The following is a 60,948-nucleotide window of genomic DNA, read 5'->3' on the forward strand; positions in this document are numbered from 1 at the left end:
ATTCTCGGGAATGCCGTGTATGATAGCGTTCTCCAGGGACACAGAACCAACAGGAGATATCTGTAAATATGAGATTTTATAAAAGTGTCTCATTCAATGGTGGGATGCACGAATCCAAATTTCTTAGGGCAGGCCACGGGCTGGCAACGACAACAGAGGTGTTTGATGCATTCTGCAAGAGAGGCTGGTTGGCTGAGGAGAGACGAAAGTTCTCTCTTCTGACTGCTGAACTCATCACCTCTCCCTTAAAACTCTTCTGATTGGATCAAATCCAACTGAATGGATTCTTTCATTGCAGAAGACACTCCCCTTAGTCGATCCTAAATGTGATCAGCCACAGATGCATCAACCAAGTGATGATTTTATAAACCAGCCTTCTGGTTTATTAAAACCAGCCATGAAATGTCCCTGCAGGAACGGTCAGGCCAGTGCTTCTTGACCAGACAACTGGGCATCACGTGGCCGAGTTGACACCACACTGAGCAATCCTAAATTTGACACAAAACGTGTGAACCCAGTGTCAGTCTCCCCAACCAGTATTGTGTCCCTTGGGTTATGGCATCTGTTGTTAAGGGGTTTTTGCCCATAAAAGGGCAAAAGAGACTTTGGGGGTATAATCCTTGGAGAAGGAGGAACAGGTACGGCATAACTAATGTCTTTGATGTTAATACTTTGGCTAATAAGCGTAGTGCTTTGGGACAGTTACAAAGAACACATCACACAATGGCAATGGAGATGGGGACATTTTGGAACTGGACTGTTGGGAATCATTTAATGCTGAAGCAAAAGATCGCATCAGATGTCTCAGAGGCACTCACTCCGTGATAGAACAGCTTAGCCGTTAGCTACAAAACAGCTGTGACATAGCATCACTGTCTCAGAATTACACAGGACCATTTTAATAATATAACCATTGATCTGGACCAGCATGAAAGACAGGCTATAGGTTGGGTTTGTCCTCAAGACAAACAATTAAGAGTCATGTATGTTACGCAAAGCTGCAGGATACAGGATTAACATACAGAAATCGGTAGTGTTTTTTTACAGCAGCAATGAGTAATCTGAAGAGGAAATCAAGAAAAAAATCCATTTACAATAGCAACTAAAAGAATAAAATATTTAGGAATAAATTTAACCAAGGACATAAAAGGTTTATATACAGAAAAACTATAAAACATTGCTTAAAAAAATCAAGGGAGACCTAAATAAATGGAAGGTCATACTGTGTTCATGAACTGGAAGACTAAATATAGTTATGATGTCAGTTTTACCCAAATTGATTTATAGATTCAATGCAATAGTTTTTTGTTTGTTTGTTTGTTTGTATCTTTTGTTTTTGTTTTTTTCTTTTTCCTTTATATATATATATATTTTTTATTATTATTATTATTTTAATTTTCTTCTCTATATTAACATTCTATATCTTTTTCTGCTGTTTTGCTAGTTCTTTTCCTAAATCGATGCAAATGTACTAAGAAATGACGATCATACACCTATGTGATGATACTAAGAATTACTGAGTGCATATGTAGAATGGAATGATTTCTAAATGTTGTGTTAATTTCTTTTCTTTTTTTAATTAATAAAAAAAGTTAGAGGGCGGGCCGCGGTGGCTCAGCGGGCAAGAGTGCTTGCCTGCCGTGCCGGAGGACCCCGGTTCGATTCCCGGCCCCAGCCCATGTAAAAAATAAACAAACAAACGAAATATAATAAAACAAGAAAATGTTTAAAAATGTTTCCCTTTCTTCCTCCCTTCCTTCCTTCTCTGTCTTTCCTTCCTTTAAAAAAAAAAAAAAAAAAAAAAAAAAAAAAAAGTTAGAAAAAAATAGGAAAAAAATAATCAAATTTATTTGGTAGGACATTTTCCCCAAATAGCCAACAATATCTTGAGTGAGAAAAATGAAGCTGTACATCTCACACTACCTGACTTTAAAGCATATTCCAAAGCTACAGTGGTCAAAATAGCATGGTATTCACATTGAATGTGAATTGAATTGAGTGTTTAGAGGTGGACCCTACATCTATGGCCAATTGGTCTTTGATAAGGCAGGCAAGTCACCTCAACTGGGACAGAGCAGCGTCTTCAATAAACGGTGCTTGGAAAACTGGATACTCATATCCAAAAGAATGAAAGAAGGCCTTATCTCATACCTTACACAAAAAATTAACTCAAAATGGATCAAAGACCTAAACATTAAAGCTGAGATCATAAAATGTTTAGAAGAAAATGTGGGGAAATATCTTAAGGATCTAGTGATAGGAGGTGGTTTCCTAGACCTTACACCCAAAGCACGAGCAACGAAAGAATAGATAAATGGGATCTCCTCAAAATTCAACACTTCTGCGCATCAAAGGACTTTGTCAGGAAAGTATAAAGGCAGCCTCTACAATGGGGGACAATATTTGGAAACCACATATCAGATAAGAGTTAAATATAGAGGATATATAAAGAGATTCTACAACTCAACAACAAAAATACAAATGACCCAATTAAAAAATGGGCAAAAGACATGAACAGACACTTTCTCAAAGAGGAAATACAAATGGCTCAAAAACATATGAAAAGATGCTCAATTTCACTAGTGATCAGGGAAATGCAAATCAAACCCAAATGAGGTATCATCTCAAATCTACTAGAATGGCCATTATAAAAAAAATAAACAAAACTGAGAACTACAAGTGCTGGAGAGGATATGGAGAAATAGGTATACTCATTCATTGTTGGTGGGAACATAGAATGGTTCTGGAAGGCAGTTTGGCATTTCCTCAGGAAGCTAAATATAGAATTGCCATATAACCCAGCAATGCCATTAGTAGTTTTATATTTGGAAGAACTGAAAGCTCCAACAAGAATGGACATTTAAACACCAATGTTTGTAGCGGCATTATTCATGACTGTCAAGAGATGGAAGAAGCCCAAATCTCCATCAGTGGACGAGTGAATAAACCAACTGTGGTATACACATACAATGGAATATTACACAGAGTAAGGTCATGAAGCATGCAACAACATGGATGGACCTTGAGGGCATTATGTTGAGTGAAATGAGCCAGAAAGAAAAGGACAAATACTGTACGGTCTCACTAATATGAACTAACTATAATGAGGAAACTCCAAGAGTTAAAGTTGAGAGTAAAGGTTATCAGGAGATAGAAAGAGGACACTTGATGCTGAAGGAATACAGAATGTTTAAGATTGATTGAAAAGATCCAGAAATGGGTAGCACAAAACCATGTGATGACTGTGAAATGCTGTAAATATACTGAACAGAGTTGACTGTGAGTATGGTTGAAAGAGTCAGGCTGGGACACAAATGACACCGGAAGGAACTACAGAGGATGAAAACTGGGACTTATAGAACAACCTAGAATGGACAAAGTGGTGATTAAATGTTCAAATATAAGAAAGTTTTTACTTCAGGGATAACAATTGAAGGTCACCATTGTAAGGTGTTAAAATGGGATGATAGATGGAAAAAATACAATTAACACAAACTAGGTTCTAACAGTAACATTGTAGCGTTCTTTCATTAATTGTAACAAAGGCAAAATGCAGAGCTAAACGTCAGTAGTGAAGGGGATGTAATGGAGAAGGATGGGATTCTTGTTGCTTCTCTTTTTCTTTTCTCTGCTTCTCTCTTTGTGGAAGAAGTGGAAATGATCTCGTACAGATTGTGGTGGGGGGTGCAGAACAGTGGTTTTACCCCGGGAGAGCTATGTGATCAGACTGCAAGGAGGTGGAGAGGCGCAGCCCTCTGGACAGAAGTGTGGTGGTGGCCAAGCACGGGGTTGCCACATGACCCTGCAAGCTGGTTAGAAGACACGAACTTGGAAGGACTGAAAGCAAGGACATGGATGGGCATTTGCACGCTGGCATTTATGGTGGCATTGGTCGCGATTTGCAATGCCGGAAGTGGACTGAGGGTACAGCGGCTGATGGCAGAAGGGTGAGACGCGGTGTGTGCATATGACGGAATGCGCGGCTGCAAGAAGGAATGAAGTCGTGAGGTGTGCAACCAGGATAACGAGCCTGGAGGACATCATGTGGAGTGAAATGAGCCAGAAAAAAAAAGATGGACAGATAATGTATGGTCTCGCTAATACAAACTAACTGTAATGAACAAACTCAGAGGACTGAGTTTGAGAGCATAGGTTGACAGGGGATAAAAAATGGGCAGAGATTGGGCAATTGATGATTAAAGAGTACAGAATGTGCAAACAACGCTCATTGTAAAAGTTTCTCAGCTGTTAGCTCTTACAGCAGTCACATCTATTCCTGAGTTTTAGCTGTTATTTCTCAATTCTGAGATGCTTTGCTCTTTGTGCATAGCCTGGTAGTTCCCTGGAACTCTGAGTCTCTGTGGGACAGCTGAGACTCAGAATTAGAGTCCCACAGCTCTGAAAGTCTGCGTTACTCCCATACCAGCTGTTGAAGAAGCTGAGAAAGGGCTCAGACTCCAATTGGAGAAAAGAATGAAGCTGATCTGGTTGGAACTAAAGTAATTCAGAATACTGGGGAAAAGATGATACTGTCTGTATTTTAAAACTTCAACTTCTGTGTGAGACTAAAGGAAGAGATGGTTATTTTGTCCAAAATTGAAATTTCTTGTCTAATTTAATCTGTCTGGTCATTTTATTTAAACAACCTAATTACATGGAACCTAGAATAGGGAATGAGATCCTATTCTGTACAGGTTATACTCAGATACATTCCAGAGTATTTTGGACAGAAAATAAAAATGTGTTTACAAAGTCACCTTGAGGAACTGGGGAAATATGTGGAACTATTAAACTTCCCCACCTGGGGAATTTCTGATATTCTCTCAGGCATTCGGGACTCTCAATTTAGTAAGACAAGCTCTCGATCTTGAGGCTTATGAAACTTATTTCAGCAATGGCGAAGCTAGGCCTGCATGTAATTAGGCCTAAATGTCATCCGCAGAGAGCCTCTTTTGTTGCTCAGATGTGGCCCGTCTCTCGAAGCCAACTCTGCAAATAAGCTCACTGCCCTCCCCCACCACGTGGGACCATGACTCCCGGAGATGAGCACAGCCAGGACATCATGGGATTTGAGAATGACCCAAAGGAGGAAAGAAATGGAACAAAGTAAAGTTTCAGTAGTTAAGAGTTTTCAAATAGAGTTGAGAGGTGATCCTGGAGGTTACTCTTATGCAAGCTTTAGCCAAATATTGCAAATTGCCACGTATGCCAAACCTCACCAACAGTGCTCCAAAAAACTCCAGGGAGTGTCCTAGGCTCTATTTAAGTCTCTATAAACGTTTTCCTTACTGTGTCTGTTTTTACTGAAACTTAAGACCTCCATACTGATCTTAGGCCAGATAAGCCCTGAACCAAGAGGCACCTGTCTTGCCAAGAACATCAGCCACATTCACCCCTCTACCCACAAGGCCGACACCCCTTTCCAGCAGAAAGAAGTTAAAATGGTCATTGCCCAGAAATCGCTGAAGATTGAGAAAAAGATCAAATGAGAGGGAACAGGTGTAATGGAGAAATTCAGATTTAACAAATGACTGTGACCACCAACTCATCATATAGATATTTCTTTTTGGTATCTAGTGTCTTAGAATGGCTGGAAGGAAATATCTAGAGTTGTTGAATTATGATCCAGTAGCCCTAATCTTTGATAATGATTATATAACTATATTGCAAAAAAAAAAAAGTCAGTTGCCCGTGTTTATATGGATCTACTTCCAGATGTTTTGTTTTGTCCCACTGATATTCAGCACTGATATTTTGTTCCTCTGATTATGTATAGAAATATATTATAATATATATTATTACTGATATATACGTCAATACTACACTGTCTCAGTTAACCTATCTCTATTGTAGGTTAAAATTGGGTAGACTGCAAGGCTAATGGTCAGAAAGGGGGGCGAGGTAAGGGGTATGGGATGTATGGAATTTTTCTTTTATTTCTTTTTCTGAAGTAGTGCAAAAATGTTGTAGAAATGATCGTGGTGGAGAATACACTCCTATGTGATTTTATTGTGAACCACTGATTGTATACTTTGAATGGATTGTGTGGTGTGTAGAGATTGCTGAATAAAATCACTTTAAAAAATTTATTGAACTGCACACCTGGATAGTAAATTTTACTGTATCTTAAATTAAGAGTAAAATTTAAAAATAAAAAGGCAAAAAAAAAAAGAGCGCTATACGTTAAATATCGGGAGTTCAACCTGCATCCTTTGATCATCCCTCGTAAGTGTGAATACCAGAGAATGGCCACGGTGTCTTTGCATCTCACGTCTGAGCTATATTATTTAGAAGATGGAACAATTACCGAATACCTAAATTACGATGTCAATGTGATGTTATTTACGTGAATGAGCAGACTCTGGCTTTAGAGAAGAACTCTTAACTAAAAGTGCAGATGCCCGGGTTCTGTAGGTGAGCTTCTCCGAGGCTTAGGTTAGCTACGACTTTGTAAGGAATGACAAATTAATACTCGAATAATTAATCACATCAAAGTGCAAGCAATGAAGACAATGCTACAATGTATAAAATTAATATATGCTGAAGGAGAAGTTTTGCAAACTGCTAATTAAGAATTTACTTTAAACAGTCACCATTGGTATGGCCTCTGTAGAAGTTTCTTCCCCAAGGTGCCATAGTGTACTGAATTCTTAAAAACTTCATCCTGTCATATTTGTATTTGTAAAATACATTGCTTTGTATTTTACAGGACTTGTTGAATGTATGGGTGGTTGCAAACTGCCCAAAGAAAGGTAGAAATGGCAATTGGGGAGATAATTAGAAAACTGCATTGTTATTGCAAAATAGTAACAAAAGTGGGGGATTGCAAGGGTAAATAAAAATGAGATTGAATTTGCCTTGTTGCCAAGAGGGAAAGAGACCTTTTTTTGCTCCCATTTTTGTAAAGCCATCCTCTGTGCCGTTGACAGGTTGCCAATCTTTTTAAAGGCTAAGTAAGCCTCTTGCCCACGTTACCACCCGAGGATATTTTTCTCAGCACCTGGAGGCCAGCTCTTAAAATTCAACATCAAGGAAAATGGGGCCTAGGAGTTTAGCCAGCTCCTCCTGGCCAGTAGAGATACAAGATGTATTTTTCCCTTTAGGAAAAGGGAATTAACTAGCACTATTGGCCAACCAGATCACCAGGTGAATTTGGGGTGAACTATGAAAGCAAATGGTGGGGTTGCATCCTCTTAGATGAAGACGTGAATGTAACAGGTTCTACCTTCTCGTCTATATAAATAAGAGGGGATTTCCTTCTATCACTGTAATCTATTTGGCAACGACTCGAAGTCTGCTTTAATGCTTAATCAATAATAGAGCTGCTTTCTTTCTTTTCTGCATTTTGTGGGTTGGCAGGATATTTTCTTTTAAAATTTCCCCTTCCCAGCATGAAGTCTACCTTTCAAGATAAGGTTTGCAGTGAAATGTTTTGTTACTGCATAAAATGGGTCCAGCAAGTGTGTTTCCTTCCTGCCCAGCCCTCAGCTAGTGATAATAAATTTTAGATATTTGTTACAGCATTATCACATTTTAAGGAACAAGTTTCTGTGTTAGTTAGGGTGGGTTAGGCTGTGGTGCTGTAACAAGTAAGCATAGATATCTTGCTCACTTAATGCAATGAAAAGCTCATTTCTCACTCATGCCATAGTTTAATGTAACTGGGGTGAAAGTTCAGACTCCTTGTTTCTGGCGACCTTGCCCCTTCCACAAGAGGCCTCGGGAGGGAGAACTGCATGTGAGTTCCCACCAAACCCCTAACCCAAAAACTTGTCATATGAGACTCTTGGCATTCACGACTTCCCACATATCCTATGAGGGAAACCAGCCAGGCCTCAGGGCTCTGCTAAGATGTCGGGCGTGGGGTTGCCCACGTAATCCTCTCGTGGGTCCAGAGCCTGTGTCGGAAGCCCAGGAGACATCAAGTTGGCCTTTGGGATACAGATGCCCAGCCTTGGAGTCTGCAGAGACCTTGGGGTGCAGACTCACCTGAGCAAGGTGTTCGGCCTCAGAAAACTTGGGTTCAAGTCCTGGCTTTATCTCCAACTTCTCGTTTCAACTGAGAAGCATCCTCAATAGAGCTTTGGTTTCTCGCTCTGTAGAAACGGGTGTTTCACATACTGTGTGAGATGGTGTGGAGGCTAAAGGGACAGGATGTTTGGGAAGTCGGTTTGTAAACTATAAAGCCCAAGACGAAATATCACTGCAGTTACACGTTTTTTAATGCTGAGGGCTTGCTCTGCTGCGCCTCCGTCTCCCCATCTGTCCAAGCAGCAGAGAGAACCGATTCCCAGCGTCCCTTCCAGTTTTGTTGGGTGGCACCGTAACTGGACAAAACCTCCCTCTCTGGGCCCTCCAAGTCCTGGGCCTGCCAGCCCCCAAATCTGGGAGGTTCCATTTGGAGGCTTCATGGCTCATGTGTCCAGCAGATGATGCTGGAAGGCCGGAGATGGGTCCACAGCGCCTCTCTCGACAGCCACCACACAAAGTCTGGACGCACCCATACCCGGCCCCTGGCTCCAAAATGTACAGAGTCCTCCTCGCCCTTTGACGTCACCTGCTAGCCCCCACCCAGCGCGGGGACTCATCTGCACCCTGTTTTCTGTCCCCAGCCTGTTCACTGCAGCCTCCATTGCTGAGCCATCTGTCCCCGGCCAGCTCCTTCGGCCCCTGCCCCCCGCACACTGTTTCCCAGAGCTGGGCCTGAGCTGTCAGAAGAAGGGGTCCAAAAGGCCCATCTCCAACAACCTGGGCTGCCTGGAGCGAAATCTCTTCCGCTGATGTCCCTGTGTGGGACACCTACATGGGAGCCAAGAGCTCAGGGCCCTCATGCTTCTGCCACCAGGAGTGGGACCTGAGACGCCCTTGTTGGTTTGCGCTCCGTGACACTCCCAATGCAATAAGTGTCATCCTAGACAGGAGCTGGGTTGGGAGGGCAGGTGGGTGAGCTCCGGGCTGGAGACCCCACCTGTGGGTTCTGTCCCTCTCCTCGGGACCGAAGCCATTGGACAAACCATTATCAGGGTCATCAGGGGCAGGTGCTGAGGGCGCGGGACCCCAAGCTCTGGTGGGCAAGCCAGCGAGGGTGGCCAGGAGCTTGGCCTTTGGGCCTGAGCCCTCCCCCAGCCCCTGAGAGGGGTGGGCCTCCGGCGCAGACCCCCAGATTTATTTGCACTTCAGAGTCCCCCTTTCCAGCCACAGTCCCCGTAACGGGCGCCTGGAGGCACCTTCTCCCGCTCCAGAGTCTCTGAAACCCTGTTCCAATGATTTACCGGGATGCGGACAGTCGGGTACACACGTTTTATTTCTCGTGTCATGTGTCCGGCCGTCCTCGTCTGAGCAACACGGGAGGCTTCCCTGCCAAGGGCCAGGCGCCCTGTCCCTCAAGCCCCCTAGGGAGACCTGAGGTCTGGGGGGACTGCTTCAAGGGGCCTCCCGTGAACACGGAGACAAGCGGTCTCCTCACGTCTCGGGGCAGGGGGGCATCAGGGGCAGAGCCCTTCACCCTGTCTTCCTCCACAGGGCCCTGGGGGTGGGGGCTGCCGGGCTTAGCTCAGAGCGTGAGGAAGGCCCCTTCCCCGGCATTTGGCCTGTCGTGGAGGGGGCATGTCACCGTTGCCGACACACGGCGCCGGCCCAAGGGCAGGGGTGGGGTGGGGAGAAGGGTGGGTGGAGATGCACCCTGCCTGGGGACCCTAAGATGGCTCGACCTGGAGTGTCCCCCAACTGCCAAGGGCAGACTTGGGGGTGGCGGGGCTGGGCAGGCAGGGCCTCCTTATGGGTGGGGGGCCTTGCTGTGGAAGGACAGCGGATTTGCAAATCTTCGCAGCCAGGAGCAGGCCCTGCGCCCCCCCCAGCTTCCGGGATCCCCCAGGCTGGCCTCGCCCACCTCCCGCCCCTGGCGCTGTTACTCGCCCCCGAGAAGGGGCTCCTCGTCCCCGCCCTGCAGCCGCTCGTCTCCCTCCTTCTCCATGCAGCCCACCGTGGCCGCCAGCCCCGCGCCCACGCCGCCCCCCACCACAGCGGCCCCCGTGGCGCCCACCGCGGCCCCCGCGGCCACCATGCCGGCCTCCGCGGCCAGCGCCGCCGCGGCCATGCCGGCGCCCACCACGCCCCCCGCCAGGCCCATGAGCCCCGCGCCCACCGCGCCCCCCACGGCCGCCAGGTGGCCGCAGAAGCGCAGCGTGTAGGCGTCCAGGAAGGCCTTGGACCGGGCCTGCAGCTCGGCCTCCAGGGCGTCCAGGGCCTGCGCCCTCCCGCCGCACAGCAGGGCCACCCCGTGCCGCGCCAGGACGGCCTCCTTCTGGGCGGACAGCAGATGGCGCATAGTGTCCGGCAGGATCCGGAGAGCCGAGAAGATGCGCTTGGTGGCCAGGTCCTGCGACGGGAGGGACGGCGGCGCCTAGCGAGGAGACCCCGCCCCCTCCTCCTGGGGGGAGGGGCGAGCCCCGGCAGGCCCCGCCCCCGCCCCGCCCCTGCCTACCTGCTGCCTCACGTACTCCTCAAACTCCCTCTTGGCCGCATCCACCTTGCGGAGGTCGTGCAGCTGGGCCGCCATCTGCCCCGGAAAAGCGCAGGCTGCCTCCCTCCTCCCCCCCGCCCCCCAGTCCGCCTGCCCGGCTCCCCTCCCCGCCCCCGGAGCCCCGAGCCCCCCACCCCACCGCAGGGAGCCCCCTACCTCCTCCGGGGAGGTGAATGCCGGCACCGTCCTCCCCATCCAGCCGGACAGGTTCTGCAGAGGGATTGCAGGGCGCGGGTGAGCCGGGGAGAGCGGGACCAGCGGGGCCCCCTGCGCCTGGGGAACGCCCCGGACCTTGATTTCCTGAGCCAGCTGCTGCCCGGTGAGCAGGCGCCTGTCCCCCCGGGCCGCGGCCCGCGCGTCTCCGCAGGGCCCCCCGCAGCGGCTCTTTGCGTGCTGGGGCGCCGCGCTCAGCACCTCCGCGGCGTAGGCGGCCAGGACGTCGCCCGCGTCTCTGCGCGGGTCTGGGGAAGAGAGAGGTTCCTGGCGCCGAGGGCGGGGACGCTGGGGCGGGCCCGGGCTTAGGGAGCAGGGTGTCGGGGGCTGGGGGGCTGGGTGCCCCGAGGGCAGAGTTGGGGGGGGGCGGCACCCAGGTGGAGGCTCTGCTCACCGCAGGGACGTTCTTGGCCTTTGCTGGCCCAGCGCCGCCCCGGACAGGGCAAGAGGTAGCAGCGGGCTCGCTTCCCTCGGAGCAGCTCCCGGACCCTGGGGAACCTGCCCGGCGGCTGCTGGGAGGTGCACGGGGAGCGCTCTGAGGGGGGAACCTGCCCCCGCCCCCCCCCACCTGGCTGCCAGAAGCCCACCCGACCGCCCCCCCCAGCCTCCTCCCGGCGCAGACACCTGCCATCGCCCCCACCCCCGCAGCGCCCCGCCTGCTCACCTGGATGACGTCACCCACGGGTCCCGGCCCTGCCTTTTTCAGGTGGGATGAGTCACGGACCAAGAGATCCAGATGCTGGGAGAGAAGCAAGAGGGGTCCCGGCACCAGCCAGCGCGGGGGTGTGCTCGGGCGGGGGTGGAGACGCGGGGGAGGGGCGTCTCACCTGGATCGGCACCATCCCATAATGCTTGCCCATCACCTCGGCCACGTGGACAAACACCTGGAGGAAGGGGGAGGGCTCAGAGCACCCCACACTACGGCGTCCTGAGCCTATCTCCCCAAACTGCCCCCCGCCCCGCACCCACTCTCGGACTCCAGCTCCCCTCTCCCCACATCAGCACCCCCGCCCCCCACCCGCCCCTGCGCTGCACACATGCCCTCCAGCCCACTGACGCAGTTTGAGAATGAAATAATCCTGGGCCAGAGCTGGAGGAGACCGAGTCCCATCGCATCCAGACCCCTGGCCTCACAGCAGGGTGGGGCTGGGGAGGCACCCCAAGACCCAAGCCCTCACCTCCAGGTATTCCAGGTCCATGTCCTTCCGCTCCTGGGAGGTGCTGAGGATCTAGGAAAAGGAGACACAGGACCCAGGGGGTCTGGAAAGGCAGCATGACCCTGGGGAGACCCAGGGAGGGGAAGGGGCCCCCAGGCCATGGGGCAGGCCCAGGATCAGGCCCCCGAGACCCCCGACCCTCTTCTGGGGGCATCTTGGGATCGATGGGGAGCCCATGCTGTGAGATCAGGGTGACCCTTTGCTGTGAGTTCAGGGGTGGTCCCGGGGTGAGAGAGCTGCTGGGGAGGGGGCCTGAGTCCCGGGCCTTACCTGGTAGGAACTCAACATGGAAGTAAAGGCGCACAGCTTGAGTCTCGTCTCTCTGCTCAGTTCCGGGCTCATGGCACCCCCCGTATCCACCAGAAAGACAGCCACCTGCAGCAGGGGCGGGGGACACGCAGGAGTCAGGGCTGCTGCCTGGGTGACCCCCCCCCCCCACCCACCCTCCCTCCTCCTTTGGCCCCTCTCCCCCTTCTCTCTCCCCCTCTGCCCTCACCCCAACCCAATCCCGTCCCCCTCCGGCCTTTCTCCCCTCACCTTCCTCCCTTCCTTCCCCAGCAGGAAGGGGTGGCTCCACATCCAAATGCCCCTGGAGAGGCTGCTGGTGCCCCAACTGAGCCCCTGCGGGGAGCCCCCCCCTCCCGACGGCCAGCCGCCCTCGCTGGACTCCTGCAGGGAGAGAAGGGGGCGGGGCTGCCTCGTGCCTCCTCCCCTCCCAGTGGCCAGGCTGGGACTCCTGGTCCCCTCCCCGCACCGCAGACCCCCCGGCCCGCCCCCGCCAGGAACCCCTCTGTCCCCCCAGGCCCACCCTAACCAGGTGCCCCCCCAACTGCCCCAGGCCCAGCCTCACCCGGCGCCCCTCTCCCCCTCCGCCCCAGGCCGGCCCTCACCAGACCCTGCAGGGCCCCGAGCAGACGGTTGAGAAGGCAGGCCTTGCTGGAGTGCTGCTCCCCCAGGACGGCGAGCAGGCAGACAGGGGTGTCCCTGGCCAGGGGGTGCTTCAGGCAGCGGTTGACGGCCCCCATCCTGAGGATGAGGCCCCCGGAGGCGCCTATGCGCACCAGCAGCAGCGGTTCCGCCTTCACGTCGCGGGTCTCCTGCGGACGGGCGGGCGGGTGGGCACGCTGAGCTGGGGGTCGGGCCCCCGGCCCCGTCCCGCCCTTCGGGAGCTGGGCCCACGGCGCGCGGCGTGACTGGCGTCTTGCACCTGCAACACGGGGGGCAGCGGCCGCTGCGGCAGGAGCCGCATCCTCTCGCCCAGGCCCCGCAGGCCCGTCCGCTGGCGGCACGTCTTGCGGCACTCGGGGCAGCAGGGGGGCTGGCAGCCCGGGGCGCGATGGGTGCTGAAGCACTGAGCGCAGAAGTCGTGGCCGCAGCCCAGCGAGACGGGCTCACGCAGCCTCTCCAGGCAGATGCAGCAGGCGGGAAGCTCGCGCGGCTCCGTGGGCCGCGGCACCAGGCCCAGCTCCAACTTGGGGTACGGTGAGTGGGATCTGGGGGGCAGAGCAGGCCATTCAAAAGCAGAGTCAGGGATCTGGTGGGGTGATGGGGGTTCAGGCTGATGGCTGAGAGACAGGACACCTCATTCTGTCCTGGGACCCTTGGGTGCCACCTCAGTTTCCCTTTGGGGTCTCCAAGCTCCACCCATTCCTCACTGACATGCATCCTAGAACCTGGGGATCCCAGAGTGGGGGCCACAGTGATGCACGAGCCCCAGAAGGAGAAAGCCTGGATCAAGTCCTGGTTCTGTTGTATCCTTGCTGTGCCACCTTGGGCAGGTTGCTTTACATCTCTGAGCCTCAATGGTACAATTTCTGGGCACAGAGCTCATTGCCCTCTTCTCCACAGCCTTTAGCAGTAGGGGTTCTCAAGGAAATTTGCACTTCACCAGGACACCCCCACCCCCACCAAGAAATATCAACTACAAACCCCACCCCTGTGCCGTGGGGATGGTAAGGAGAGGGTGGACTTCCTGATGCCCGAAATGCCCATTCCAGTTGGGCAGCTGTGCTGGATTCCCCCCATGCTCCGGCTCTGAGCTAGAATCTGCCTTCCTGCAGCATCCCCCTCTCTCCTTGTCCCTGGCTCTGTGGCCTTGCAGACCCAGTCTCCAGTTCCCTGCCCCAGGAAGGCCTCGGGCCCGGGACCTCTTGGAAGGGCCACCTTTAGCTACCCAGCTGTGCCCATGCCAGGCCCACCGCCGCAACCCCAACAGGCCCAGCTACTTACGAACTGTTGCTGGAGCTTCCCATGAAGCTCCATTTTCTCTCCTTGGAGAGTGAGAGGGGGTAGAGAGAGAGAGAGAACCTTTAGAACAGAATCCAGACTGTTACCTTGATCCTGGGTTCCCAGTGGCCCTCATCCTCCTTCCCTAGACCCATCCCTCCCCTCCCCCCCAGGTAGCCCCTTTCCCCCCCTCCCAGGTTTGAGGACGCATGACTTGCCTGTTTGCCGAGCCGATGACAGAAGGAAATGACTGAGAAGGTGGGCCTCGGCATGGAGGGTGGGGAATGGGTAGAGGGTCTGGGTGTAGAGAGCGGGCCCAGGGATGGGCAGGGGTGGGGTGTCCCCCTCGACGGGCTGGCTGAGCTGCGGCCGCTGGAGGGGGGTTGGGAATGGGGGGGCGGTCTCCCCAGAAGCGCTGCCTCCCTCCCTGTCAGAGCTGGAAAATGAATGTATCAGTCGGGACCGGAGGCTGGCCCCAGCCTCGCCCCAGGGGGAGGAGACAGGGACTGCGGGCCGAGGTGGGGGGAGGGCCGGGCCGGCTCCAAGTCCCTGGCAGAGGCTGGGATGTAGCGCGCTGGGGTGCTGAGTCGCCATGGAGACTGGATCCCGAGGAAAGATAAGGACAGGGAGGGGGCAGGGGGATGGGGAGCGAGGACAGCAATACGGAGGGGCGGGTGTGTGCGCAGACAGCCGGGGTCCCACCGGGTCCACAGGGCTGGTGGGGGAGCTCCCGGGAGCCCACCCAGCTGTGATGGAGGGGGACCGTCCCTCCCCTCTGGAGACATCCTCAGAGCCCCTGCTGTGTGTGCCTGGGACGCCCCCACCCCCGGGACGCACTGCCCCCCCCCCCCCGCCCTGGGATGTCCCCCCCCTCCGCCTGCCCTAGGACATCCCCCTCCCTCCCCACGCCCCCCACGGTCACGTCCCACTGCAGACTTTCTTCAGCCCCTGGGTGCCCTGGCCCCCACTTCCCTGGCACGGGCGGCCTGTCCACTCATCTGGGGCTTGGGGCAGTCCCTGCCGCCTCCTCCCCACAGCCAGGGCATGGCCAGGGGCACCCCAACGCAGCTGCCTGGCGCTGCTCATAGCCTCTGAGGGGTCCCTGTCCCCACTGTGACAAAGGCCAACAGGAACCTATTCCCCCAGCCTCCCCCTGGTCCGGCCTCCCCTGGCCTCTCCCCCACCCCCAGTGTCCCCCGGCGCCCTCCTGGCTGCTGGGGTCTAGCCCTCACAAGCGCCCCGGCTCTCTTCGGGTTCTGGGGGTCCCAACTCGTGGAGTGTTGGGTGCAGCCCAGGCTTCGGAGCCAGGCTGTCTGGGCCAGTTTCCAGCTGAGCCTTCAAGGCTGTGTGGCCCAGGCACGTGGCGGCACCTCTCTGAACTCTGTCCCCTCACCTGTGAAATGGAGGATTGAGAGCCCCCCAAGAGCCACAGGGGGTCACAATGGCAGACATGAAAATGCTTTCCCAGGCAGGGGCGTCCTTCAGAGCTGAGGGCCAGCGTGCAGGGCGGGGAGAGAGCGAGAGGGGCACGTGCCCTGGGGAAGGTGGGTGCAGGGAGCTGTGGGAGCTGCTGGGGCTGGACCTGGCACGCTGGCTGCAGCAGGACCTCAGCGCAGGGATGCCCATCAGGGGAACCCGCCTGAGCCCCGTCACCCTGGGCCCCTGCGGCAGAAGGGGTCTCCTCTATGTATGCACTCCCCCCCCCCCCAATCAGCGGAGGCAGGCAGGGGCATGGGGACCCCGTGGTGGACAGGGAGGGGACTCTGACTGCAGGCAGAGCGAGCCCCATGCAGGTGCCGGAGCCCTGGCTGCTGAGACTGGGTCGCGCGGACCTTGAGAAGAAATGAGAAGGATTGGGACTTTATCAGCAGGTGGCCCAGTAAATGGACCTGCGGGGTCCCTGGGAGGGGTGGGGAAGCCAACCCCAGCCCCTTCCCACAGCCCCCACCCCACCCCAGGCCACGGCAGACGGGCGGCCCCGGAGAATTTCAACTTTCACGCTGGCAGGTGCTCAGCACCCGGACTGTGAATGGAGGGGCCGCCCCTTTCCCACCAACTTTCCCACAAATTGACAGGGGCGTTGTCAGCCCGGGGAGGGGACAGCGCCACCCTCTCCCACCCCAAGATGCTGGGTCAATCTGGAGGAGTCCAATCCTCCTTGAGCCACGTTTGGACCTCCACTAGGGAAGACAGCGGTCCTGGGGCAGAGGCGGGCAGGGGCCCAGGGAGGGGAGACCAAGAACCAGTCCAGGGAGGTGGTGGGAGGGGATGTGCATGAGCCGGAGCTCCAGGCCCCAAGAGCATGCTCCATTTTCTCATCAGATTTCACGTGAGAAACAGAAATTCCGAGGTGAAATTGTTAAGAACTTCAAGAAGGTGACCACAGAGGGCCTGAGCTGGGTGGGAGACCGCACTGGCCGCTCTGACTGTGTAGACAAAGGCTTAGTCTGGGAGACCTGGGGAAGAAGGGCCAGGGAGGAGCTGGGGAGTCAAGGCTGCAGGTGGCGGCCCTGAGCACGCTTAGAGATGCAGCAGGGACAGACCGGGCAGGGGTGGAGCCTGTAAGCTCCCCGCTCTGGGCAAAGCCCCAGCACTGCCCCTGTGCTCCCGGGAGGCCGCCTCGCAAGGGGAGAAGCAGCCCTGCAGACCCAGCATTTCTGCACAGGGACCGTAGTCTCTGCAGAGGAATGGGGGACAGAAAAGCCACATGGTGCCAGTTCTGGGCTGAGTGACAGAAGGGACAGGAGGGGGTAGGACTCACAGGAAGGGGTCAGCATGGGTGGGTAGTCCTGGAATTCAAGTGCAGATCTGAGTTTTGGAGAGGGAGACCGATTCCCAGCCCTAGAGACTTGTCCATTCCCTTCATCCACTTGTCCATTCATTCACCCAACAAATATTGATTGAATCGGTCGGTGAGAGGTGCCAGGAACACAGCCATCTGCTGCAGAAGTAAAGGACACACGCAGCAGCCATCTCCCAGTCCTTGCCTACCCCTCTCCTTTTCCCCTCCTGCTTGTTTGCTTGCAGATGTTTCTTATGTTTCTATTTAGCAAGAGCCCGTAGGCAGCCAGAGGAGGCATTACATCTTATCTAGTCCCAGCTACTGGCAGGACACACCAGATGCTCACTGACAGAGGCGCCTCCCCATGGAATCCATGGAATGTATAAAAGCCCAGCACTCAGTCAGGACAGGAGCCCCTCATCTCTGACACTAGGAGAGGCGTGCCCCTCTGACCTGACTGGGACCAGCCAAAGTGGGGTATTTTCCTTTCTCTTTTGGAACCTTTGTGCTGTGCAAGAAATAAAGCAGACCCTGGCTGGGAGCCGCTGTCGTGCCTGAGCTGTGGTCCCACGACACTGAATCTCAGCTTTCTCCATGCCATCGCAGCCTTGTCTCTGCCACAGAGACTGGCACCAGCTCAGAGTGTCCAGACCCAGGAGTCCCGAGACCCACTGCCCTGCTGTCCTGCCGACCACTTCCTTCTCTGTAGTCTGTGGGGGGGGGAGCACCCCCTCGGATCCCAGCCGTGTGGTGTCCAGATTTCCTGCATCACAGGAGGTGATGACTGTGGTATTTGTATTTGCATGGGTTTGGGGCCCAGGGAATACCCTGGGGAGCTCTAGAGTTTCCCTAACTCACAGCTCAGGGGTGGTGGGCTCGTGGCCCCTGGGAGGTCCCCATGGAGGCTGAAGCCCCCTGGCTCAGCTCTCAGGACAGGATCTCCTTCTCTAGCCCCAGGGGAGTCAGGCTTGATGCCGTGCCCCGGCTCAGCAAAGCCAACCCTTCGTCGCCAGATCCTAAAACCAGCAGCCCCCAGTGCCTGCTTTCCCTCCAGCCCTCCTCACGCATCCCCACTCTGCAGGGCCTGGCTCCCGGCAGCCCAGGTGCTGCCCTCCTGCCCCCTGCTCCTCTGCCGTCCGGCTCCAGCTTCCAGGATGGGAGAGAGGGAACTAAAGGCATTTTCAGAATACCCAGCTTCAGGAACCAAAAGTGTTGTCTCCCCAACTGGGAGCCTGTCTGGGGAGTCCTAGATCCCCGGATGCGGGCAGAGGTGGCCTCACACACGTCCATATGCACATGCATGTGCCAACGCATGCACACATGCACACACACACACGCACAGGTCACTCTCACTCGTACCTGCTGTGCTAGTTTGGAGCTGTTACATACCTCAGAAAAGACCATGTTCTTTTTTTTTTTAACTTCTTTTATTGTATAGTACAACAGATATACAAAGCAAAGAAATAAAAAAGTAATTGTTTTCAAAGCACTCTTCAACAAGTGGTTACAGCACAGATCCCAGAGTTTGTCATGGGCTACCATACAATCCTCTCAGATTTTTCCTTTAGCTCCTCCAGAATATAGGAGGTTAGAGGGCTTAAATACTTTATCATCACAATCGACATTTTTTCCTTCTTTTTTTGTGAAAAATAACGTATCTTCAAAAAAGCTATAAATTTCAAAGCACAGCACCACAATTAGTTATAGAACATATTTCAGACTTTGACATGGGTTACAATTTCACAATTTTAGGTTTTTACTTCTAGCTGTTCTAAAACACTGGAGACTGAAAGAGATATCAATTTAATGATTTAGCATTCACATTCATTTGTTAAATCCTATCTTCTATGTATAACTCCACCATTACCTTTGATCTTTCCATACCTCTCTTTAGGGGCATTTGAGCTATGGCCAGTCTAAATTTTTGATATTGGAAGAGTCTGTCACTAATATGGGGTAGGAAGATGGAACTATCTGATATTCTGGAGAGGCTGGGCTAGGTTTTAGGACGTGTCTGGACCAGGGACCCATCTGGAGGTTGCAGTTTCTGGAAAGTTACCCTAGTGCCTGGAACCCTTGTGGAATCTTATATATTGCCCTAGGTGTTCTTTAGGATTGGCTGGGATGGTCCTGGTTGGGGGTTGTCAGATTATGATAGGTAGCAAGGTCTAACTGAAGCATGTATTAGAGTAACCTCCAGAGTAGCCTCTCGACTCTATTTGAACTCTCTCTGACACTGATACTTTATTAATTACACTTCTTTACCCCCTTCTGGTCAGGATGGAATTGTTGAGCCCATGGTGCCAGGTCTGGATTTATCCCTGGGAGTCATCTCCCACGTTGCCAGGGAGACTTTCACCCCTGGATATCATGTCCCACGTAAGGAGGAGGGCAGTGATTTCACTTGCAGAGTTGGGGTTAGAGAAACTGAGGCCACATCTGAGCAACAACAGAGGTCCTCCAGAAGTAACTCTTAGGCATGCCTGTAGGTAGTTTAAGCTTCTCCACTACCTACATAAGCTTCACAAGAATAAGCCTCATGATCGAGGGCATGGCCTATTGATTTGGGTGTCCCTAAGGTTTGACACAGTATCGGGGGATTCCCTGCTGGTAAGGTTTAATAGTTCTATATTCTTTTTCCCCTCCCTCAGGGGACCTTGCCGATACTTTTTGATTATCTGCTTAATATACTCTAGGATATTTCCAGGCATTACAATAATCTATACAGGATTAAAGGACCTCTTTCTCTTTCTGTGCTCTCTGTGTTTCAGTTGTTCAAATGAGCTATACAGATAGGTTGAATTAGATTATGCACTACAGAAAATTTCAGTTTCAGATCAAATAAACCTTTCTTCCATTGGTCTCAAAGACCATGTTCTTTTAATCTCTTCCTATGGTGCAGACGTATTGGGGGTGGGACCTTCAGATTAGGTTATCTCAACTGAGATTTGACCCTCCCAATCAAGGGGAGTCTTAATCCTTTACTGGGGTCCTTTAGAAGAGGTGAAATTCAGAGAAGCTCTTACAGAAAAGCCCGGAGAAGCTGGGAGAGGACCCACGGAAGCTCTGAGAGGGAGCCACTGGAACAGAAGTTGAAAGCAATGAAACCTGGGAGCACAGGACCAGTAGATGCCAGTTGTGTGCCTTCCCATAGGACAGAGAAGCCCCAGGTGCTGGCGGCCTGTCTTCAGAGCCCAACTGTCATCCTGCTGATGTCTTGAGTTGGACATTTTCATGGCTTAAGAACTGTAAATTATAAGTTAATAATTCCCCATGGTAAGAGCCAGCCCATTTCTGGTATATTGCATTCCAGCAACTTTAGCAAACTGAAACACCTGCCCATGTAAATTCACACACACACAGACACACACACACACATGGTGAGAATACTCCCACATGCACACACAGTCCCCATTACACACACGATGCACATTCACAAATACTCATGTCATGTGACTTACACACCCATTCACACATATCCCGTATGCTCAGTCACACAGTCACACTTATACCAAGTACACACACATCCCCCCACACCCGTATACTCTCATATTAACACACATGCCCACACACACTCATGTGCAAAAGGCCCTCAGCCTCACGCATGCCTTCACACACGCTCACGTTATTCCCCTCACATCCAGACGTGCAGCCCACATCCTGCACTCAGCACTGTTCTGAGCCCTGGATGTGTGCTCACTCATCCTCAACAAAACTGCCGACGAGAAAGGCACTGGATGACTCCTACTTTACAGGCAGGGAAAACAAGGCATGGGAGGGTAAAGGTCACACAGCTATCACATGGTGGAGCTGGGACACCAGCTCTGGCAGCCAGGCTCCAGGGCCCAGCGGCTCAGCCTGTCCATGCAGGCACTCACCTTACAGGGAGGAAAAATAGAGTCCTCCGTCCATGCAGTGTTGAAATCCAGCACCTGATCCGGGTGGTTCTGGCCTCGGCTGGCTGTGTGGGTCTTGGGCAGTCCACTGGTCAGAAAGGGTCTCAGGCCCCAGCTATGTGAATTGGGGGGGTCGATAAGACGAAGACGATCCCTTGGTCTGCTCACCCACCCATCCATCCATGACCCACCCACCCATTCGTTATCCCTCCCTCCAGCCATCCATCCAACAGGCCTTGATTAGTCACCCATCACTGTTAGCCCATTGATCCATCCACTGTCCATGCACCCACCCGATCGCCCATACGTTCATTATTCATTCACTAATCCATCCATGCACCCACCACTCATTTCCTGTATTCTTTCATCTGTTCATTCCTCAGTACCCAACCATGCATCTCTCTACGTGTGCACTCGTGCAGTTTCCCCCACCCGCCCATCCACCGCCCACCCTCCCTCCCACCCCCCACCTGCCTGTCCACCACCCACCCCCACCCTCCCTCCCACCCCCCACCCGCCTGTCCACCCCCCACCCCCAACCTCCCTCCCACCCCCCCACCCACCCATGAACTGCCACCCTCCCTCCCACCCCCCCACCCGCCTGTCTACCGCCCACCCCCCAACTTCCCTCCCACCCCACCCGCCCCCTCCCTCTCCCCCCCACCCCCACCCCCCACCCGCCCATCCACCGCCCACCCCCCACCCATGCTGCAGCTCTCTGTTGAGCACTGCACAGCAGGCTTCATGGCAGGCCCTGGAGGTCAGCTAGGAGCAAGATGCCACCCTGTCCTCACGGTACTTCCAGTCTCGTGGAGGAGACAGACGGAAAAACAAGCAAGGACTGGGTGGAAAGGTGTCTGACAAGGATGAGTGACAAGGGATGCAGGAGTACAAGCAGAGGCCCCTCCTGAGACCTGCCGTCCGGGGAGGCTTTCTGCAGAAGGCAATGCCCAGGCTAAGGCTGAAGGATGAGTAAGAGCTGGCCGGGCAAAGGGGTGGGGAGGGGCAAACAACGTTTCTGGCAGAAAAACGAGCACACACAGAGGTCCAAAGGCACAAGATAAAGAGCAGAGCTGCAGTGTGGCGTGGAAGCCAGGGGAGGTGGGGCAGGGGCTGGCTGGGCGGACGGGGGCCGGGTCACATAGGGTCACACGAGCCTCCCCACCCTATGGCGTCATCCCTCTGTCCCCACCCCATGGTGCTGTCCTGGGAGCCAGGAGACCCGCCATCCCGGCAAGGCCACAGCCTCCGGGTGCAGTCAGGCAGGGAACAGGGTCATGGGCTGGGGAGCCCCCATCGCCCTGGGGCCGGTGCCCGCATGGCTGCCTGGAACTGCCCCTGGCACCCAGGAGTAGCAGGGTAGACCATCCCCAGGCCTGGGGGCCACCCTGGCCCTCCCGAAAGGTGCATCATTGCCAGGCCCCCCCGAGACCAGGCTCCATCAGGGTGCTGGGGGTCTGAGCTTGTGATGGACTGAATCGTGTCCCCCTAAAGGACATGCTCGGAGCCCCAGCTCCCAGACAGGTGAAGGCGGCCCAGTGTGGACACAGGATCCGGAGGAGGTAATCGGTTGGGGTGAGGCCAAAATGGATTAGGGTGGGCCGCGATCCCACAGGATGGTGCCCTTACAGGAAGAGGAAACTTGGACACAACAGACAGAGAGACAGACAGACGCGGGGTGGGGAGAAGGTCACGCAGCCCCTGAGACCGAGACCCACTGCCGGCAGCCCGAACAACGGCCTGAACCCACCTCCCGTGCGGGTCTCAGGGGAGGCCTGCCCTCGCCTCGGTCTCCAGCTTCCGGTGCCCGGAACTGGGGGACAATAAACCTGCTCTAGGCCCCACAGATTGGGGCACTCGGTTAGCAGCAGCCTTAGGAAACCAAGACCGGGAGTTTTCTGGAGAGGACCCGGTCCAGAGGGAGGCCCTGGGGCCGGCAGCGCCCTGCTGGGAGCCGGGACGATGCTTTGGGGTTCAACTCAAGTCCAGTAAGGGCCGGCATGGTGTGCAATGCCTGCCTTTCTTGTGGGGTCTGAAAACAAGGGCTGCGGCGGCCTGAACAGTCCTTCGTGGGGATTCTGTCCCCTGTCCCCTCCCCTCGCAGGTGGCCCAGCCCTGCCTCGGGACGGCCCCTGGTTTAGAAAGGCTGATCCAGACCTCAGCCTAGATGTGGGGAACCCTGATGGCGCCCCACGAGGGCGGCCGTGTGCACCCCTTCTGTTAACTGCTCGGTGATAGCCTGATTCTGGGCACAGAGGCCCGCCCATGCGACACCGCACCTCTCTCCTGCTGCCGGCTGCCAGGAGCGTCCTTCCCATCGGCGACTGGAGGAAAGCCCCGCCCCCAGCCTCCCTCTCAGGCCCTCCTCGCCATCCATCCATTCTTGGGCTCCGCTTCCCGTAATGATGATTCCTATTAAGAATGCAGTTATGGGACATTTCCTTAACAATTGAGGGCTCGCAGCGAGCTGTCCCCTGAGCTACCTCAGCGGATTCTCATCATACCACGAGTTTTAGGCCCTTAGATGAGGAATCGGAGGCTCCGTGGGGTCAGGAAGATTTTCCCTGAAAACCTGGGGAGGGGAAATCAGGCCCCCTGACCCCCAGGTCCGTGTCCTCCCCACCATATGCCACATTATGTGTGCGTCTCCTGACCCCCTCCCCTCCACACCTTCGTCCCTCTGCCCCGGCACCCTCGGGGCCCCCACGGCTCTCTGCTCCGCTTGGCCCATCACCCGGCTTCAAGGGGGGCCGCCTTCGGCCAGAGACCCTCCCCAACCTCCTCTCCCTCAGCTTTGTGTGTGGCGCATCTCCTCGGCAGCCACGGCCACTGGTCCCCGGCCACACCCCGGCCGTGTCTCTCCATGCCTTTGCCCCAGCTGGGCAGCAGCAGTTTTGCCTCCTCGGGTGGCCGGGCTGGGATGCAGGAAGCGGGTTGGGGGGGGGGGAAGATCCTCCCCAGGCCCCAGGGGTCGGGAGGCTGCCTCCTGCAGGACAAGTAGGAGTCAACCCGGTGCAGGGTTGGGGGGGGTGCCCAGGGCTCAGGCGTGGCAGGGTGGGCAGGGCAAGGTGGGAGGGGGGCCACAGGTTACAGGCGTGTAGACCCAGGCAGGGCAGGGCGGGGGGCAGGAGGGTGTTCCGCGGAGAACTGACCCCAGGGACCCACACGGGATGGCGACAGCCTTACGGGGCGGGGTGGGCGCACAGCACATCTGTGGTTGTCCACCGCTGCCCGGACTGCCCGCTGGGAGCAGCCCGCCCCGAGCCGCCTCAGAGTACTCAACTAGTCCTCTAACCAGTCCTCCAGCGAGCTGCCCCGGGCCCAGTGCACCTACACTTGCGACACTTTTGAAGGCATCCCCGCCCCTGGCCCCGCCCCCAATCCTGGCCCCGCCCCGCGACCACTCAGCGCTGCCCACGGCTCGCTCAGCACCTCCAGGCCGCCATATCGCCAAGAGCAAACTCTTCTTTTTATTTTGTGAAGCTCTTTCTTATTTCACCACTTTCAATTTCCAATATGTAACATCCATTATGTCAGCCACTACCAGGGAACACCGGGATTGGTTTCTGACATTCCGCGTTCTAATTAGCAGGGAGTAGGTTATTGCCCCTGATAAACAGAAAGCAGAATCAACTCTGTCGTGTCCTCTGGAACGAGGGCTTCCTGTCCGACCACGAGCTGGCCATCCTGAGCTAATGCCTGATTAAAATGCTAAGCTACACCTAAGAATATTTTTTCCTCTTTTTTATAGAAAAATAACATATACACAAAAGCAAATTTCAAAGCACATCGCAGCAATTAATCTAGAACAGAACGGGGGTGTATTGGCAGCATGGTCACCTGGGTGGGACAGTGGCCAGTTGGTGGCACCCAGAGGCCTGGGCACCAGGGGCCTCTGCTCCCAACTGGCTAGGGACGCGGGCTGGCCGTGGAGGGCTGCAGCAATGCCAGGGACAGGCCCCTTCTCATGGGAAGGGGAGGAGGGGCTCCCCCAAGCTGGGGCATTCAGATGGGCCTGGGAGAAGGCGAGGCCCCCAGGGAGGGGAAGGAAAGGCCCCCAGTGAGGGGGAAGAGTTGGGCAGAGGTGGGGAAGCCCCGGCTGCGGCCACATTTAGGGACTGCTGGCAGGTTAATGAATCGAGTAAGGACTAAACAGGGTTATAGACACAGAAGCATATTTTAGGAGCTGACAGTCGGTGCCTTGCACGAGACCTCCACTTGGAGATAGAAGTCTGAGGTCTGTGTCTGACTCAGACAGTGGCCCGCGACAGCCCCACAGCTTGTGCGTGGGAGCGCAGGGGTAACGTGGGAGCGGAGGGTCACGTGGGAAGCTGCAGGGCCGCCTGGGGCAGGAAGCGCCTCAAGATCAGGCCAAGAAAAAGGGCTCGACCCCCCGCTAAAGAAAAGGGGGTAACCAGAAGAGCAGGAGGTTTGGGTCTCCCTCGGGCAGTGGAGGAGGCATCAGAGTGGGAGAGAAGCAGGGAGTGCAGGTGTGTGAGTGGGTGCCTGCGGGAGGGGGGGGCAGCAGCACCTGAAGACGGGGGCCCCCCTCTTGTGGCCCCTCGTCTTCCCTGAGGTGGGTGGTCTCTCCCCCACTTTACAGATGAGAAAACTGAGCCTGGGGGAAGCCGCCAACTCCCCGGGGCTCACACCCCCGTCCTGGCCACGTTGCAGCTTTGGCGTCTACAGCAGTGGGGCCTGGGCTGGCCCGACAAACGTGTGGAACGTATGGGACAAAGAACAGAAGCCAAAATCCAAAGTGGGAGCTGCCCGCCTCCCGGGCGTGGGAGACTGGGAGGTACGCTGGCAAACCGGGGTCCAAACAGGGTGGACGGGCCAGGGGCCACTCGCTGGATGTGGGGGACAGCACAGGAGGGGAGGGTAAAAACGGTGATGCTGGAAGACCCCGTAAGTTGGGGGGAGACCTCTTTCTGGAGGGGGCTCCTGGGCCCTCACACATCATCTCCTATCTCCCAAGCTAGAATCTGGACTTGGCTCCGGAGCCCCCCATCCTTCCTCAAGTTGCCCCCCTTTCTGACACCCCCCCCAAAACCCCGGGGTTGGAGCACCCCGGATGTCAGCCAGGCAGCTGAGATTGGGCCCAGCAAGCTTCCCTCCTCAGAGGCTTCCCAGCTGGGCCCAGACCCCGAGACCTCTTCAAAACGGGAGGCTGCCCCTCGCAGCTGCTCCCATCGGCAGGAGGCCAAATGGGGACAGCCCAGGAACCTACATGGCCCAGCTGGCTTGGGCCATCGTTCAATGCAGATCAGGCTGGAAAGGTTGTGGGGGGCCCCAGGCAGCCCCCAGGCTTTCGCACCAGGCACATGGGTTCCGACCCTGGCTCAGCCTGACCCCCTGGCTGGGTCACTTCCTCACCATCAGGGTCCTCAGCAGTAAAACCAAAGATGATAATTACTGCTTGGGATGTGGGGCTGCAGAGAGCCTGGCATGCAGTAGGCGCTCAATATGTGCTGGCCCCCATTAGTGGGCCCTGGAGGCCAGCCTGGGCCGCTCATCTCATGGCTTCCAGGCCTCCTTGCCCGGCCACGGGCCTCTGACCCCCTCCCCAGTGCCTCACCCCTTCTTCTCTGTCAAATAAAAGCCAAGAGGTTCCCCGGGAAGTGGGGCCATAGCAGGTGGCCATGAGGACAGGTGCTCACCGACCAGTCCAGTCTCCCGTGAACGTGTTCCACGGTGACAAGGAGCGCACGGGGTTGCTGGGCTACTCCCGCCACCTGCAGCAGGAGCTCCAAGTCTCCCCACAGTCCCTCAAAGGGGAAACACAGGGCCCCCGTTTACAAATGAGGAAACCGAGGCTGCCCAGGGGTTTCTCCAGCGCCCTAGGGCGACGACGTGGCATGGCTGGATGCACAGCAATTCGGGCTCCCTCCCTCGCATGCGCACACACACACACACACACACACACACACACACAGACACACACCAGCAGAGAGCCCCCACCTGCCACACCCCCACACCCACGGTGCAGCAAATGCTGGGGCTTGAGCTGTGACCCCACGAAAGTCACGTTCCATTCCTAACTCCCGGCCCCACACGCACACGGCCCTACCTGGAATCAGGATCTTTGAAGATGTTAGTAAAGACGAGGGCAAGCTGCAAGAGGGGCTGATGCAGTCGGCCTGGAGGCCCAAAAGGAAGGGAAGTCTGGGACAGAGCGGGACAGAGTGGAGCCACCACGGGACGGTGGCCCTCAGCCAGGCACCAGGACCGGGCGGCCGGGCCACGCTCACCCTCCAGCTCTCCGGCCCCCTGCTGGGGGACATCTGGCCGCAGAAGTGAGGGGTGCCTGCCAGTCGCGCCCGCGCCCTCGCGTGCGGTCCCCTGGAGCAGCAGCCCTTGGAGACCGACTGACACATTTGTGGGTGAAATGAGTGCCAGCTCATGGCGGAGTGAGGTCCGGTAAGCGGAAATGAAAGCAGGACAGAGGGGTCCAAGGGCCTGAGTCTGCCCCCGCATTCCAAAAATGAATCTGCGGGGATTAAAGAGCAAGCTCTCCCCGCCCGGGTGGAGCAGGCCCGGCTGCACGACCCTGATTGCCAAAGAGCCCCCCCCACCCCGCTGCCGCTCCCTCCCCTGGCTGTCGCCAAGCCCTCGTCCAGGGGGCAGCCAACCAGAATGCACGGGAGCTTGTGGGGTGCACGGAATGCTTGCTTTGGGTGCCAGTTACAGGTACTCACATGTAAAGATCGGCCACTTCACTGAACCTGTTATACCTCACTGCAAAGAAACTTTAAAGATACTTCCACTCTTGGGAAGATGGAACTGATGTACTTTTCCCCATTCCTTGAGCTAAGTTACAAGGAAACTCCCCAGGCATTCTATATAAAACAAAGGAGGGGACTCTGAATGTGGACAGAAGGCAGCAGACCAGGTAGGGACTTTGGGACCCCAGGGAGGACACAGTGGTGGGTTCCTGGAGTTTTCTTTCTGCCACGTGTATCCCAGACTTGGAGCTGAAGATGCTGAGAATCCAGAACTACCAAAAAGCATAGAAAACACAAAAACACAATAGCCCCAAGAAAGCCTGCTCTCTTGAGCCAAAGGACTAGGAAAGCAGAAGGTCTTAAGACAACAAGTACTCTACTCTAGCCAAAACCGCAGGAAAAACAACAACGAAACTGAGGCCCCACTCCACCCACGCCAGCAGAGGCTGGAGGGAGCCTAGACTGCCTCCCTCACCAGGCAGAAATGGGGGCCCCCGCACCCCAACCTGGGCAGCATCCAAGAAGGTCGAGTGGTGAGAAGGTACGTTCCTTCCGGCCCGTGAGGAGCCCCACTGACCTCCCCTGCAGGGTCAGTGTCAGAAGGGACCCCATGGGGAGCTGGAAGCCAGCAGAGACAAGGAGCCACCCACCCCAGGCATCAGCAGAGCCTGCATGGGACCCCACACTCTGTCTCCCCTGGCAGTAACGGGGCAGCACTTCCCAGCCAAGGCGGGTGTTGGAGAAAGCCAGCTAAAACAGGTTTATAGCATCATGTCATCTGTGAATTGATAGTTCTCCTTCGGTTCTAATCTGGGGATGCTTTCACTCCTTTTTCATTCCTAACTGCTCTAGGAGAACTCCGTGTTCCAATGCTGAAGAGCAGTGGTGGCAGGGGGCATTCTTGTCTTGTTCCTGATCTTAGGGGGAAAGCCTCCAGACTTCCACTTTTGAGTGTAATATTAGCTGTGGGGTTTTCATATGTGCCCTTCATCGTGTTGAAGAAGTTTCCTTCTAGTCCCAGTTTCCTGAGTGCATTTAGGAAGAAGGGGAGCTGGATTTTGTCAGATGCCTTTTCTGCGTCAATTGAGATGGTCATGGGGTTTTCTTTCCTTCATTCTATTTATGTAGCGTTACTGATTGCTTTTCTTAGGTTGAACCACCCTCGCATGCCTGGGATAAATCATGGTGTATAATTGATCATGGTGCGTGAGCCTTTTAATGTGCTGTTGGATTCTATTTGCAAGTGTTTTGTTGAGGATTTTCGCATCTATATTTATAAGAGATATTGGTCTATAATGTTCTTTATATGGCTTTGGAATTAGCATGGTGCTGGCCTCGTAGAATGACTTAGGATATGTTCTCTCCTCTTCAATTTTTTTTTTTGCAGAGCTTGAGAAGGATTGGTACAAACTCTTTGAATGTCTGGTGGAATTCACCAGTGAAGCCACCTAGTCCTCGGTTTCTCCTTGTTTGGAGGCTTGTGGTGACTGATTCAATCTCTTCACTTGGGATGTTGAGATCTCCCATTTCTCCTTGAGTCAGTGTAGGTAATTTGTGTGTTTCTAGAAATTAGTCCATTTCACCTAGATTAGCTAATGTGTTGGCATATAGTAGTTCATACCATTCTCTTATAATCCGTTTTATTTCTGTGGGGTCAGTAGTAACGTCTTCATTTTCAATCGGGTTATAGTTGTTTTGTCCTCACAATTAACTATAAATAACTATTCGTGTCCTTTTTTGTCAGTCCAGCTGAAGGTTTTTCCGTTTTACTGATCTTTTCAAAGAACCAATTTTTGATTTTCGGTGATTCTCTCTACTGTTCTCCTGTTCATCTCTGATCCAATCTTTATTATTTCTCTCATTCTGCTCACTTTGGGTTTAGTCTGCTCTTCTTTTTCTAGTTCCTCCAGATGTGAGGGTAGATTACTCGTGTGAGACCTTTCTTCTTTGTTAATGTAAGTATCGACAGCTTTCAATTTCCCTTGTGTGCTGCCTTTGCCGCAACCCATAAGTTTGGGTACACCATGTTTTCATTTTCATTCATCTCAAAATATGCCCTAATTTCCCTTGTGATTTTTTTCCTTGACCCACTGGTTGCTCAAGAGTATACTATTTAATTCCACATATTTGTGAATTTTCCAGTTCTCCCTCAGTCATTATTTCTAGTTCCATTCCATTGTGGTCAAAGAAGCCGCTTTGTATGATTTCAATCTTTTTTTCTTTCATTAAGACTTGTTTTGTGACCAAACACATGGTCCGTCCTGGAGAAGGATCCATGGTTCCTTGAGACAACAGTGTATTCTGCTTTTGTTGGGTGGGGTGTTGTATTGATGTTTGTAGGTCTAGCTGTTTTTTATTGTTGTTCAAGTCCTCTATTTCCTTACTGATCTTCTGTCTAGCTGTTCTATCCGTCATTGAAAATGGTGTATCAACGTCTCCTATTAACGTAGAGCTGTGCCTAGAATATAACACGTGCTCAATAAATAGCACTGAATGAATGGATGTGCAAGAGAATGCGCGTACTTGCACAAAATTAAGAATGGAAGCTTGGTAATGGAAAAATGTGCTAGAAGTAGAATTCTGCATCCTCTCTTTTGGTAGGACGAACATTTTTCCTTTTTTACTTTTGCAGGAATAAATCATCACACTTGGGACTTGAGTCCAGGGTTCCCAAACCCATGCTCTTTCTGTTATGCATCAAACAGCTCCAAGAAGGCGAGCTCCTTGAATTTACAGTTTACAAGGCACCAACACCTTCACTCCACACTTACAACCTCACCGGGCTTTCAACAGTCCCCAGGCACCTGCTCTACGTTTGTCACCCTCCCTGCCCCGCTCAAGACCCCAATGTGGCAGGGAGGGGCACTGTGGGGCCAGTGCCACCGAAAGCTCTGCATGTACCTGAGAAAAGCCCAGCCCCAGGTGCCGTGAGAAGCTCCTGCCCCCTCCTTGGGCTGTGGACCCTAGCGTGGCCCTCTTGCCTCCCTGTCCTTACTACGTTTGGCTCCTGCAGAGTCTCACCCAGCGGGACAAGGCCCTGACGCGCTCCTTCCCCATGGGATCCAAAGCCTCCCGGGGCTCCCAGGAGCGTGGGAACAACCTTCAGGTTCAAAGTCTGGTCCTGCTGAGATACTAGCCTCAGTTTCTCCATTTATCAAATGCAGGGACCGGTGCCTATAGCCTGAAATTATTTAGAATAAGATGAAGCGTGTAAATCCAGTTGGGGCTTCCACCTGGTGGGTTCATCTCTCACACTTATTTTCCCCCTCTTTACAAACCCACTAAAAAGACAGTAAAGAAATGTATAAATCCCTCAGGAATCCTGCTCTGCCAATTTCTGTTTGTTTTCTCGCATGTGTGAGGTGAAAAAATTAAACCTTCATTGAGGGGTGCTACTGTTGTCAGGCTTTCTGCTCTGTTCAGCAGAGCATGACTCTTAAAGGAGCATCACCCACAGTGAAGCCAAGCCCCCTCTGTGCCCACAGAGCTTCCAGATGGGATTTTAGAGCCCCCAATGGGATTTTAGAGCCCCCACCCCTCTCCAAGCATGAACAAATCAGTAGGTCTTTGAAGAAGGCTTCAAACACAAAAGAGAAGAACCAAGACAAACAAGCAAACAAGAAGTAGAAATAACATAAGAAAGAGAAGAAAAATTCAGATTATAATTTATATCCTCAAAGAAGTGAGAAAAGATTTGCATCCATAAAACACCCCCCAAATTATACGCTATTAAAAAGGATTCGCTGTTAAACTGTACGCTTAAAATGGATGCATTTTATGATATATAAACGGCATCCCTATAAAGTCATAAAAAAGGAATGACTGGAAAATAAAAAATTATATGACAGATGATAGTTCAAGTCAGCAGAAGGGTTGGCCATGAAGGTTATGCTCCAGAAATTAGAATTTTAAACACAGAGATGGAAAATGGCAGGGAAAAGATATGATTAAAAAAATCAACTCAGGTGGTCCAACATCCAACTAATAAAATTACCAGAAACTGAACAAAGAAAATGGCAAGGAGCAGCAACCAAAGATGCAATCAAGAAAAACTTTTCCAGGACTGAGGGATGCTAACCTCCAATCCAGGGTCCAAAGTGGTCAGCACAATTGAAACTGAAAAGACCCTCCAAGGGTTGTTTCAACGTCACACCCGGGACTGCTGTTTTTCAACAGAGGGGGCTTTTGGTACCATTTTTTTCCCCAACTACGTACATGTATTCGTTTGTTTTTTGACCTTTTAATCTGTACATTTTCTCCCCAAGATACCACGTTTGCACAACTCACACATCAAGACACAATCAAGCAATAAACAACCAATTGATGATATTGTGAATTACTGATTATATATGTAGAATGGGGGAAAAAAAGATGCAACCAAGCGCCTCATTTATGTAAACCCCAGACGTGACTAGGGGAAAGAAGGTTCTGGGCCAACATGCCCTGAACCCAGAGGCATGAGGCTCAGGTATGAACTTCCTGGGCTGGAGTTCGGTACCCACCCCACCTCCCCACTCTCTCTTCTCTGCGCTACTCCTGAGTTCTAGCAACAGAACTTGCCCCAAATTATGAAAAAGTGGGGAGACACACCAAATCCCTCCTACCCAGCCTCCTTTTACAGAACCTGCAGGGTGGGAGAGAGCATGTACTCAGCCCAGACCTCCTGGAGGTTTGGCGTTGGGCCGGGTTCCCACGTCCATCTCCCCAGCACAGCCTTCCCATACGGCCCCATTCAAACTCACAGCCCCCCGTCCGCCTCCCCTGCTTTATTCTTCTCAGTAACTTGTGTTTGTCTTTCCCCAGGGGGGCGGGACATGCGGGCGTCCTGCTCACAGCTGCATCCACAGGACGTAAGGAGTGCCTGGTCCATAGTGGGTGCTCAATACACCCTAAGTAGAGGCAAAGATGAATGAATGAGTGAATGAGTACATGAGGAAAGGCTTCTGACCAAAAAGGACCAAAGAGATAAAGGAAGACATTCTTCCTTCTGTCCTGCCTCCCCCAAACCAGGGAAGATTTGCAAAGTTTTCCCTCCTGGTAAACTGAAAACCCAGTGTGTTCCACCTCTATTCTATCAAGTCTTTTCCACAGGGACAATTCCCAGAAATGGAAAGGCCCAGTCAAAGGTTATTCCGGCCAGAAACCTTGGCCAAATTCCCTTGTTTTCAGTTCTGTGAACTCTCTGACACTCACCACCTAATTGATTTTTCCCTTCTCTCTTTGGGGTTGGGGTCAGGAGATAACGAGCTGACTGTGTATGAAGCAAGATCTACGTACCCATTCTGGGAAGATCAATTACACACAGCACAGCAGAGGACGACAGCAGGGAATGACAGCAAATGCCTGCGGGGCCCTCCCTGTGCCCAGAAACACGACCTCTTGCTGGGCACCTCTGCCACTTCCAGAACAAGGCCTCCTCAGGCGGTGGGAACTGTTGCTAGAGATGACCTAGGGCCAACATTTCTGCTCAGGGCAAGATTAAAGAGCAAGTACCCCACCCCTGTTTGAAGAAGCGACCCCTCGTGCACTCAGAGATGGACTCTGGGTGTTGGCAAGTCCTTCTCTGCTGGCCACTGCCCAGACCGAGGGTCCCCCGCTCGGTAGGTGGGCGGGAGAGGGGCACAGGGCTGGGGAGTCCTGCAATGCCCAGACACTCCAAGCTAATTCCCCCTTCCCTGGGAATGGTAGTGGGCCGGGGCTGCCTATGATCTCAGATAAGGGACGAAGGGTCGGGTGGCCTTGGAACTGGAATCTGTCTCTTGGTGTCCGGAAATGCCCATTTCCCGGGGCTGGTTTCCATGGAGCACAAGCAAGATGTGGTCTGATTCATTTGCTCCCACACGTCCCACCCCTGCCCCGCCCTGTCCTCATGTCATGCAGCCCCCAAAGCTTTTCTAATCACTCTCATTTGAAAGATCACTAAAGAGGTCCTGTCTAATGTAGCTAAATTTACCCTCTCATCCAGTTCAAATCTTCACCCACTGCCTGGTTCAGGTCTGGCCTTTTGCTCAGATCCGGTGAGTGGGGAAAGTCCGTTTTCTCACTCTGTGTACCCCACTTCTTCCCAGCATGTCACCCCTCATCACAGCTTTCCAGTTGTCCATCACTGGCGCAGGCAGGGTGAGAGGTCTGTTTCTCACTCTCACTCTGCCACTAGCTGCCCTGTGTCCTGGTTGGTTTATGGGTACTGGCTTTCATGGGTCATGCTTGTGGATTCTTTGGAGAATCTTGTCCCTCACAGACATGTTTAGGTCCTGGAGGTGTGAAACCTTGCGTAAACAGGACCAATGAAGATGTTATTAGTTAAGGATCTTTCCAGTTGCTAAGACGATAAGGCGGAATTGAACCAGGGTGGGCCTTAAGCCACATACCCTGTGCCCAGTCCTTCTAAGGCACTGGGAATTTGAACACCATTAGTCGGTAAAAGCCAGAAGCCAGAGAGGCCTGAAGGAGGAGACCGAGGAGCCAGAGGACCCCTGTGATGGAGGGAGAGGTGAAAACGAGGAACCTCAGGATTGTGACCAGCAAGTGGCACAGACTCTGGATAAAATGTGGCCTGTGAAGAGCTGGTGTTGGACTCCCAGCCTCCAGGACCGTGAGACCATAAGTTCTGTGGTTTAAGTTGACGGGTGGGTGGTGTTTGTCCTAGCAGTCCAGGCAAACTGAGACACTTCCAAATCCCCAGGCGACAGGGACTTCCCCTCACCCACCCTCTCCCCATACACAAACACACATGACTTTCCCTGGGGTGGCTGGGGGGTGGGGGCAGAAATCATTCCCACTGTCCCTGATTCATCACGGATCCCAATGGGCCTTAAGTGGCCCCTATATCCTTGTGCTTATGAACGGTGACTGCAGAGCCCAGATCCCTGCCCAGACACTCTCTCTGAGGGTTCCTCCACCACGGGCAGCTATGGCTGGCATTGCCTGGCAAGAGGCAGGCCCTGGTTTTTTATGCTTCCCCCACACACCTGGTGCCATCTTCAAAATGTCCTCTCCACTCTAGTCCTGAGCAGCCTTTGGGGATGCACCCATGGGACTTGGAGGCGCAAGTAGTCGCTCCTTCTGGCGGGTGACTCCATCTCTCTTAGCGCCCCTCACTTGGCTTGGGCTGGGGGAATACACCTTGTCTCCCCAATAGCTCTCTGCTCCTTCAAGTTCCCTCAAAACACCCTCTCACCCCCTCTAGCTCAGGCTGAAGGTGGATTGATGAGGCCTGAAGCAGCGTGCCTCCCCCCGCCCCATCCTCGTTTACCAGCTCTGCTATTGCAAATAACATGCAGTGGGTTGGCTTCAATAGCACGAGGTCACTGCTCATGGTTCTGAAGTTAGGAAAAGTCCAGAATCAGGGCGTCAGCAAGGTGACATCTTCTCCCCAAAGTCTGGAGCCTTCTGGTGGCGCTGGCGGCCCAGGCCTCAGGGTACCTGTCCTGCCTCACATCACGCAGCGACATCTTCTCTCTTCTGTTCCGGGTTCCATTGGCTTCCGGATCCGATTTCCGGCCGAGGCTCCGCCCCAAGGCCTTCTCTCACCTGGCTTCCGGTTTCTTTCTCTGTGGGGTCGCGGGTCATCCGGCAAGCCCCGCCCCCCCGCCGTCCCGTCATGCAGTGGGACCATGCTACACTAGACATACATCCCCAGAAGTCCCGCCCACAGTCGGGCCTCAGCACGGGAAGAGGGTGCAGGTGCACCTGTCTACACGGGGCATGTGATTCACCCTGCCGGGAGAGTGTGGGGTCCTGTCACCCGCGACACACAGTTGTCCCACACATTCTCTCTCCAGAACCGCAGCGCCTGGCAGAACCAGGGCGAGGGCGGAGAGGCCCAATCTTTCTCTCCTCCCACCTTCTGAGCCCCTCAGGTGCCCGGATCCAGGGGCCATGGGCAGCAAGCAATGTGAGCATTAGAGAGGATGTTGGTCGGCGTCCCTCTTGCAGGCCCTGCATCCAGCCCCCTCCGATGGAACGGCCTCTTTCCCATCAGATCCTGAGAAGGTGGTGGCCTGTCATCAGCCTTGTGCCAGGAAACAGAGAACGTGCACATGAGAAGGAACCGAGGGGCATTTAATAAAAGGGCTGTTCTCAAAGGTGTGAGAAGGCAAATGGGGCCACAGCCCCAGGCCGGTAACCCCACAGCTCTCACCACCCCTAGACCAGAAAGGGTTTGTGGTAGATTCAATTATGTATCTCCAACATGCATCATCTTAACATGCATCACTAAGGGGGTGACCTCCTGTAACCAGGGCCTTTTGAGGATGGTACTATTAGTTAAGGTGAGGCCAAGTGAGTAAGCTGGGTCCGTGGGTTTTAATCCATCTTTCTGGAGCCTTATAAAGAGAACTGGGAAGTCACAGAAGCCAGAGGGAGAGGACATTGGGTGTGTGATGGGAGGCAGAGGTACCAGCCAAGGACACCCCAAGGATCGCTGGCTGCCAGCACCAGGACGCTAGAGATCCACGAGAAAGCAAGTCTTACCACTACCTTGATGTTGGCTGTCTTGTAGCTGCCAGGCCTCAGGTTACCTGTCCTGCCTCACATCACGGCTGCCAGGCCGTGAGCTGATAAATCCCTGCCGTTTAAGCCAGCCCGTGTGTGGTATTTGTCATAGCAGCTCTGGCAAACTAAAGCAGGGCCGGGGAGGAAGCATTTACACAAAATGGGGGTCAAGGGGCAGCATGGAGAGGCCACGTGGCAGGACCTAAGGCTGGTGGTTGAGGACAAGGCCAGCGAGCAGGCACCCGGCCAGGGGGGTAAGTACCAACGTGCCTCCCCTCTGCTCCGTTCCACCCGTCAGAAGGAAGAGGACACAGGTTAGCCTCCAGGGCCCAGAGCAGGATGGACAAAGGTGGCTGGAGAAGCTAATGAAAGCCATCCAGCACATGGCCCTCAAGCCCACTGTCCAGGGCATGGGCAGAAGGATCCAAGCAAGGCCAGCGGAGGCCCACCCCACACCCCAGAATCTGAACTATGAGTGCTCAGACAAGTCAGGGCCTGGGCCTCCTGACCACTGGGCAGTGGGACCTGTTTCCACTTCCCCAGCCAGTACGAGTTCCAGCCTCCCAGCAGCTCTGAGCCCCTTGAAAGCCATCCAGCACAGGCAGGCAGTCAGTGTCTACTTTGGCAAAAAAAGAAAAGCCCTGAGAGGAGCATGCTCATGCATATCAGTTGGGGTTCTCTATGAAGAAGAGAGTGGGCAGAGGCCGGCAGGAACTTGGAGAGCTTAGTTTAGGGGCTTTGCAGCCTGAGCCGTGGTCAGCAGCACAAAGGCTGGCCCAGGGAGGGCACTCCGGCCACGGCTGTTGGCCACAACCAGCCAGCACTGAGCGGGCAGAGCCATCTCTAGCCCCTGGGTCACCAGGCTGCAGCCCCTCCCCTCCATGGTCCCGCTTCTCCACCCCATGGCTCCCAAGCAGAGGCCCAGGGGTGCAAGTGACTGGCTGAACCAGGTCAGCGCCTTCAGCCTCCAGCAAGGAAGCCTGGGACATGAGCCTCCAGCCGCCCCCAGCAAGGAGGGAAGCACCCTGTTTCAGTTTGTTGAACTGCCGGAATGCAATATACCAGAAATGGGCTGGCTTTTATAAAGGAGACTTATTAAGTTACAAGTTGTGCTGGTTTGAAGATATTATGTACCCAAGAAAAGCCATGTTTTAATCGTGAGTCAGTCTCGTAGAGGCAGCAGTTTCTTCTAATCCTGTTTCAATATTGCAGGGTGGAAACTTTTTTTTTTATTATTAATTAAAGAAAAAAGAAATTAACACAACATTTAGAAGTCATTCCATTCTACATATGCAATCAGTAATACTTAACATCATCACATAGATGCATGATCATCATTTCTTAGCACATTTGCATCGATTTAGGGAAAGAACTAGCAAAACAACAGAAAAAGATATAGAATGTTAATATAGAGAAAAAAATAAAAATAATAATAATAATAAAAGAAAAGGAAAAAGAAAGAAAAAAAGACACAAACGAACAAACAAACAGACAAACAAAAAAAACTATAGCTCAGATGCAGCTTCATTCAGTGTTTTAACATAATTACATTACAATTAGGTATTATTGTGCTGTCCATTTCTGAGTTTTTGTATCCAGTCCTGTTGCACAGTCTGTATCCCTTCAGCTCCAATTACCCATTATCTTACCCTGTTTCTAACTCCTGCTGGTCTCTGTTACCAATGACATATTCCAAGTTTATTCTCGAATGTCGGTTCACATCAGTGGGACCATACAGTATTTGTCCTTTAGTTTTTGGCTAGACTCACTCAGCATAATGTTCTCTAGGTCCATCCATGTTATTACATGCTTCATAAGTTTATTCTGTCTTAAAGCTGCATAATATTCCATCGTATGTATATACCACAGTTTGTTTAGCCACTCATCTGTTGATGGATATTTTGGCTGTTTCCATCTCTTTGCAATTGTAAATAATGCTGCTATAAACATTGGTGTGCAAATGTCCGTTTGTGTCTTTGCCCTTAAGTCCTTTGAGTAGATACCTAGCAATGGTATTGCTGGGTCGTATGGCAATTCTATATTCAGTTTTTTGAGGAACCGCCAATCTGCCTTCCACAGTGGTTGCACGATTTGACATTCCCACCAACAGTGGATAAGTGTGCCTCTTTCTCCGCATCCTCTCCAGCACTTGTCATTTTCTGTTTTGTTGATAATGGCCATTCTGGTGGGTGTGAGATGATATCTCATTGTGGTTTTGATTTGCATTTCTCTAACGGCCAGGGACATTGAGCATCTCCTCATGTGCCTTTTGGCCATTTGTATTTCCTCTTCTGAGAGGTGTCTGTTCAAGTCTTTTTCCCATTTTGTAATTGGGTTGGCTGTCTTTTTGTTGTTGAGTTGAACAATCTCTTTATAAATTCTGGATACTAGACCTTTATCTGATATGTCGTTTCCAAATATTGTCTCCCATTGTGTAGGCTGTCTTTCTACTTTCTTGATGAAGTTCTTTGATGCACAATAGTGTTTAATTTTGAGGAGCTCCCATTTATTTATTTCTTTCTTCAGTGCTCTTGCTTTAGGTTTAAGGTCCATAAAACTGCCTCCAATTGTAAGTTTCATAAGATATCTCCCTACATTTTCCTCTAACTGTTTTATGGTCTTAGACCTAATGTTTAGATCTTTGATCCATTTTGAGTTAACTTTTGTATAGGGTGTGAGATACAGGTCCTCTTTCATTCTTTTGCATATGGATATCCAGTTCTCTAGGCACCATTTATTGAAGAGACTGTTCAGGGTGGAAACTTTTGATTAGAGAATCTGCGTGGAGATGTGGCACACCCAATTTTGGGTGTGGCCTTTTGATTGGATGAAGATGTGACTCCACCCATTCTAGGTGGGTCTTGATTAGATTACTAGAGTCTTTTTTTTTTTTTTAAATTGTTTTTTGTTTTTGTTTTTTACATGGGCAGGCATCGGGAATTGAACCCGGATCCTCTGGCATCGCAGGCCACCGTGGCCCACCCTAGAGTCTTTAAAAGGGGAAGCATTTTGGAGAAACCTTAGAAATTACAGAGCCAACAGAAACTTCATAGTAGAGCTGACACTTGGAGAACAGAGACAAGGATGCTTGGAGATGCTTGGAGCCCAGCAGATGTCACCATGAGATGTTAAATCAGAACCTGGAGAGAGCCAAGGGAAGCCAAGAATTGAAAGCCAGCCCCAGAGAAGCTGAGTGAGGAACCCCCACAGGAACAGAGGCTGAAAGTAACAGAGCCCAGGAGCAAGGGACCAGCAGATGCCAGCCACATGCTTCCCAGCTGACAGAAGTGTCCTGACCCATTGGCCTTCCTTGAATTATGGTATCTATCCCTGGATGCCTTAATTTAGACAATTTTATAGGCTTAGAACTGTAAACTTGTAACTTATTAAATTCCCCTTTTTAAAAACCTTTCCAGTTCTGGTATATCACATTCCAGCCACTAGCAAACTAACACACGTTTATAGTTCTAAGGCCATAAAAATGTCCAAACTAAGGCATCCAGATAAAAACACGTTGACTCAGAAAGGCTGATCTGGGAAGGCACGTGGTTGGTGTCTGCTGGTCCTTTGGCTCCGTTTCAAACAGCTTCCCTGAGGGTGTTTTCCTTCCGCATCTCCAAATGTCTGTCTGTGCCAGATCTGAAGCTTTTTCCAAAATGGTTCCCTCTTAAAGGGCTCTAGTAAGCAACCCCACCTTGAACGGGTAGAGACACATCTGCATGGAAACCACCTAATCAGAGGTCCCATCCACAATTGGGTGGGTCACATCTCCATGGAAACAACAACTTAGTCAAAAAAATCTCACCCAGTAATATTGAATCAATATTAAAGAACATGGCTTTTCTGGGGTATACAACTCCCCAACAGAGGAGATTCCCATGCCAGGGGGCCAACAGATAATGCCCAGTAACTACTATGTGTAACCTTTTCAAATATGTTGGATTATTTTCTTCAGATAGTATCTCCAAAAGAAGGGTCACTAATTTTTGGTACGCATCATCTAACTTTTTTCCCAAAGTAGTTAAACTGATTCCTAACCACATCCAGAGTATAAGAATGCCTTTTCTGCTGTGTGAATTTAATTGGCAAAATAAGATAGCTTGTTACTTTAATTCACTTTTTAAAAATCCAGTTTTATTTCTTCTCCAGAAGTCTTTGATACTTGACTTTAGGACATATTTATTGTTTTGATGGCTGATTTTTGTTATTTTCCTTCCTATAGTCTTGTGGCTAAAATGAGCTGGCATTTGATGAAAGGTGAAACATATAGGGGTCAGATTCAACATTAGGAAAAAGCAACCAAGAGGCTTACACTAGATAAAAGCTTCTGTCTCTTTCAAAAAAAAAAAAGCCTCGAGGCAGGCAGTCTGGGCTGGTACAGTGGCCCTGCCTTGAGGTGCCGTGAGCGACCAGCTCCTCTCTGATTGCTGTCCCTGCAATGAGCACTTCATCCTCACTGCCCAAAGTGGCAGCTAGGGCTCTGGACATCATCACATCTAGTGCAAGACAGAGGGCAGGACGAAGCATGACTCACAGCCCACCTTTACATTTCTGTTTGTATCTTATTTGCCAAAATTCAAAGGTGAGGCTGGGCAATGAGCCCAGCTAAAAGAAACAGGTTCTTCACTACAAAGGACTAAGGGAAGAAATGGACATTGAGAGGCAGCCAATGGTTTCTTCCACGACAAGAGTCGTGTTGAAGATAACCTATTCATACACAAGCGGTCTTGTTTATGAAGATGACAGCTAACATTTATGAAATGGTTACTAATTGTGGGCCCCGTCCTAGACACTTGCTCTCTATGACCTAATCCTGCATCCCTATGAAGGAGATGCTCTCATTATCCTCATTTTACAGAGGGGGAATCAGAGGCACTGAGAGGTTAGGTAACTTGTCCATAGTCACACAGCTAGTGGGGGGTGGGGAGCAGAACCTGGATTTAAGTCTGGCAGCTTGGTTCTAGGACCCCCAGACAGGGCTCAGACATCACAGAAGCAGCTCTCACCAGCAAGTACAGACTCAAGTCAAAGAGGTGGGCCTGAGCCAAAGCTGCTTGCTTATTTGGGGCCTCTGAGTATTTCATTTGTTCACCCATTTGATACATGTCCTTTCCCGGCACACGATCCTTTAGTAACCAATTGCCTAAAGCCTGTGTTTGCCATATCCCCAGCAGCTAGCAAAACTGTCGTGCCAGGTACGTGCTCAAATATGCATGCTCAGTGCCTGAATTTAGACTGCTCTGTGTGGTGGGCGTGGGGCCTGCAGAGAGGGGAGATGCATCCAAGTAGAGAGACAAGGAGGCCACCCCAGGGGATGCCGCAGGCAGAGCCCGGCGTGGCCAGTGGGCAGTTTATGAGTCAAGAGCAATAGGGATCAGGCCCTTAAGCCGTACCCGAGCCAGACTTCAACTCCTTTTCAGTCCAAGGCGAGGCATTCCGCCTTGGCCCGAAGCAATAGGGAGCCACTCAAGGTTTTAAGTAGGGGATGGCAGAGTCAGAGCGGCCATCTGGAAAGATTCACTCTGGGGGGCCTGCCCAGAGGCTGGACAATAAGGTCCCCTGGAAGGGGACACCAGGGCTCCAAGGAGGCCAGAGCAGAGGGTGGAGAGGAGGGCAAGGGGTCAGCCACAGGCAGACAGGATGAGACAGGGAGCGGCAGCCTCCACGGTGGGGGGAGCAAGAAAAGAAGTGGTGGGTTTTCAGGACATGAGAAGGGGAATGGGTGCAGAGGCCCTGGGGGTGGGGGTAAAGAGCCTGCGGTGGGGTGGGGGCGGAAGAGGGAGTTTGGAAGGAGGGAGAAGAAAACAAAAGAGGCTTGTGAGTGAGTGTGCACGCGTGTGTGCAGAAAGCCAGACAGATGGGCCAGGCGATTCTGTGAGAGGGGGTAAGGAGGGGGGCTGGGGTGGCCAGAGGGGGCGGGGGTGGCCGGGAGGGCGGCTGGAGGAGGGCCTTGGCTGGAGCTGGAGCAGACAGAGCACTTGGATGCCTGTGGGCCTGTGCTCATGGCTCAGAAATGTCTCAGATTTGCCAGGAGACTGCCTGGCCCCTGTTCCCCACCCCCCCCACCCCCAGCCCCAGCCCAACTCCCCCAGCAGGAGCCCTGAAGTTCTCCAGCCTTCCACACACCCCCCCCCCCAGAACCGAAGTGCATCCCCCAGAAAAAGGCTGATGAAACACACGTCAGGTTAGGAAGGGCAGGAAATAAACAGATGTCTGCAGGGGGGGAACATCAGGAAGCGGGAGACGGGCTGGGGCCAGCTGGGGTGCTGGGGGTGGGGAGCGACAGTCCAGCAGGGAGGGGGGTCGTGGAACGGATCCAGGGAGCAGTCTGAGCCAGCAGGGAGTTAACATTCTGCTCTAATGAGACCCAGGTGGTCCCCTGCCCGGCCCCCCGCCTAGCCCAAGGGCCCTACCTCCCCGCGCAGGGAGGAGAGAAGGGGAGGGGACAAGAGGGGCTCCTCCGCTCGAGGGGCGCGGTTGGGGAGGCTGGCTGGGTCCCAGCACATAACTGTGGCGGTTGCAGCCCAGGGCTGCAGACACCCAGTCCCTGAGCTGAACCGGCAGCATGAAGGTACCAGGGGCTGGGGCGGGGGCTTCTCCACAAGGGGGACTGGGTGGGCTCCTCTGCATGGGGGGCTGGGGGGCTGGGAGGGGGCTCCTCCACATGGGGGACCGGGAGGGGGCTCCTCCGCACCGGGCGCTGAGGGGGGGGGCTGGAATGGGGCTCCTCTGCACCGGGGGCTGGGAGGGGGCTCCTCCACATGGGGGGCCGGGAGGGGGCTCCTCCGCACCAGGCGCTGAGGGGGGGGGCTGGAATGGGGCTCCTCTGCACCGGGGGCTGGGAGGGGGCTCCTCCACATTGGGGGCTGGGAGGCTGGAAGGGGGCTCCTCCACACCGGGGGCTGGGGGGCTGGGAGGGGGCTCCTCCGCACCGGGGCAAGGACCCAGGTCAGGGGGGCTGTAAGTCATGGGGTGGGGGTGCTCCTGCTCCAGAAGAGACGGTGACGCTGAGGAGGAGGAGGGCAGACTAAAGGTTTCCGACACGGTTGGTGCGTGTGATCCAGGACAAATGCAAGAAGGGGCAGGGGGTGGGGGGACCCTCTGGGCTGGGGGGGTGGCTGCAGTGACCCTGATCCCCCCCCCCCCAGGCCCTCCTGGCTCTACCACTGCTGCTGCTCCTCTCTGCTCCCCACTGCTCCCCCCAGGTGTCCGGGATCCGGGGAGACGGTAAGCAGCCCCCACATCCACAGCCGCGGCCCCAGTGAGCGGGCTGGGTGGGAGGGCCTGTCCTGGGCCATCCTTCGCGGGGGCTCAGGCCTCAAGGGCAAGGCCCGGCTCTGCAGGACTGGCTTTCCTCTTCCACACATTGGGGCAGGTGGATGCGACTGCCTGGGGGCCCCACCTGTTGTGATCTCAGGGGACCGAGGCAGGCCAGGGGTGCTGGGACCTGGTCCGCCCCAGCCCCTTCCTCCTCTCTGTCCCCAGCCCTGGAGAGGGCCTGCCTGCAGCAGCCCCTGGACTGCGACGACATCTATGCCCAGGGCTACCAGGAGGACGGCGTGTACCTCATCTACCCCTCGGGCCCCAGTGTGCCCTTGCCCGTCTTCTGCGACATGACCACTGAGGGGGGCAAGTGGACGGTGAGTGGGGCCAGGCCAGGGCCAGGTGCTGCTTGGGCAGACCTCTGGGAACCTCGGTCTCCTCCTCTGTAGTCTCCACTGTGTGGACCGAGGCCTAGGGGAGCTGAGGGGGTGACCCTTCACCACCACCCTGGGAGGAGGCACTAAAGCCAGAGAGGGTGCTCGGCGTGCCTGTGGCCACACAGCACAGCAGAGCTGGGCCCCACCGCCCCTGGGACAGCGATCTCGGCATCACAGGGGCCCCTGACAGGCCCCTCTCCGCATCCTCCCGCTCTAGGTTTTCCAGAAGAGATTCAACGGCTCAGTGAGCTTCTTCCGGGGCTGGAACGACTACAAGCTGGGCTTCGGCCGTGCCGATGGCGAGTACTGGCTGGGTAAGGCGGGGCCCTGGCGCCGGGGGGCTGCCCCAGGGCGGGGTGCCCGCTGCCCACCCGCCGCCTCTCCCCAGGGCTGCAGAACCTCCACCTGCTGACGCTGAAGCAGAAGTACGAGCTGCGTGTGGACCTGGAGGACTTTGAGAACAACACGGCCTTCGCCAAGTACGTGGGCTTCTCCATCTCCCCCAACGCCGTGAGCGCCGAGGAGGACGGCTACACCCTCTACGTGGCTGGCTTCGAGGACGGCGGCGCAGGTATCCCTCGCGGGGGCGAGCGCAGGGGCCGGCGGCGCAGGGGGCGCAGCGGCTGCTCTCGGCCGTGGCCCGGGCCGGAACCCCCACCCCCGCCAGGCCGACTGGGCTCGGTGCCGCCCACTCCAGGCCAACCCCGGGGGCCCCGGCCCGCCTCGCCTCAGGGCTACCCCCTCCTCCGCCAGGTGACTCCCTGTCCTACCACAGCGGCCAGAAGTTCTCCACCTTCGACCGCGACCAGGACCTCTTCGTGCAGAACTGCGCGGCGCTCTCCTCGGGGGCCTTCTGGTTCCGCAGCTGCCACTTCGCCAACCTCAACGGCTTCTACCTGGGCGGCCCGCACCTCTCCTACGCCAACGGCATCAACTGGGCGCAGTGGAAGGGCTTCTACTACTCCCTCAAGCGCACTGAGATGAAGATCCGCCGGGCCTGAGGGGCTGGCCCCCAGCAGGCCCCTGCGCCCAGCTGCTCCGGGCTCCACCAGTGCTCCCTCCAAGCCCCGCCCCAGCCAGAGCCCCTGATGGGCCGGCTCTGCCCCCTGGGCACCAGCTCCTCAGGCAGGCCGAGCAGCGCTGCCCTGGGGTATCTGTCCCCCCCACAGCAGAGGCTGCGCTGCCAGCAGCTGCCTGTGGCTGTCCCAGCCCAGACCTGGCCGGGCCCTGTCTCAGTGGCCGAGGGCCAAGAGCCACATCCCTGGTGGCTTCCCTACAGTCTCCCCTCCATCCTCCATCCGTATCATGGCTGCACACCAAGACACCCTCTGGCTGTTCAAAGAGCATCTCCCATTCTTGGCCTCCCCTCCACAACCCATCCCCCTGTGGTGAGCACCACGGGCCCCCAACCCTATCCCACCTCTCCCCACCTGCTGCCCCTGGAGCCCAACGCCGAAACTGCATTTCACCAGAGCTGCTGCCCACCCCCCTCATGGCCACAGCTTAGCCAGCCGCCCCCTGAACCTGGACAGAGTGGGCAGGGGAAAAGTTCCAAGGGGATGGGGGCAGGGTGGGGAGTGCAAGTCTCAATAAACTTCCGAGACCAAAGGGAACCGCCTCTGGCTGCTGCCACAATGGAGCGTGTCTGCTAGGCCCCTGAAGGCAGGGACGGCCCTTCTTTGTTCCCCTAGTAACAGCGCCTTCCCCCGCCCACCACTCAAAAGAATGACCCCGAGTCAGGTGCTGAAGCCGTCCTTGTATTTCACAGGCCTCCTTTTGAGGACAAAAAGACTATATAAAAAAAAACAGTAATAAAATATAATACTGAAGAGAACTGCTCGGCCAGTCGGGCCTCCCGAGCCCGCCGGGGCTGGGTGCTGGCTCAGGTGGCTGCTTGAGGCTGCAGGTGGGTCTGAGATGAGATGCAGGTGGGCTGCCTTGGGTTCTCCCATGGGCCCTGGAGCAGGCTCCCCCCACCCTCGGGGGGCAAGGCACAGGCTGGGGGCTCAGGGCTCCTGCAGGTCGGGCAGGTCGGCCAGCAGCATTGGGGAATCCATCTGGATCTCACGCTGCAGAGACTCAATGTCCGCAGGGTTCATCCCATGGCCCTCCAGCCAGTCCGCGAGCAGGGAGGCTGAGAGCGAGGCTGAGTCCGCCTGACTGCAGTGGGGGCAGGGATGGGAGAAGCGGGTGCTCATCAGGCTAGGTCAGCTCCTTGGCCAACCCACTGCGAAGCCCCTCCAGCACCAGAGACCCTGCCCCCCAGCCCCATTCCACTTTGGTGCAGCCCCCCAGCCCCTGGCCCTTACCCATCCTGTGGCCCGTCAGCCACACCCATGTCAAAAGACTGGTTCAAGAATTCCTCCAGATCAAAGCCAACCCCGTAGCCAGCCCCACTGCCCTTTGGAGTGCCTGAGAACACAGGGGGCAGGGGGTCCTCCACCTGCAGGGGATGATGGCGGGTCAGAACACAGGTGCCAAGAGCAGGCTGCAGCCTGCAGGCCAGCTTCTCCCGAGGCCGCCAATGCCCCACCCAGGGAAGCCATGGCAGGTAACAGATTCGTCTCTGCAACCTCTGAGCACTTGCCAGTCACCCACTCCAAGGTGCCTCGTGGGCAGCACCTCGTCTGTCTCCTCACAGACAGGAGAGGCCTTCTGTGGGCAGGGATGAGTTCAGAGACAAAGCCCCACCCGCCTCTGCTTGCATGGAAGGACAGGCCAAAGCCTCTCCCTTCCCCCGATCCCCCACCAAATAGAGCAAGGACTTCCCAAACCCAATTTCCCTGGGCCTGGGTACCTGGGTCCCCACCTCCTAGGTCTCTCATCTCACCTGTGACTTGGACAGCTGCTGGGTGACCAGGTTAACATCTGGGGACTCTGAGATGGAGGGCTCAGGGAGACCCCCAGGATCTGGAGGAGGTGGGCCAGATGGGAAGTAAGGCAAGATTCCCGGGGCGCTGGGCCCAGGCAGCCCAGGAGCTGGCACGAGCGGCTGGGGGACCAGGAGGCTAGAGGGGGTGGCCTGGAGTGGAGTAGGGCCAGGGACGGGCCGAGGAGGGCCAGCAGGGTGAGGGTCAGGGTCAGGGGGTGGGCAGGCAGGCTGGGGTGCAGGACCCAGGGTGGAACCTGCAGGTTGAGGAGGGGGGCCCGGGGTCTGGGCTACAGGGCCTGGGGGAGTGCTGGTGGGCTGGGCTGGGAGCACTGGAGCAGCAGCAGGGGCAGGGACTGGAGCTGGGGGCCGGGCCATACGAGTCCAGCGCTCGAGCAGGCTGCGGTCATTGTCACTGAGCACCAGTCCGGCCAGGGGATCGGTGGAGGGGCCCCCCGAGACTCCAGCACCCCGCTCCTTGCGCTCCCGCTCCTGTCGCCGCTTCTCCCGCTCCTTGGCCCGTTCCTGCCGCCGTCGCCGCTTCTCCTCCCGCTCCCGCTGCCGCTCCTGGGCTGTCACAGGCTTCCGAGGCTCGGGGGCCTCCAGGGGGGCACTGGGACCATCTGCAGGGAGGTGGGAGGGGGGTACATCAGAGCCTGCAGCCCTGCCCACACCGAGAGCACCCGCCCCCCACCCCCACGCCAACCCACAGGCCAGGTGCAACATCCATGGGCACCTTTGAGCCGATTGCGCAACGACTTCAGCAGGGCGGCCTTGAGGGCAGCCTTGGTGTTATCCGAGATGGCGCCCTCTCTCTTTGGAGGGGCTGGCTCGCTAGCCAGCAGGGGTGTCTTGAGGGTCAGATCGATGGGATCAGGGGCAGGGCCAGGGCAGGGTGCTGGGGCTGGCGGGGGGGACTCCATGGCACAGTCCCCACTGGGGGCCCGGGGACTGGGCATCTCAACGTCGGGACAGCCAGGCTCACTGGCCACAGGCTGCAGTGAAGGCTGGAAGCGGATCTGCTGGCGGATGCCCTCACGCCGGGCATGGAAATCCTCGATCTCAGCCACGATGGCCTCCTTGATGCGCTCCCGGGTGAGGGCTTCCCGGTCGAAGGCGAAGTCAAAGGGCGGGGCACAGTCAGGCTCATCGTCGGGGTCATGGTACTTGGCCAGGAAGGGGTGGCGCAGGGCAGTGGCTGCCGAGATGCGGGTGCCGGGTTCGAAACGCAGCATGCGGCCCAAGAGAGACAGGGCATGGCGGTCGGCACCTGGGTACACCGTCTCCCAGGGCACGGGCTGGCGTGGCGGCAGGCTCTGGATGTAGGCCCGCACTCGCTCGGCACCCACCGCCTGGACCACGGCCGGGGATGGAGTGCCCAATACCATCATGATTAGCTGCAGTTGGTGCACGTAGTTTTTGCCCGGGAAGAGCTGGCGCCGGGCCAGCATCTCGCCGAAGATGCAGCCAACGGACCACAGGTCGATGGCCTGTGTGTACTCATGCAACGAGAGCATGAGCTCAGGGGCGCGGTACCAGCGCGTGGCCACGTACTCAGTCATGAAGTACTGGTGCTCGGCAGGTGAGGTACACAGGCCACGGGCCATCCCGAAGTCACCAATCTTGAGCTCGCAGTTCTCATTCACCAGCAGGTTGGAGGGCTTGAGGTCGCGGTGGATGACCTGGGCGGAGTGCATATACTTGAGGCCACGCAGCAGCTGGTACAGGAAGTAGCGCACGTGCTCCAGTGTGAGCGGCTGGGAGGAGTGGATGATCTGGTGCAGGTCACTCTCCATCAGGTCCAGGACCACGTAGCTGCAGGGTGGGGAGTGGTGGTGAAAGGAAAGGCATGGGCTGGCCCTCTCCTGTCCAGGGACTAGCCCCACCCTCACCACTGCACCTGTGCCATTCAACACCCTCTCCCCCAGTCCCCGTAGAAGTCAACAACATGGTAGGGAAAAAGAGATCCAGGTTCCAAAGTCTCTATGCCTTTGTTATTGTCATGGTGTGGAGGTTTTATGGACCCCAGAAAAGACCAGTTACTTAACGCTAACCTATTCCTGTGGGTGTAGACCTGTTGTGGGTGGGACCTTTTTGTTAATATTATTTCATGGAGGCCTGCCTCAGGGTGGGTCTTAATCCTGTTACTAGAGTCCTTTATAAAAGGATGAGTAACAAAAAGACAGAAAAGCTGAGAGAGGAAAAAACACAGACACTGAGAGAGAAAGGCCACTCAGATGCTCAGAAAGAAAACCACAGACGGAGCAGCCAGAAGCTGAAAGCAACAAAGCCCAGAAGAGAAGGGAGAGACCAGAAGACGTCGCCTTGACAGACCAGCAGCTGGTCTTTGGGGAGAAAGCACTGCCCAATGATGTGGACAATTCACAGCCTCAGAACTGTAAGCTGTAAAGCAATAAATCCCCATTGCTAAAAGCCAGCCCATTTCTGGTATATTGCATTTCAGCAACTTCAGCAAACTAACATAGTCATGAACTTGGTTAGAGCTTTTTTCTCCCTGGATCTAGTTTCCCCATCAGACAAAAGAGGGGCTTGAGTAAACTGGGTATAGCCAATAGGTTTTTGTTTGGGGGCCATATCCACTGTCTGGCAGTGACTAATTGAAGGACTATGAGGAAAACTGCAGAGCCTTGTCCACTTCCTGTAGGAAAGCGTTTGGTGATTGCTTAGTGATGCCTGCCATGAGTGTGGGCAGGGGCAGTGGTGGCACCATACTAGATTCACCATCCTGGACTAACTACCCTGAGTTCCTCTAACACTGTGACATCTGCCCCCTTACTGGAGAATATCAGTTTCCCTGGGCAAATCCCTAAAGAAGCGCTTGTCCCAGAATCATGGGAATCTTCCCAGCCTGCCTTCCCCTGGATGCTGCTGCCCTTCCAGAACCTCGAAAGTATGGCCCCAGCTCAGCCCTCTCCCAGCCCCGCTCCTTACACAGACTTGAACTCGCCATAGGGCACCGTGGGCCTCAGGATGTCCTTGATGGCAATGATGTTGTCATGCTTGAAGTGTTTGAGGATCTTCAGCTCCCTGAGGGTCCGCTTTGCATTGGTCACCACGTCAAAAGCATTCGGGATCTTCTTGATGGCCACCTGCTGGCCTGGGGAACAGGGAAAAGGCAGACCTCAGGGGGTGAGGTTACCCAGGGGAAGCTGTGGAGTGACGCCAGGTCCCCCTTGGCTTCTGAGGTGCAGAGAGCAACAGCGTCTGTTTACTGAACAGCTTACTACGTGTGAAACCTTGTGCTGAACACTTTACACACGTTATCAGATCTGATCGGCACGACTCCCCTACAAAGCAGGCACCAACAGTTTAGCTTACGGCCAAGGAAACCTGGCTCGGTAACTCGTTGGGAGGTTGTGCAGCTAGCCTGTGATAGAACCAAGAGGCTAATACCTGTGCTCGCTCTACTTCCCCACCCTCCATCTCGCACCTCACCTATCCCCCCACACCGATCCCATGCACCAGTCTGTGGCTCTGAAATCCATGTCTCTCACAGACACCAAGAACTCTCTGTGCTGGCCCCACAGGAAATGGCATTCTTCAACAGAGGAAGCAGACGTCTACGGGTGATGGCAAAGTCACCGGATCAGACACTCAGGGGGCTGGACCCGATGGATCCTGGCAGACAGCCGGCACCTAATCAATACTTGCTGATTTGCACACTGAACTCCATATCCCGATTTTCCTTCCAAACTGAGCCTGGCCGGGTTTCTCTCCCTGGGAACCGGCTTCCATACGTGTGAGAGGCTGACTCACCCCCTGTCCTGGGGGAAGAGAAGGGAGGCAGGAGGTGGTTCCTCACCCCAACCCGGCATACCCGTCAGGCGGCGGCGCGCAGACGACACCACCCCGTAGGCCCCGTTGCCTATGGTCTCGATGATCTCGTACTCGTCCCCAACGTCGAAGGTCACGTCGAAGGAGCGCGCTTTGAGCAGGGCCAGGTTCTTGGCCACCACGGAGGCTGAGGGGTGGGCGGGTTCCGCCTTCACCCGCCCCGGGGGCTCCGCGGCGCCATCCTCGCCGTCCTCCTCCTTCAGGGGCTCGGCCATGGCGTCTGCATGGAGACGCTGGTCAAGAGGGGCGCGCATCCCGTGGGCCTCAGTTTCCCCTCTGTGGGCTAGGTGGTCAGATCGGGGCATCTCCAAGTCCTCTAAAGCAAGGGGGTGGGGGGAAGGCCGGATCGGGGGTCGAAACAGAGCGGCTGGGCGCGGAGCAGACGGGTTACACCTGCGAGTTGGGGTCCTGAGCACAGGGTCAAGGGTTACACGGAGGGTCAGGGTGGGGAGGCCGCAAGCCGCGGCCCAGGAAGAAAGGAAGGGGCGGGGCACTTGGGGTTTCCCTCGGGTCCACACTCACCGAGCGGAGCCGCACCCCGACGCCTCCTCAGGGCTCCCGCAGGCTGCCAGGCCTCCCCGGGCCTCCCTTCCCCACGGAGGGGGATGCCGAGAGTCGCTCACTTATTCAAGGCCCGCCGCCGCCACCACCTCAGCGTCGCGCTCTGCCCGCCCGGCCCCCTAAACCACGCCCATCCAACGCCTAGCCAATCGCCAGGCAGTTTCTGGGGAGGGTCCCGCCCCTCCTACGCGTAGCGTCCAATCCGACGCTCCCTGCGGAGGAAGCCACTCCTCCCGCCTGCACGCGCGCGCGCGCGCGCGCCACTGTCCGGGTCCCCTGGCAGGAGCCGCCCGAAGGGTGTGTGTGTACCTTGCTTCGCGTGAGTGAGCCTTCGCCCGGCGTCGTCCCTGACGCATGCGCGCTGGAGTCCCAGGCGCGGCGTGAATGGAAGGCCACGCCCCCGCGCCTGCACGCGCCTGCGCGCATCTAGGCTCGGCGCCCTCGCGGCCAATCCGAGATTGTCCCAGGAGCTCAAGGGCTCGTCGGGCGGCTGTCGGGCGGCTGTCGGCCGGAAGAGCTGTGAGGCGTAGGACTGTTACCTTGGAGACGGGTTCCGAAATCCTCCGCCTTTTGGCTCCTGTTGACTTAACGGTCCGCATCGCCCCGGGGATTGTGAAGACCCCAATTTCTCGTTCCCCGGAGGCCGGCTCTAGAAGTCCATCTTTCCCGGTAGAGGCGGGAATCGCGGCGAGGCGCGTCGGGTCCAACCATAGAGGTTTCGGTCCTCCGGGCGTCTAGAGCGGCCGGCGGATAGCCGCCACTGACTTCCGGTTGCTGGGCCTGTCCGCACAGCTTCCGGCATCCTTGGGCCTCAGCTCCGTGTTCTGTTCTTTGCGGGTCGGTGCTTTCTTCTCTCTCCCGCACTTTGGGCCGCGGGCCGAGCCGTCCATCCTCAGAGACGTGAGGGCAACTGACACGCGAGAATACCGAGCCCGCCCTGGGAGCGAGTCCCCTGAGCCATTCCGGAGCCCGACAGTTCCTTCGTTCGCGTGGCAAAACACTTGGGGAGCACGGTCCCTCTAAGGCTCATGCTGAGGAGCAAGGGCGAGCGTGGTGGCGCTGTGAACTGGAAGGAAAAGTTTTCATAGGAGAATTCGAGGTAGGGCGGTAAAGAAGAAGTGGTTTTGGAGTTAGGACTCTGGAGATGGCTGGGTTTCCCGCAAGCGAGTTGAAAAGGAGGAGGGGCTCAGGAAGCTGGGGAAACGGGGAGTGAGGAGGTAGGAAAGTAGAGGAACGCAGAGATCTGGATGAGGTTCGATCATTAGAGCCTGAGTGCCAGGCCGAGGGTTTGTGTATTCCTGAGGTCGCAGACCAGTGGCTGACGGACTGGATCTAGGCGAGAAATGAGTTTTGGTAAGCCTTTGCTCATTTTTCCCCTATTGATATTCCCCACCGATTTACCTGGCTGTTTTTACTTTTACATCTCACTAAAACCTACGTATAGAAAATTTCACATATCATGTGTACAGCGCAATACAGTTTACAAATTGAACATAACCTGTTTTAATATGCATTCAGAGAAGAAAAAGAACTTGACGAGCCCCTCAGAAGCCCCTCTTCTTTTCTGATGGTGGCAGTTATTTCTGTTAACTCTTTTCCACGCTTTTTTTTTTTTTACCCCACTTTTCTTTTTAACACTAAGTTTTGAAAGCTTTACTGAGATGCCTACAATAAAATAGGGAAGTTCAGGGTCAGGAAAAATATATTAGGTCCTGCAAAAAAAAAAAAAAAAAAAGATAAAAAAAAAATTAGAAGTATTAGATTGCTTCAAAAAGCAGACAGAGAGTAATGGAGGAACTGAGTGACAAAAGTATAAGATGCAAAACATACAAAAAAGTGGTAAATGTTTGAAGCCCTAGCTTATCGGTAATTTTATTAAATATAAATGGATTACACTCTTCAGTCAAAGACAGAGAAAGGCAAGATGGATTTTTAAAAAGTGTGAGCCAAAATGTAGGAAAAAATTCCATGCAAATAATAACCAAAAGAGAGTTGGGGTGGGTATTCTAATATCAAACAAAATAGACTTTAGTTAAAAACTGTTACAAGAGACAAAGAAAATATATATTGACAATAGTGTCAATTCATCACAAAGTTGTAGCAGTTTAAACATGTATGTACCTAATAACAGGACCCAAAAATATATGAATTGAAGGGAGACAGTTTTACAGTAATAGTTGGAGATTTCAATACACCACTTTCAATAATGGGTAGAGAACTCAACAGAAGATAAATAGTGAAATAGGTGACTATAAACCAACCAGACGTAACAGGCGTATATGTGATGCTCCAGCCAACAATTCCAGAATACACATTCTTCTCCAGTGCACACGAACCATTTTTCAGCTTAGATAATACATTAAGTTACAAAACCAGTTCCATTAAATTTTAAATGATTGAACTCATGCAAAGTACCTTCTCTAGTCATATGGAATGAAACGAGAAATCAAGAAACAAAACTGGAGAATTGACAAATATGTGAAAATCAACACATTCTTAACCAACCAACAGGTCAAAGAAGAAATCACAAGGATATTAGAAAGTTCTTAGAGATTAATGGAAATAAAAACATAACATACCCAAACTTTCTGGATGCAGCAAAGAGTGCTCAAAATGTATAGATGTAAACTTCTATACTAGAAAAGATTTCAAATCAATAACCTAACTTCACATCTTTAGGAAAAAGAAGATTTAGACCCAAAGTGAGGAGAAGTAAATAATAAAAATGAGAGTGGAGATAAATGAATTAGAGACTAGAAAAGCAATTGAGAGATTCAACAAAGCCAAAAGTTAGATCTTTGAAAAGATGAATAAAATTGACAGACCATTAGTTAAACTGACCAAAGAAAAAGAGTGAAGACACAAATAACTAAAATCAGAAATGAGAGTGGGGCGTTACTACTGACCTTATAGAAATAAAGACTATAAGGCAATACTATGGAAGTATCCCAACAAATTTAATATAATCTGGATGAAATGGCAAATTCTTACAAACAAATTACCTACATGAATCAAGACAAAAGAAAATCTTAAAAAAAAGAATATTACAAGTAAAAAGTTTTTATCAGGAATGAGAAAACGTCCCAACAAAGAAAAGTCCAGGACCAATTATCTCCACTGGTAAATTCTACCAGACATTCAAAGAATTAAGAATATCAATCCTTCTCAAATATTTCCAAAAAAAAAAAAGAAAAAATGAGAAGGAAATGCTTTGTAGCTCATTCTGTGAGGCCAACATTATCCTTGTAGCAAAGCCAGAAAAAGACATCACAAGAAAATTACAGACCAGTATCCCTTATAAATATAGATGCAAAAATCATCAACAAAATGCTGTCAACTCCAACAGCATATCACAAGGATTATGCACCATGTCTAAGTGGGATTTATTGCAGGAATGCAAGGTCGGCTCAACATAAGGAAATCAGTGTAATAAACCACATTAATATAACAAAGTGGAGGAAAGGATGATCTTGATGCAAGAAAGCATCTGACAATATCCAATACTCTTTCATGATAACACTCAGAAAATGAGAAATAGGGAAGAACTTCCTCAACATGATAAATGGCACTTATGAAAAACACACATCTAGCATTATATTCAATAGTGAAAGACTGAAGGTTTTCCCCCTAAAAACAGGAACAAGGCAAGGATGCCCACTGTCACCATTGTGCTTCAATATTGAACTGGAAGTTCTAGCCAGAGCAATTAGGGAAAAACAAGAAATGAAAGTCATCTAAATTTGAAAGGAGGAAGTAAAACTATTCACAGAAGACATGATCTTATATAAGAGAAAATCCTGACAAATCCCGAAGAAAACCACCGGAGCTATTAAGCCAATGCAGCAAGGTTGCAGGGTACAAGACCAATGTGCAAAAATCTGGTATTTCTATGCATCAACAATGAGCAATCTAAAATAGAAATCAAGTAAACAACTCCATTTATGAGAGCATCTAAAAGAATAAAATATCTAGGAATAAATTTAACCCAGGAGGTGAAAGACATGTACACTGAAAACTACAAGACATTGCTGAAAAAAATTAAAGACCTAAATCTTTTTTTTTTTTTTTAAGATTTTCTTTCCTCTTGAATCATTTAGGTAATTTGATTGTAAGAATTTATTTCCTCTAGATTATATTAAATGTGTTGAGTCCATGCATTGGAAGACTTAATATCATTAAGATGTCAGTACTACTCAAAGTGATCTACAGATTCAATGCAATCCCTATCAAAATTCATCAGCCTTCTTTGCAGAATGGAAAAGCCAGTCCTCAAATTTATATGAAATTGCAGTAAGCCCTAGATAGGCAGAACAATTTTGGAAAGGAAGAAAAAGTTGGAGGTCTCACACTTCCCAATTTCAAAACTCCCTACAAATTTGCCATAATCAGAACTGTGTGGGGTGGGCCACAATGGCTCAGCAGGCAGAGTTCTCGCCTGCCATGCCAGAGACATGGGTTCAATTACTGGTGCCTGCCCATGCAGAAAAAAACAAACAACAACAAAAAAAACTTGTGTGGTATAGGCATAAGGATAAACAAATGTAGACCAAAGGCATAGAATGAAGACCCCAGAAATAAACTCACACATTTATTGCCAAATGATTTCCCACAAGGGTGCCAAGTACATTCAATGGGGAGAAAATAGTCAACAAGGGGGTCTGGGACAACTGGATGCCCACTTAGAAAAAAATGTAGATGTAGTCCTGCCTCACACCATATACAAAATGAAGTCAAAATGGATGAAAGACCTAACTAGAAGAATAAAAATATTTATTCCTTCCTATATTCTGGAGCACCTAGAAGGAAAAATTTGAGAGGATGGTTTGGTAGCCCATGACAAACTCTGGGATCTGTCCTGTAACTACTTGGTGAAGAGTACTTTGAAAACTTGCTTTTTTTTTTTTTTTGTATATATGTTATATTATACAAAAAAAAAAAGTTATTTAAAAGCATAGATGTTCTAGTTTGCTAGCTGGTGGAATGTGATATACCAGAAACAGAATGGCTTTTACAAGGGGAAGTTTATTAACTTGCAAGTTTACAGTTGTAAGTCCATGAAAATGTCCCAATTAAAACAAGTCTATAAAAATGTCCAAATTAAGGCACCAACAAGAGGTTATCTTTGTTCAAGAAATGCTGATGAAGTTCGGGGTTTCTTTCTCAACTGGAAAGGCACATGGTGACTATGGCTACATCTGCTAGCTTTCTCTCCAGGCTTCTTGGTGCTTGAAGCTTCCTTGGGGACGTTTTCCTTCTTCATCTCCAAAGGTCTCTGGCTGTGTGGGCTCTCTCGAATCTCATGGTTCTGAACCTTTTCCCAAAATATTTCCTCTTTTAAAGGATTCCAGTAAACTAATCAAGACCCACCTGGAGTCATAGCTCCCTTTAATCAAAGGCTAATACCCACAATTGGGCGTGCCACATCTCTGTGGAGATAATCTAATCAAATTTCCAACCTAAAAAACTGAATAGGGATTAAAAGAAAGGCTCCCTCCACAAGATGAATCAGGACTAAAACATGGTTTTTCTGGGATACATAATCCTTTCAAGCTGGCACAGTAGATAAAGTGGACTTTGTCAAAGTTAAAAACTTTGGGGGTGACATCAAGGAATGTTATCAAGAAAGTGACAGACAACTTATAGAATGGGAGAAAGTGGTTGCAAATCATGAATCTGATAAGGGTTTGGTATCCAAAACATACAAAGAACTACAACTTGAAAACAAAAAGACTAACCACCCAGTTAAAAATTAGACCGAGGACTTGAATAGACAAGTTGAGGTGGGACCCAGCTGGGTCTTAACCCTCTTATTGGAGTCCTTTAAAAGATGAAATTCAGAGAAGCACACAGGAAAGCTGAGAGAAAAGCCAGAGAAGCCAAGAGAGGACACACAGAAAACAGAGACAAACCACAGAAACAGAGAGAAAGCCTCTGAAGCCAAAAGCGGGAAACAGTGAAACCCAGGAGAGAAGGGAGAACGCAGCAGACGCTTGTGCGTGCCTGGTCGTGTGACCAGAGCCCAGGACCACCGACAGCCAGTCTTCAAAGAGAAAGCATTGCCTGCTGATGCCTTGATTTGGACATTTTCACAGGCTCAGAACTGTAAGTTGTAAATGAAAAAATCCCCATTGTAAAAACCAGTCCATTTCTGGTATATTGCATTTCAGCAGCTTTAGCAAATTAAAACACCACAACAAAATAAAAAGTGAAAGTATTTAGAAAAATTGAATTGCATAAACTTACAATGAACTTATATTGATAAACAAAAGCGATAAGTACTAAAAACTCATAAAATATAAATTTTGAAGTAGGAAAATCAAAGAAGGAGACTGAAAGGATGTCTGTTTAAAGAAATAGAAAAATAAATAAAAGGAGACCAAGCAAACTCCTTTGCAGGGATGAGGACTCTCCCATGTGCTCTGTACAAACATTCAATGCTCTTGACCCATCATGCCTGGCCACAAGGGGCACTTGAGTTTGTGAATTCCTGATTTAGGCTATTGGAAGCTTCTGAAGGTTTTCTGCTGGGACAGTGGCTTTCTGAGCTGTCTCTCTGGAAAATAGTTCTGGCGAGTGGTGTGGAGGGTGCATGCGACGGGATAGACGGGACAAGGAATAGGTTTTGTGGCGCTCTGGGTGTCAGCCCCACGGACGTCTACACTGGGCAGTGGTGATGCCAGTGCAGGGGATGGACCCATGCGGGAGGTGTGCAGAGGGACGTGTGGGCGGCATCTGAGCGCTCAGCAGATGATAAGATGGCAACCAAGGAAGAAGAGCAGGTCGGGGGTGAGGGCTGAGTTCCATGGTGGATGCTCTGGGGCTCATGTAAGTCGGTGAGCACACGTCCACTCCCTGCACTGACCTTCCTGAGTTCCAGAAACTTACCCCTCACTCCCTTTCATCAGGGAGCTGTCAATGACAGCGGCATTCTAACTACATCCAGAGGAGCCGGGCCAGGCACCCCTGCGAGATCATGGCCCCCCTGCCCCTCCTGCTAAGACCCACCACCTGACCCCCTGTCTGCTTCACCCACAGCTCCCAGCACTGGCTGGCTGATGGTTTATAAGACATCTCCCCCCATCTCCAGGCAGGCCTTGGGACAGACACCCACACCCAAACCCTGGGCACCTCTCATGGTCAGCAGTCCCAACGGAGGTTCTGGAGCAGAGGCCTCCCGTTGGAAGCTTGGTGTATTCGTTTGCTGTTGGATCCAGAAAGCAATATACCAGAAATGGAATGCTTTTAAAAAGGGAATTTAGTAGTTAGAAGTTTACAGCTCTAGTGCTGAGAAAATGTCCAAATTAAGGCACCAACAAGAGGTTACCTTCACTCAAGAACGGCTGATGCCGTCTGGAACACCTGTCAGCTGGGCAGCATGTTGTTGGTCCTTGTTCCCGGTTCCACTGCTTCCAGCTTCTGGTGCCAGTGGTTTCCTCTCTAAGTGTCTGTGAGTCTTCACTTGGGTCACAACTCTGTGTTTCACTGCTTAGCATCTGCCGGGACAAGAAATGTCTTCTCTTCAGGTTCTGGCTATTTCTGTTAGCCCTTGCTCAGCATGGAAGCTATTTCCTCCTTGATCTCCAAACGTCTACATCGGCTCTGTCAGCTCTGAGCTCTCTCAAAGATGTTTCCTCTTATGAAAGACTCAGTAAACTAATCAAGACCTGCCTGGAATCGGTATTGTCACATCTCCATCTAATCAGGGGCCACACCCACAATTGGGCATGTCACATCTAATCAGAAGTTTCCGCCCTACAATACTGAGTCAGGATTGAAAGAAACGGCTGCTCCCACAAGATTGGATCGGAATGAAACGTGGCTTTCTGGAGTGCATAACATCTTCAAACCGGCACACCTGGCCCGGGAGGAGGTGGGCTGATGGGCCAGGCCTGAGGCACAGGAGAGCCCCGGAGGCTGGGAGGACCCAGCCCAGGGAGAGTGGGGCATCAGGGAGGGCGGGAGGCGGAGGACAGCATACGCAGAGGCCGATGTGGAGAGCGTGGCGCCTCTAAGGGCAGAAACAGAAAGTCTAGCCTGTTGGGGGCAGGCAGGATGCAGAGACATGAGTCTGGGAAGTGGCAGGACAGACAGTGTGGGGCCTGCAGGGCCTCACCTGTGAGGTGGGAACGGCCCAGGTCTCGCCTGTAAGGTGGGGACAGCCCAGACCCACCCCGCTGGACTGTTCAAGGGATTCGAGACCCTATGCCCGCAAGAGCACCTGGCACAGGCAAATGCTGTGTGGTGGGGGTAACATTTCATTCTTTTTCTATGTTGAATTTTTTTTTTTTTTTGGTGGAAAGTGCACAGGCTGGGAATCGAACCCGGGTGCCCTGCATGGCAGGTGAGCATGCTACCACTAGACGATCACCATGTGCTCCCTGGAAACCGTTTTTCACCTTGTCCTCTGAGAGGGAGGCAGGAGAGGCACCGCTGCCCCGTTTGCAGTTTTTTTAATGAGCCTCAAGGCGGGGCGGGAGGAGTGAGTGAGCCGGGTCAGGAGCCTGCGTGGGAAAGGCCCCCCGTTACCAGGACACCATGCACCCAATTTGGGGCCTTTAGATACACACCTGCCCCTCCCCTGCCTCGCTGCCTAACGCAGCTGTGTCACTTGCTTCCGCCACCAGCCCGGGGAGCCCAGGTCTGCACAGGCCAAAGGAAGCTTCTTCCGAGGCCCCCACTCTTTCGAGGGCAGGTAGTTTGTCGCCTTCACTGCCGCCCCACTCCAGTCCTGCTTCTGGAACAGTGTGAGGCCATCACAGGTGGGGCATCCCCTCCTAAGAAAGGGCCTTTCAGCAGACGATCTGCAAGGACCCCTGTTTATTCTCAGGGGGACCAATTTCAGGCGCCACTGGGTTGTGGGGGGGGGGGGGACAGTTTGGGGCCAAGAACTCCTGTGAGCCTTTAGAACTCCTCCTAGAGACAAGTACTACATTGTAATCCTATCAGTGGCTTAGGCAGCCTTCACACCTGCGTGAGCCTCGGTTTCCCCTTCTGTGTAATGGAGGTAGTGATCTATTTCTCTATCACACAGGAAGGAACATCCCAAAGATGATTTAGGTGATAAAAGGTTCCATCTGATTTGAGCTTGAATCTTGCCGTTCATGTATCTTGTATGTATCTTGCCTACCCCAGCCCTACAAATGGCAGGCTTGAGGAGGGGGCAGGACTCTGAACAGGCTGGAGTGAGGGGCCAGGGCTGTGGGGTAGGGTCACCCAGGGCTGCCACCTCTCCCAGCCTTCAACCCGGGAGGATCAATCAGGATTGCAACAGGCTGAGAGTAACAGAAGCCCTTGAACTGAGGCTTACCTGCATAAAGGTTGATTTTTCTTTCATGGTGGTGAGTTCATACGATTTTGCTGACCTTGCTTTGCCTGCTCAAGAATGCAAGACTGAGGCTCTATCTTTTCACTTTGCCATCATCCTGATGACATCTTGCCTCTCACCTCATGGATGCAAAGCAGATGTTGCAGTCTGGCCATCACATGCATTTTTAATGAATCTGTCCTCTTTCATCCCAAAGGCAAAAGCCTTCCTGGGAGCCCCCAGTAGACCTCCCTCCATCTCACTGAACAGAACCGTGCTGCCTGGCGTGTATCTGGATAGGGACAATGCTGTCCCCTGATCAGGGCCTGGTGGAAGGGAAGACGTGAGGAACAGATACTGGGGTGGAGAGGTCCCAGGCCAAAGGGACCAAGAACACATCGTGGGCTGGGCCAAAGCCAGACCTGCAGGGCCAGAGTGGGGAGGTGCCAACCACAAAACTGGGCAGTGCGAGGGGCTCAGAGGCCTGGCTCTGGGGGCTCCTATGCTTGTTTCTAAAGGTGCTGGGCCAGAGCCAAAGCCTCAGGCTGTCCTCAAGCCCAGTGTTGCCCAGGCCGCCCCAGT

General features: G+C 53.3%; 3 protein-coding genes across 7 annotated transcripts; 1 reads left to right on the forward strand and 2 right to left on the reverse strand.

The window, feature by feature from the left end:
- Positions 1 to 9,293: 9,293 nt before the first annotated feature.
- On the reverse strand, positions 9,294 to 14,616 carry RNF112 (ring finger protein 112). The gene is made up of 14 exons (XM_077162977.1): positions 14,397 to 14,616; positions 14,182 to 14,222; positions 13,160 to 13,445; positions 12,843 to 13,049; positions 12,490 to 12,621; positions 12,223 to 12,327; positions 11,914 to 11,964; positions 11,563 to 11,619; positions 11,400 to 11,474; positions 11,130 to 11,247; positions 10,814 to 10,983; positions 10,679 to 10,732; positions 10,484 to 10,558; positions 9,294 to 10,378 (listed from the first exon to the last, which is right to left on the reverse strand). Exons 1-14 carry the CDS (start codon positions 14,448 to 14,450, stop codon positions 9,908 to 9,910), a joined length of 1,896 nt encoding a protein of 631 aa, XP_077019092.1. The 5' UTR covers positions 14,451 to 14,616; the 3' UTR covers positions 9,294 to 9,907.
- Positions 14,617 to 42,461: 27,845 nt separating this feature from the next.
- On the forward strand, positions 42,462 to 45,390 carry MFAP4 (microfibril associated protein 4). The gene is made up of 6 exons (XM_077163448.1): positions 42,462 to 42,648; positions 43,226 to 43,304; positions 43,563 to 43,717; positions 43,995 to 44,091; positions 44,166 to 44,348; positions 44,531 to 45,390. Exons 1-6 carry the CDS (start codon positions 42,643 to 42,645, stop codon positions 44,776 to 44,778), a joined length of 768 nt encoding a protein of 255 aa, XP_077019563.1. The 5' UTR covers positions 42,462 to 42,642; the 3' UTR covers positions 44,779 to 45,390.
- Positions 45,391 to 45,513: 123 nt separating this feature from the next.
- MAPK7 (mitogen-activated protein kinase 7) lies at positions 45,514 to 51,363 on the reverse strand. Of its 5 annotated transcripts, none has more exons than XM_077163445.1 (7): positions 51,024 to 51,363; positions 50,485 to 50,721; positions 49,599 to 49,764; positions 47,383 to 48,461; positions 46,608 to 47,269; positions 46,087 to 46,220; positions 45,514 to 45,937 (listed from the first exon to the last, which is right to left on the reverse strand). In XM_077163445.1, the coding sequence occupies exons 2-7, from the start codon at positions 50,714 to 50,716 to the stop codon at positions 45,784 to 45,786; spliced, it is 2,427 nt and encodes an 808-aa protein (XP_077019560.1). In that variant the 5' UTR covers positions 50,717 to 50,721; positions 51,024 to 51,363; the 3' UTR covers positions 45,514 to 45,783. The 5 variants fall into 5 exon arrangements, with proteins under 5 accessions (XP_077019560.1, XP_077019559.1, XP_077019558.1 ...); XM_077163444.1 differs by having other exon boundaries at positions 50,485 to 50,817; XM_077163443.1 differs by having other exon boundaries at positions 50,485 to 50,909.
- Between the last annotated feature and the right edge of the window lie 9,585 nt (positions 51,364 to 60,948).

Source organism: Tamandua tetradactyla, chromosome 6, assembly GCF_023851605.1.
Source record: "Tamandua tetradactyla isolate mTamTet1 chromosome 6, mTamTet1.pri, whole genome shotgun sequence".
Lineage (NCBI taxonomy): Eukaryota > Metazoa > Chordata > Mammalia > Pilosa > Myrmecophagidae > Tamandua > Tamandua tetradactyla.

What these genes read in the sequence shown, in the direction of transcription:
- RNF112 (XM_077162977.1), bottom strand. Translation starts at nt 14,450, where the DNA reads ATGCCGAGGCCCACCTTCTCAGTCATTTCCTTCTGTCATCGGCTCGGC. An exon ending in CGCTGCCCCCCGTGTTGCAG is followed by an intron (nt 13,050 to 13,159) that starts GTGCAAGACGCC and finishes GCCCGTCCGCAG; the next exon opens with GAGACCCGCGACGTGAAGGC. An exon ending in CCGTGGGTGACGTCATCCAG is followed by an intron (nt 11,248 to 11,399) that starts GTGAGCAGGCGG and finishes TGCACCTCCCAG; the next exon opens with CAGCCGCCGGGCAGGTTCCC.
- MFAP4 (XM_077163448.1), top strand. An exon ending in CGATGGCGAGTACTGGCTGG is followed by an intron (nt 44,092 to 44,165) that starts GTAAGGCGGGGC and finishes GCCTCTCCCCAG; the next exon opens with GGCTGCAGAACCTCCACCTG. An exon ending in CTTCGAGGACGGCGGCGCAG is followed by an intron (nt 44,349 to 44,530) that starts GTATCCCTCGCG and finishes CTCCTCCGCCAG; the next exon opens with GTGACTCCCTGTCCTACCAC.
- MAPK7 (XM_077163444.1), bottom strand. Translation starts at nt 50,806, where the DNA reads ATGCCCCGATCTGACCACCTAGCCCACAGAGGGGAAACTGAGGCCCAC. An exon ending in TATGGCGAGTTCAAGTCTGT is followed by an intron (nt 48,462 to 49,598) that starts GTAAGGAGCGGG and finishes CCCACCCTGCAG; the next exon opens with CTACGTGGTCCTGGACCTGA. An exon ending in AGCAGCTGTCCAAGTCACAG is followed by an intron (nt 46,221 to 46,607) that starts GTGAGATGAGAG and finishes CATCCCCTGCAG; the next exon opens with GTGGAGGACCCCCTGCCCCC.